The sequence below is a fragment of the Lytechinus pictus genome, chromosome 10 (assembly GCF_037042905.1).
Source record: "Lytechinus pictus isolate F3 Inbred chromosome 10, Lp3.0, whole genome shotgun sequence".
NCBI lineage: Eukaryota > Metazoa > Echinodermata > Echinoidea > Temnopleuroida > Toxopneustidae > Lytechinus > Lytechinus pictus.
The window spans coordinates 7,614,561-7,686,649 of record NC_087254.1 but is presented as its reverse complement, the minus strand read 5'-3'; the positions used below and the strand labels follow the sequence as shown (position 1 = coordinate 7,686,649).

At 37.2% G+C, this 72,089-nt stretch overlaps 4 protein-coding genes across 4 annotated transcripts in view; 3 read left to right on the top strand and 1 right to left on the bottom strand.

Moving 5' to 3' along the window:
* The window catches only part of LOC129269688 (fibronectin-like), a 16,073-nt gene extending 11,010 nt beyond the window's left edge, over positions 1-5,063 (top strand). Inside the window, exons 4-8 of the mRNA XM_064105227.1 lie at positions 577-846; positions 1,294-1,560; positions 1,967-2,221; positions 2,793-3,047; positions 3,723-5,063. Of these exons, the coding sequence (XP_063961297.1) occupies positions 577-846; positions 1,294-1,560; positions 1,967-2,221; positions 2,793-3,047; positions 3,723-4,027 (1,352 nt within the window). The 3' untranslated portion in view covers positions 4,028-5,063. The remainder of the gene's footprint in view (positions 1-576; positions 847-1,293; positions 1,561-1,966; positions 2,222-2,792; positions 3,048-3,722) is intronic.
* Positions 5,064-15,447: 10,384 nt separating this feature from the next.
* LOC135155759 (uncharacterized) lies at positions 15,448-16,686 on the top strand. The gene has a single exon (XM_064105949.1). It carries the CDS (start codon positions 15,448-15,450, stop codon positions 16,684-16,686), a length of 1,239 nt encoding a protein of 412 aa, XP_063962019.1.
* Positions 16,687-18,176: 1,490 nt separating this feature from the next.
* LOC129269043 (uncharacterized) lies at positions 18,177-38,922 on the top strand. The gene is made up of 7 exons (XM_054906493.2): positions 18,177-18,460; positions 19,034-19,179; positions 21,958-22,117; positions 27,848-27,970; positions 30,300-30,458; positions 33,203-33,290; positions 35,711-38,922. The coding sequence occupies exons 1-7, from the start codon at positions 18,364-18,366 to the stop codon at positions 35,880-35,882; spliced, it is 945 nt and encodes a 314-aa protein (XP_054762468.2). The 5' UTR covers positions 18,177-18,363; the 3' UTR covers positions 35,883-38,922.
* Positions 38,923-69,075: 30,153 nt separating this feature from the next.
* Positions 69,076-70,171, bottom strand: LOC135155757 (uncharacterized). Its single transcript, XM_064105930.1, has 2 exons — positions 69,829-70,171; positions 69,076-69,653 (listed from the first exon to the last, which is right to left on the bottom strand). The coding sequence occupies exons 1-2, from the start codon at positions 70,169-70,171 to the stop codon at positions 69,076-69,078; spliced, it is 921 nt and encodes a 306-aa protein (XP_063962000.1).
* Between the last annotated feature and the right edge of the window lie 1,918 nt (positions 70,172-72,089).

The following is a 72,089-nucleotide window of genomic DNA, read 5'->3' as shown; positions in this document are numbered from 1 at the left end:
TTAAACAATTGCTGTTGTTGTGCCTGTGCGTTTCTTTCATTTTAGCTCCTTTTTAATGTTTGCTGAAGCATGAGCAATATTCTGTCATATTCACTATGTAAGGGAAAGCAATATTTTCACTGCCCTGAAGAATAGTGTTGAATATGCACTATATGGGGGGGGGGGGGGCGGGGGGATATTTTATAAACTAAGGAATTGATGGTACTTGGTATATGAAACCAATACCACTCGCTTTCCTATATTTTCTTTCTTGAATTTAGTTGTTATTTTAGTCATACGAGCCTGTGTCTCGGAATAGTTCAATAAAGATCAATTCATAGCAAAGGTCATATTTACTATAGAAGCCTGTGCATATTATCAAAGGGACATTCCAGGGTGAAAATGATAATTATAATTTCTGAATAGATTGAGAAAAATTCAAGTTACATTTGACAGCCATGAGCATTATGTATCAACCCGGGGGTAACAATCATTTACCGATATTGTCTCTGAGAGAAACGCTATTAAACCTTAAGTGTACTAAGCTTTTGTATCAGTTAAAGTAAATTATGAAACACTGACTGTGCGTCATTTCAGATAGCCTACCAGGTACTAATAGCGTTACTGTGGACAGCACAACTGGAAATTCAGCAACACTCTCATGGACCTTTAACCAGGCAGCCACAGACTACGTAATCTCTTACATCAGTGCCGATGGTTCTCATACTGGTGCGTTTAACCCAGACGGGAACGGCAACACAGCTGTCGTTGTGCCTGGGCTTCAACCACAGACTACCTACACATTCTCAGTGTTAGGAACAGACGGCACAAATACATTTAACGTCGGATCAGCTGTAGGTACAACAGGTAGGTGATCCGAAACATAAATTAATGAAGCCACTGAGTTTTGGTGTGAATGAGCTAGGGTGCAAGTGTGTGTGTAAAATTGGGTTAATGTGTGTGAGTTGTATGCTGATTGATAATTGCATGATACAGCTATTAATTAGAATGGAATATCAAAATATCAGTACGGATTGTAGTTGTACAGCATTCTATGAGGGCAGGTGAAATACATAGTTTCAGTAATAAAATTGACGGGAAGCCATCAATCTCAAAGAAGAAAGAGGTGGTCATAGGCATATTTCCTAGGCCTCTCTGATAAATCTTTGTTTGTAGATTTCTTTTGTATTTTTTTCTCTTCAGAAAGTATGTCGATCATCTAGGTTATATATAAAACTACATTTTACTCTTTGCTCTACATTGTAGAGTTTAGTTGGATGGATACTTATTTTTATTTTGCAATGTTTTTACCAGGTTTGGATACGACGGTAACATTGGATTCAGTTACAGAGAACACGGTTACACTTTCCTGGACGGCGATAGATGGTAGTACTTTCTACCAGGTTTTATATAGGCCTACTGGCTCGACTCAACCGGAACAACAAATGATAGTTTCTAATGGACCACAAAACAGCCAAACCACACTAACTGGACTCACACCAGCTACAATGTATGATGTTCGAGTTGTGGCTTTCCCGGGAGGTGCACCATTGGAAGTTGGAAGCATCACGCCAACAACAGGTATCTTCAATCATGACATTCGGCCCTTTATTTTTCCTTGTAAATCTGAAGGCTATGTCAATGGTTCTTGGTAGTTTTATGCAGCTCAAAATGGTACCAAAGTGTGAAACCATGTGTTTAAACATTTGATAGAGTATTATCTTACATACAGAAATCCTTTTTCTTAAAGTACAGAAATAGTCCCGTTGCCTATTATTGCAATTTTTTTGTAATTTTTGTCTTCATTCTCATGCCCTTTGATGACTCGATCATATTCTTTTTTTACGTAATTAACCCTTTACTCATCTGGTGTTGAAAAGAAAAAAAAAAGGTTGTTGTGCTTATCTCTTGAATGTTTAGGTCGATTCAAATAATTTCAATGAGCGCATGTGAAGGCCAATTAATATGATATAAATTTAAATTGTAGCTATTCTGAATGAGGTTATTGTGGATTCGGTAACACCAAACACGATAGCTCTCCGCTGGACAACTTTGCCAGACAACATAAATTATGAGATAACCTATACTGCACCAGATGGAACACAACGAATGGTTTCATCAGGCACTAGCCCCAACATCATCCTTACTGGACTTACTCCTGCCACTCAGTATGACATCTCAGTACGTTCAACATCTAACGAAGGACAGCAACCAGCCGTTGGTACCACTACAGCTACTACTGGTAATATTCCATAAATAATAGTAAAATCCATAAGAAAAAATCACTGAAAATGCATTCAAGAAGAAATTACATCTAGTATGATTATTATGATTCATCCACTATTAACACGATTAGCTCTCTAAAACACATAATGGATGTCACATGACATCGACACATGAGTTAGGGCGTTGCGGGAATGGTAATAATTTTCACTGTAAGGGCTCAAACCCCTTATGTCCGTTTGTGTGTACTGACATCCACAACTGACGTCTGCAACTCATATATTATGTCCTCATATATTTGTGTCATGACTTTTCCAGCCAATCAGAGACATATACTCCGCAACGCACTTTGCACAGGGAACCCTGTTAGAGTATACATATTCTTTTTACGTTTGCTCATTCTCCTGAAGACAACAAGAACACACTTATCAAAAAATTGATTTTAGGTGGTCCTTTTTAGGACCAACACATGCCCACTCAAGAATACATGGTTTACCGTGAAATGCTGCACTCTTTCTGATTCATCATGGAAAGCTTCACAAATTACAGATATGTATGCTAATGCATCTTGGTGATCTTGTTTTTTGCAGTTCCAACACAAGTTACAATAACTGAAACAACTCCAAATTCAATAAGTGCAATTTGGACAGAGATAACAAATGCCTTGACATACCGCATAGACTTTGTCAGTGCTGATGGCCTACACACTGGATCTATCAATTCACCTGTACCCCCGGCAGTTATTGATAGTCTACAACCAGGTACAACCTACACAATAACTGTTGTTGGTACTACTGCGGACGGACAGACCATCCCAATTGGTTCAGCTTCTGCTACAACAGGTGGTATGTTTAGCTTGTCTACATAGCGGAGAAAGATTGTAAATAGCTGTTACGAATATTTAGACCTTCCCATATTTGCAGTACCACTTGAGGAAGAAAGAATACATAACATCAAAGACATATAAGTTTACAAGAAAAAGAAAGCATTGAGAGGGAAAAAGCCAAGAAGGAGAAAATTTCCTTGTAATACATCCAACCCAAATTACTTTAAAAAGAACAATTATTGACAATATCAATAGTTACAAAATCTATTAAACAATTAGAAAACATTAAAAAGACATAGAGACACAAGTGGAATGATTTATATGATATATCCAAAATATTTACAAACAGGTTTAATTATCATTAAGATATTTCTAAGGTTATGTTTGAAAATATTAAATGAACAAGACGTTTCAAATTTACCGGCAAAGAATTCCAAAGTACTGGGCCACAAAAGAAAATAGATTTATGCGAAAGGCAAGTTTTTATTTTAGGAAATATCTTATTGGAAGTGAAAAGTGAAATAGAAAGAAATTTCTTCTCTGTTTATAGATATTGAATGAAAGCTTTTGAATATTAAAAAAGAAAAAGAAAAAAAACCTGTTCATTCTGTCACAAGAAAAAAATGATACTTCTAAAGTGTTTTGTCTTCAGTTTGATTTTCGTTTAAGTCCTTACAATTATATGTTGTTCCAGGTATTGGCACTTCAGTTGATTTGGGCCAAGTTACATCAAGCACAATCGCCCTCAACTGGACCCCTATCCCTGATACCAATACTTATCAGGTAACTTACACTAGACCAGATGGGCAAGTGCAGCAGGTTTTGTCGACCACCCCTGACCGACCGCGTAGCCAGGATTTCATTTTGGAGGGGGCGGTAAATGCACGCTTCGCGTGCCAACACTTACAGAGCGCGCGAAGCGCGCTCCCAAGGGGATGGGTGCAGGGAGGGGGAGTTTCCCCCTCCCTCGCGAAGCGCGAAGCTTTTGGTGTTTCATAAATTAAAATGAAAAGGAGCCGTCTCTCTTGTCTCTAGTACCTATATCAGCTCCAATTCAGTTGACTTTATTGTGATTTTGAACCTTGTTTTTTTCAAAGTGATTGTGAACGCACAAAAAGGAATACAATGGAGGAAATTATAATCATTATAAGCTAAAGCGTTTTATCAATTTTTTTGCCATGAAAAGGGTCCCGAGAAAAGGGTATTCTCAAAGATATATTGAATACTTCCCTTGGAAATATCAGATTTGATTACAAACAATTTAGCGACAGTGCATATCTTTAACTCGCAAAACAGAGGAGAAGAAGTGTATATGCCGGGAGGAAGATATTCCTCCCCGCGCAGAGCAATAAAACTCTGAAATTTCAAAGGGCGGACGTTTCATCAAATGCAGATATATCTAATACCCCATCGGCTCTAATTCAATTGATTTCCTAAGATTATTGAACTTCATTACAAGGAAAATAGTGCGCAAAAAGTTGAAACTTCTGTGATTTATTAAAATTATATAAAAAAGGATGTCTAATTTCTTTGACTTATCCTGAAGCGCTTCATTTTGAATTATAAAGAAACCTAAGTGTCATTCAAAATTTCAAACTGAGGGTGCAAAACAGGACATGAGATGAATGTGCAGGGAAATAACATGAAGATTAATAGAATTTGAATAAAAATATTGTACTTTTTTATTTAATACGACACGAATTTTATACATTCCTCTTTTTAAATTAGGAACCTGTTTGCCCCAAATTATGGTTGTTTAGTAATGACCTGAAAAGCGGGAGAAGTTGACTTTATGGAGGTGACGGCAGAAATTGATATAAAGATTTTACCCGATCTTACTCTAATTCCATGCCCTAATCTATAAATTTGAACTTTAACTGGCAAGAAACACCTATAGCTGAGGTGGAAAAGCAGGGTTAGAGAAAGGGTGGGGGAAACAATGGAGAACTTCAATATTGTCATTTAACCGCGCGCAGCGCGGAAGCAAAATTCATATATAAATTTAAAGCAAGAGTGAAGAAGTTTCTCTTTTGAGAAAAAAAAAAGAATAAAAAGAAAAAAAAACCGACAAAGCTACCTTTCTTCCCTTTCCTCCCTTCCCTTTTCCTTTTCTCCTCTCTTTTTTCCTTCTTTTTTCCTTCTTTTTTTTCTTTTTGGGGACGTTTGGGGGGGGGGCGACCGCCCCCACCGCCCCCCCCCCCTGGCTACGCGCCTGCCCCTGACACCATCCTTACTGGACTAAATCCTGTATCTCAGTATGACATCACAGTGAGGGCTATTACTAACAGTGGACAAGTGGTAGATGTTGGCACTACAACTGCCACTACCGGTGCACTTTTCATTTATATCTGCATGTAATTTGATGAATTTGATTAAATTATAAATGTGAAATACAGACGAAGATCATATTAATTGGCTACTTGCTCCCCCTCCCACCTGTAAAAGCCTGGTCTGAAAAAGCCCACTTAAATAGAGTTAATGTCATATTTTTCTGAGGGTCTTGGGTTTCAGCTCAAGATTTTTAAATATAGTCCTTAAATATTGCTGTTGCTATAGGTATTGACACTTCAGTTACTGTGGGTGCTGTTACACCAAACACCATAGACATCACCTGGACACCTGTCCCTGGTACCAATATCTATCAGATAATGTACACTGGACCAGATGGGCAACAGCAACTGGGGCAGGTCAGTGGCGTAGCTACGGGGGGGCCTGGGGGGGCACGTGCCCCCCCTGAGATTTGGTGTGCCCCCCCAGGTGCCCCCCCAGAAAAAATTGGCAGAGCAAAAAAAAAAGGAAAGAAAAAAGGGAGAAGAAAAGAAAAAAAGAAAAAGGAAAAGAAGAAGAAAGACAGAAGAAAAAAAGAAGAAGAAAATAAGAGGAGGAAGACGAGTGAATGAAATAATGTAATTAAAAAAACAAATCTTTTTTATGTTACTATATAAAATTTTTGCTGGCGCTTCGCGCCAGAATTGCCTGTTCGATGAAATTCATATCTTGCTCAATAGGCTGATATGGAGTAAGGTTTGAAGTCAATATACAAAACATATTTTAGCTCGACATCGAGCTTTCATTATTTTTTTTTTATTTACAAATTTAAGTGCTCTGTAAATGTCCGTTTTATGGTCTACATATATCAGCATTTTAAGCTCACGCTGCGTGGTCACATTGTTTGATTTGCGAAGTTCATATTGTCTACGTGTATTCCATAATGTTCCATTAAACAAATGTATTCAGAATGCCCAGATTTTAGGTCTACATCTACAACACGCGCGATAGCCTGCATGTTCTTTATTTAAAATGTACATGTACTTGAATTATCCAGTTTCACATCAGAATATCAATAATTGTCTGCTCACGCTTCACGATCGCATTATTAATGATACCCAATTGACTATATCCTATTTATGATTTACAAAATATGAATAGAATGTCCCGCTTTTAGGTCTAAAATCTCAATTTTCTTCCTCTCGCGCTTCGCGCTCGCATCAATTGTTTAGTTACATACCTATCCCATTTATTAATACAAAAAGTGCTTAGAATGACCATTTTTTAGGTCGGAATGTAAAAAAAAATTTGCTCGCGCTTCGCAATCGCATTATCGAAATATATACCGTCTTCGTGGGTAACTGTAAGCAGTCCTTAACAGGTCCCTTTTCGATAATGCTAGAACAGTTTATAAAAATTTATGTTCGCGCTTGGCGTTCGCAGTAGCCATCTAGTTACATACGAATCTTGTTCAGGATCACACATAACATTGCCCAGAAAATTAAATTAAAAATACATGAAAGTAAAAAAAAATCGCTCGCGCTTCGCGCTCGCACTTTTTATCAGGCTTATGAGATTATTTCATGTTTATGTTGTTTTATAAGAATAAAACTAAGAAGTGACTGATATAGGTGAAGATAATTTCGGGCCCCGTCCCCTACTGGCGAAAGTCGGATCCGCCCTTGTGACACATACACACACACACCGGGAAAATGGTCGGTGCCCCCCCTGAAAAAGCAAGGACCCCCCAGTGCCCCCCCGGGAAAAAAATCCTAGCTACGCCACTGGGGCAGGTTCTTCATCCCACCCCTGATTTCACCCTTACCGGACTTACTCCTGCATCTCAGTATGACATCACTGTAAGGGCATTTAACACTGATACTGGACAACAGACAGATATTGGCACTGCTACTGCAACTACAGGTACACATATCTTACAGTTTCACGTACTGGTCTCAATGACAAAAAAAAAAAACAATACTTAAAAATCCGTATTATTCTGGCTTATTTTCTGATAGATTATTTCCTCTTATATAATTTATCATTTTATATGGTATATGTTTCCACTTGGATGATCAGATGTTATTCTGTGTTGTGAAATTTAGTGTTTGTACTGAAGAGAGGCATAAATGCAATAAAATGAAGAGTACATGTTGCTATCTGAGTATGTATTATTAGGTGGTCTGTCTATATGGCAGATCACCTCTTGATTTCGTCAGAATTTTCTTTCATTATTTCTATATTTATTTATTCTTATAACTTATGTTTGTCGCCAATTTTTCTCGGAATTAGCTGAATCAAAATTTTTCGTCATATATAGTCTATCATAGAGACGGCATACTTTCAAGGTCATTTGGTCATGATGACGTCATCTACGCGCCATTTTGTATTTTTTTTTATTTGATCATATCTACATAACGGATCATCGATTATCAATTATATTTACATCAAATGAACATTAGGCCAAAGGTCATCTGTCAATGTCATCAAAGGTCATGTAAAGGTCAAAGGTCGCGCGCGTCAAAGCAAAAAAATTCTCCAAAGGGCCTATAAATTTTTTGTGGTACGTTTCAGGTCATTTTAAGCATTACAAAAATTTGCGCACGCGCACGTATGCGCGCGCGTTTCCGCGCGTAACGCTTTAACGCAACCCAGGAACACAATTTATTTTATATCATTGCATTGATAATATAATTCTGAGCAATTTGATACCTTGATCAACTTTCTACGACCATTAATAACGAAATTAACACCCGTTAAATCTTGCAGCACGTGTGCGCGCGAGCTCTCACTATAGGCCATATATGGGCAAAAACATGCCTATTGAAAATTCACTGTAGCTCTTTAAATAGTCCTTTGACCCCCAATTTTTTTCATATATCGATAGAGTATGAGTTGTACATTTGATTTCATGTCACCATTGTCCCTCAATTTGATCATGACGTCATCAAAATGGCGTCGGAAATCAAAATATCAATTTTCCTTGTTATGACGTCATAATAATTATGCAAATTAGGCTCTAACTCTGTGAATATTGGTCAATTTTCGAGGTGATGTAACTTAAGTCTTACTTTTTCTGAGTTATTGCCTTTATTTTTCATTTTAATAAACAGATCATCCTGAAGAATTGCAAATAATAAAGGCATGTCATTTTTACTCATTTTGCGTGTAATCTCTATGGGAGATGAATTTTTCTCAAAACTAGATTCGACGTTCCTCTATTTCGTGAGCCATATCTCCATTTTTTCTAGTCAGTTTTACCTGAGCTTTTAGTATGTTTTAGCTGAGATTCTAAGCTTTCGAAAATGCTGCCTTCATTTTCCAATCAGATGCCGGGATTATGCCCGTTTTTCACTTGCAAAATTGCAATAGTCCGGCAGCCAATGGTAGTAAGGTTGCATTGTAATGTCATAGTTTTTTTTAACTGATTTTGACTGGTGAGACCTTCTATTTGAACAATCTACATGCTGGAGCTCTGTCAGCATTGAGCAATTTGAGATATACGCGAAAATCCAAAATGGCCGCCGGCAGCCATCTTGGATTTTCTGTTTACTCACTTCAGCATACCAAGAAGTTTAAAAACTTGGGATATAAGGGTTTTAGGGGGCGGAGAATCCAAATCTGAAGTTATTTTGGGGACCATGAATTGATGTCAAAATATACAGATAGCGGCCATTTTCCAAAATGGCTGCCATAACATGCATTATATTTGTTAACAAATTTTCGGCATTACTCCTATTTGTTTAAGATCAGTATGCTCGATCTGTAAATGAAAATCATAAGATCAGTATGCTCGATCTGTAATGAAAATCATATGATCATAAGTCAGAAAAAATTTGAACCAGTGGGATTCGAACCTGCCATCTACTGCTTTCCGGGCAGCGACTCAACCGCCAGGCTATTCTGGTTCACGGCTAAGCCACGATGAACTGGAATTCAAATACCCTCGATCCTCTTCTTTCTGACTTTCTGACTTTCTGACTTGTTAACAAATTATAATTTCCTCCTATAAAAAAAAGCCTCTTAATTTACTATCTATTGTCCACGGCGGACGGTATTTGAATATTAATGAGTCAGAAAGAAGAGGATCGAGGGTATTTGAATTCCAGTTCATCGTGGCTTAGCCGTGAACCAGAATAGCCTGGTGGTTGAGTCGCTGCCCGGAAAGCAGTAGATGGCAGGTTCGAATCCCACTGGTTCCAATTTTTTCTGACTTATGATCATATGATTTTCATTACAGATCGAGCATACTGATCTTATGATTTTCATTTACAGATCGAGCATACTGATCTTAAACAAATAGGAGTAAAGCCGAAAATTTGTTAACAAATTATAATTTCCTCCTATAAAAAAAAAAAAGCCTCTTAATTTACTATCTATTGTCTACGGCGGACGGTATTTGAATATTAATGAGTCAGAAAGAAGAGGATCGAGGGTATTTGAATTCCAGTTCATCGTGGCTTAGCCGTGAACCAGAATAGCCTGGTGGTTGAGTCGCTGCCCGGAAAGCAGTAGATGGCAGGTTCGAATCCCACTGGTTCCAATTTTTTCTGACTTATGATCATATGATTTTCATTACAGATCGAGCATACTGATCTTATGATTTTCATTTACAGATCGAGCATACTGATCTTAAACAAATAGGAGTAATGCCGAAAATTTGTTAACAAATTATAATTTCCTCCTATAAAAAAAGCCTCTTAATTTACTATCTATTGTCCACGGCGGACGGTATTTGAATATTAATTAGTCAGAAAGAAGAGGATCGAGGGTATTTGAATTCCAGTTCATCGTGGCTTAGCCGTGAACCAGAATAGCCTGGTGGTTGAGTCGCTGCCCGGAAAGCAGTAGATGGCAGGTTCGAATCCCACTGGTTCCAATTTTTTCTGACTTATGATCATATGATTTTCATTACAGATCGAGCATACTGATCTTATGATTTTCATTTACAGATCGAGCATACTGATCTTAAACAAATAGGAGTAATGCCGAAAATTTGTTAACAAATTATAATTTCCTCCTATAAAAAAAAGCCTCTTAATTTACTATGCATTATATTGTTTATTTCCTGTATAGGGTACCTAGATGGGATGGAGAGTTCAAATCTGAGGTTTGTTTGGGGATATGACCATGCTTTGATGTCGAAACATACAAATAGTGGCCATTTTCCAAGATGGCTGCCATACAACATGCATTATATTGTTCACTTTAGCATACGTACAATTTTCAAGCCTTGGAATATGAAGATTTTGGGGATGGAAAATCCAAACCTGAGGGTATTTAAGCGCATACATTCGTATTTCCGAAGCTACATTATTCCGAAGGTTCGTTATTCCGAAGGTTCGTATTTCCGAAGGTTCGTAATTCCGAAGGTGCGTTAGTCCGAAAACGAAATAAGGTTCGTAATTCCGAAGGTTCGTTAATCCGAAAAAGAAATGAGGTTCGTAATTCCGAAGGTTCGTCAGTCCAAAAACTGAATGATTAACTAGCCTTATTTCGTTTTCGGACTAACGAACCTTCGGAACAATAACGCCACAAAATTTAATGTTCGGATTAACGAACCCTCTTAAGTTTTCAGATTAACCAATATCGAGGTATAGGCAATTTGCGAGTTTCGGAATTACGAACCTTCGGAATGAAGAACCTTCAGAATTACGAACATTCGGAATTACGAAGTGTAACCGTATTTAAAGAATGTGATCATGTTTTGCTCTCAAAATATAAATAGCGGCCATTTTCCAAGATTGCCGCCTTGGAATATGCACTATTTCGTTTACTTTTGTACCTAGAATTTTCAAAACATGGAATATAATGGTTTAGGGGGCAGAGAGTAAAAATTATGTGGTTATATTGAGGATGCGACCATGCTTTGATGTCAAAATATACAAATAGATAAAGAAGGTGGCCACCGTAGAACAAGTATTACAGTACCGTAATTATATACAAGCAGATACCTTATTTATCAGTTATTTTCCTTTTTCTATTTGGACAAGATGGAAGGCTTGGGATAATGAACAATATTGAGACTTCAATTGAATGAGGCAGTAATTGAAATATCAAGATTAAGTGCAAAAAGTAGGATATATTAGTTGTTCTCACTACATGTATTTGCATGATCAGGCATATTAATCATCTGAATCATTTCCAACTTATATCTCTTGAATGACTATTTTGATGGTCGTATGGTTTTTAAATATATGTCTGTGATGATGCAATATAATAAAATTATTCCTTAAGATATCTTAGAGTAACCTAAAGTATATGAGAAGGGGTGGATGTTTATCCTCTTCTGAAGTAATGGCTTGACCTTGACAAAACGATCCTTTAATCCTCCTGAAGTGATAACCACATTGCCAAATTTGCTGTAAAATAAATTTAGTTTCAAATGCTTTATTATTTTGCATATCACTGCAGCTATACAGTTAAATATTACATATACACTGCACTGACACTGTTATTGAAACAGGGTGAGAATTGTATGCTGAAAGAAAATACTTGCAACAACTGACTGTCTTCATTTGAGAATATAAAAAAAGGAAAAATCATGTTTCAATATAAATCTCCATTTACGGGACCACTGAAAACATCTCTCGTAACTCTGATTTGGCCACTAGCAATGAGCAAATTGAAAGCTCTGGTCAGTTCACGTATCGTATCATCATGTCAGCAACAATGATTCCTATCGACTGCAGCCCTGAATTATTTCTTACGACTTTCAACACCAATAATGAAAAATGCCCAAAGTATATTATCTAGTCAATTACTTGGTACCATCAGGCTGTATTGCACTATGAAGAGCATGAAGCCTTCTACCATAGCTCTTTTCCAGACAGTAGCTTAAAACAAGTACGGCTTACCATATCTAGCACTCAACTGATTCCTGTATATAGGCATGATTTCTTTACCTCTCGAACTTCTTTGTTAATTGAGGAACTATGCAATGAGCACAGACAGAGCATTAAGCACCACACAGCCCCTAACATGATGTCTCTCAGCCGGTGGAAAATCTGAAGTCCTGGGATATCGACCCCGCTGCTGAATGGCCAGCCAAGACAGACAACTTAAGTTGACACCTGCATCAAGATGAGACCTACAGAGTGTTATCCAGGACAAAGCAGTATGAGGTTGGCATGCCATGGAAAAGAGTGGTGCAATGTCAAAAGGCCGATGGTCAACAGATCTCAAAGTGGGGCCTCCTGGCAGAACCTTAGCGCTTCTTTAGCTGAATTTGATATTAAAGTAGAAAAAGGAGCATGTTGAGCCACGTTTCCACCAGGGCCTGCAAAGGTCGGCCCTGCTAGTAATTTTGTGGTTGAATCATAATTACCCATCCTGAGCAGTTAAGTAAAAAAATCTCCTTGCCCAGAGGGGTGATGAGGAATACTTGGGCCAATTAGAATAGCCCTAAGGCGGACATTGTCTGGGGGTGTCTAACCGAGTAGGTTAGAGTGAGTGGGATACAGGCCAGAAGCTGGTGACAGATCAGCTGGGATAATTTAAAACATCACCCTTTTTACCCCTGAATAGCCCACCTTAAACGGTAACACTTTGGAAATGATGCATAATGCAAACATCTTTATTGTCAATAATTCATAATATTCAATCAGTGTTACAATGACTTTTTGTCTTTATGCCCATTCTCTAACTTTTTCCAAATAAAAAAAAGAAATATCAAAGGTTTAAAGATATCAGCGTTTATGCATGTACTTTTGGTAGCATCTTAAAATGGCTGCGATTTGCAAATTTCCAGACCGAAACACGGTTGTATCACCAAATAAACCTTATATTTTGATTTTACACCCCCTAAGATATATATATATTCCATATTTTGAAAATTGCACATATACTAAAGTAAGTGAACAATATGATGCATGTTCTATGGCAGCCATCTTGGAAAATGTATGTTTCGACATCAAAGCATGGTCATATCCCCAAACAAACCTCAGATTTGGACTCTCCATCCCCTAAAATCAGTATATTCCATATTTTGAAAATTCTAGGTACCCAAGAAATAAACAATATAATACATGTTATATGGCGACCATCTTGGAAAAGGGCGGCTATTTGTATATTTCGACATCGAAGCATGGTTATATCCCCAAAATAACTTCAGATTTGAATTCTCTGCCCCCTAAAACCTTTATATTCCAAGTTTTGAAAATTCTAGGTATCCTAAAGTGAGTAAACAGAAAATCCAAGATGGCTGCCGACGGCCATTTTGCTCAATGCTGACAGAGCTCCAGCATATAGATTCTTCAAATAGAAGATCTGACCAGTCAAAATCAGTTTTAAAATAAAACTATGACATTCTAATGCAACCTTAGCCCCCAAATCAGGGTTTGGCTGCCGGACTAAAATTGTAATTCTCAAATTTGCTTACATGTAATCTCTATGGGAAATATCGTGGCTCAATGGATAACGCACTTGACTTGCGTCAAGTCTGGGGCGCAGGTTCTAGTACTGGGGTAAACAAGATGATTTTTTTTCATTTTTTTTCTTTTTACCACCTCGTACATGATCCTTTATAATAATTAAAAGGTATAAAAGTTAAAATTTACCAAGATAAAACAGATTATGATTACTTTTTTTCATATCACATGTATTGTCATATATTAAAGAGACCTTTTCACGGTGCTTTATCATCTCCCGTCTTTCGCAAGTATTCCATCCATAATGAACATTCCGTTGTCCTCACTTTTGAGCACTGCTCCCATGCTTCCAGTGATACCAGCACTGGGCACCTGCATGCTGTTCACTGTGATTAGGGCTGCGCGAAACTTACTGAGGGCGTTTGCTTGGGTCTTTCGACTTGCGCTGCCGACTGCGGCCTCTCCCGCGGTTATCTAGCAAGGAGCAGGTTAATGCTTGAACCTGCATTGTGGGCTGGTCAACCTGCGCAGAGAGTTGGTCAATTGGAGAAAGGAAATATTTAGGAGTAGAGGAAACATTAGGGATAGTCATGTTGTAGCTAGGGTTAAGAAAAAAAAATTGAGAAGTAGAAAGGAAACAAAAATAGCGAAGTGAGAAGCGAGAATAGCGAAGTGAGAGAAATGAATAGAGGGCGATAAAAGAAAATTAAGGATTTAGGATCACGTCGGGGTCACCAGTTTAGGAAATTAATAGTGTCAATTTCCTAATTATGAAATAGCAAAAGGAAAGATTGTGTCCTACCTTAAACACGCCTATAGTATTGCACAAAGTATTGCACAAATCCCAAAAGTTGTATTTACAATTTACAAAAGTATATGAAAAGTAAAATATATAGAGTAGAAATCACGGTTGCAGAAGTATAACTCGCGAAGTAGCAAGGCCTCACTAAATGTAGAGAATAGACTTCAAGAGGTGTGATTTAAAGTAGAGAATAGCAAAATAAGACTGTAGAAGGGTAGAAGTAAATTGTAGTTCTCTGGTGGGCATGTGCTCCACAAAAGCAAGCTAAGACGTAGAGATGTTGTCAGAGCGAAGACAGAGAGAAGAGTGGTGATGTGGCAAAAAAGCAAGTTGGTCTTTTTGCCAGCATCACAAAAAGAGGGGGTATGAAAAACCACACCCAAAAGAGAGGCAAAAACACAGTTGAAAGGAGATGAGAGAGTGAGAGAGAGAAGAAAGAACATCTGTGTAGTGATGCAGTATAAATGCAGTTGGGAGCAAGGCCAGGACAATAAATCAGGTACAATGCCAGGTTGCTTTGCTCTAAGTCCATTATGTAAAAGTGAAAGGAAGATGTTTGTAAGATTTAGGCAGAAAATATGCATGCAGTAGAAGTGCACTGCATTTGACACAAACAAGATCGAATGTAGAAGAGAAATATACATGGAAATATAACACAGAGAATATAGGCTTATAAAATTATGTTGACATATGAATGGAAATGTATACAGAAAAATAGTACGAAGATATAGTCAAGTCACTACAACCTAATTCGTCCGCATGACGAATTAAAATCTAGTTTTGAACATGTATTTACACTGTACTTGGATTATATCATTTGTTTGAACGAAAATAAATCTAATCTAATCTTTTTAAATGTTATATATATGTCTGAGTATTACCAATCTTTTTTCGACCTAACCAAGGCATTTGACACGGTGAGCAGAAAGGGCCTCTGGCTAATCTTGGAACGCCTCGGTTGTCCCCCAAGGTTCCTCAGTATGATCATCCAGCTGCATGAAAACCAGCGTGGCCAAGTTAGGTTAAACAGCCATCACTCCGAATCTTTCCCAATCACAAACGGTGTGAAACAGGGTTGTGTCCTTGCACCGACGCTGTTCAGTATCTTCTTCAGCGTAATGCTCAAGCAGGCCATGGAAGGTCTTGATGAAGACGAGGCTGTCTACATCCGCTACCGCCTCGATGGCAGTCTATTCAATCTCAGGAGACTGCAGGCCCACACAAAAACTTGTGAGCAAATATTTAGAGACCTTCTCTTTGCCGATGATGCTGCCCTCGTTGCCCATACCGAAAGAGCCCTGCAGTGCTTGACATCCTGCTTTGCGGAGGCTGCTCAACTCTTCGGACTCGAAGTCAGCTTGAAGAAGACGGAAGTCCTCCATCAACCTGCACCCCGGGAAGAGTACCGCCTTCCTCACATCACTATTGGCGAGACTGTGTTGAAGAGCGTTCACCAGTTTACCTACCTGGGATGTACAATTACTTCAGACGCCAAGATTGACAGGGAAGTAGACAACAGACTGGCCAAAGCTAACAGTGCCTTCGGCAGACTGTACAAGCGGGTCTGGAGAAATAAGCATCTGAAAAGGGGCACCAAGATCAGCGTATACAGAGCTGTTGTCCTCACCACCCTACTGTACGGTTCTGAGTCGTGGGTAACTTACCGCCACCACATGCGACTCCTGGAGCGTTTCCATCAGCGCTGTCTCCGGATCATCCTCAACATTCACTGGACCGACTATGTCACAAATGTTGAGGTCCTTGAACAGGCGGAGATCCCCAGTATCGAGGCCATGCTGCTGAAGACTCAGCTCCGTTGGGCAGGACACATCTCAAGAATGGAAGACCATCGCCTGCCCAAGATAGCCCTGTACGGCGAACTTTCTACTGGCAATCGTGACAGAGGGGCTCCAAAGAAACGCTTCAAGGACATCCTGAAGAAGTCCCTCGGTACATGCCATATCGATCATTGCCAGTGGTCTACTCTGGCTGCTGACCGTGCTAGCTGGCGACATATAGTCCATCAGGCTGCCTCTTCTTTCGAGGAATCCCGAAAAGATCACCTGAGGGAGAAACGTCGCCGCAGAAAGAATCGCGAAGCCTCAGCAGCCACACCAAACACGACTTTTGACTGCGGCCGCTGTGGCCGGGCCTGTCTATCACGTATTGGCCTTGTGAGTCACATGCGTGCCTGCAGTCGACGTGGACTGCCTTTATAAATCTTCGTTCGCGAAGCAAGCCAAGAGAGTATTGCACAAAGTATTGCACAAATCCCAAAAGTTGTATTTACAATTTACAAAAGTATATGAAAAGTAAAATATATAGAGTAGAAATCACGGTTGCAGAAGTATAACTCGCGAAGTAGCAAGGCCTCACTAAATGTAGAGAATAGACTTCAAGAGGTGTGATTTAAAGTAGAGAATAGCAAAATAAGACTGTAGAAGGGTAGAAGTAAATTGTAGTTCTCTGGTGGGCATGTGCTCCACAAAAGCAAGCTAAGACGTAGAGATGTTGTCAGAGCGAAGACAGAGAGAAGAGTGGTGATGTGGCAAAAAAGCAAGTTGGTCTTTTTGCCAGCATCACAAAAAGAGGGGGTATGAAAACCCACACCCAAAAGAGAGGCAAAAACACAGTTGAAAGGAGATGAGAGAGTGAGAGAGAGAAGAAAGAACATCTGTGTAGTGATGCAGTATAAATGCAGTTGGGAGCAAGGCCAGGACAATAAATCAGGTACAATGCCAGGTTGCTTTGCTCTAAGTCCATTATGTAAAAGTGAAAGGAAGATGTTTGTAAGATTTAGGCAGAAAATATGCATGCAGTAGAAGTGCACTGCATTTGACACAAACAAGATCGAATGTAGAAGAGAAATATACATGGAAATATAACACAGAGAATATAGGCTTATAAAATTATGTTGACATATGAATGGAAATGTATACAGAAAAATAGTACGAAGATATAGTCAAGTCACTACAACCTAATTCGTCCGCATGACGAATTAAAATCTAGTTTTGAACATGTATTTACACTGTACTTGGATTATATCATTTGTTTGAACGAAAATAAATCTAATCTAATCTTTTTAAATGTTATATATATGTCTGAGTATTACCAATCTTAAAGAATGATCTGATCAAAGCAAAGCTGAGAGACACTGATGGACTGGACTGACTTAGCAAGGTGCAGATTTACCCTGCTCCCCAAGTTGATATACATGTTTTATCTTAGAAGATATCCTTATAATAGGGTATAGGAGTTTTATAATGATTCAAATGTCGACCTGGCCTCCGTAACATAAAGGTCTGCGATGAATTGCAAATATGGAAGAACCGCACTGATTGGTCGCTGGCCAGAATTTAAACCTTATGCGCATGTAACATTGATATTGATCTGATCAATCGCAATTATGCAAAGCCAGCAACGTCAACATCTAAAATACATGTTCAAAATATTTTCTAGGAATGATGTGTATTCATACATTCAGTGTTTTCTTGTCAATTCAGTATGCTTTTCGTTGTTTTCAAAGGACATTGAGCAAATTTCCAATAGAAAAAATTATGAGATAGATGGATTTCCATATACTTGAGGTTAATCAGATCAATCGTAACTCTTTGTAAGATGGGGCCCTGGATATAATTTGAGATGTTTTGGAATTTTTTTTTTCAGTAATGAATAACTAGAGGTTATGCACATTGCCTTCTCTTACAGATACACTGCTTAATCTTGTCGCCAGTGCTCAAAACATCCAAACAACAAGCTTCGACATCATTTGGGAAGACAGACCCGAATTCACTTATACTAGCTACATTGCGACAGTCAGTGAAGTAGGGGGTACCTTTTCAGTACAACTTCCAGCCACTGCGAATCGTGATGGTAGAAATATAGTAGTCAATGCTATGGGCCTTACACCCGGCACAGAATACGATGTTAACATTCAAGGTGTGACCAGTACTGGAGTGCGTGAGGATCAAGGCAATTTCAATGTTTTCACAGGTAAGATGATTGCCTGGAAATGAAAATAGAAGTGGGAAAGAGATGCCTGTTATAACCGTTTTCATAAATTCTTCTGTTATGCTTTTACATGTAGATAAAGAAATTATAAAGTATATATAGGCATCTGATTTTCTTTTTTCATGTTCACAGTTAAATTATTTCATTGTAACAAGCCAGTAGTAATAAGTTCTCTCCAAAAAATCTATATGAAGTCATGAGAATTTCTTTGAAGGAAAAATTTATATAACTTTCTCCTAGCTTGAACATTCTACTTTAACGAAAAAAAAAATTAAGGTCTTAATTGGTCATTTTCCTGGATAAGAGATAGAAGCAGTTTGAACCACCTCTTTCACTTGAGATTATACCCCTCCCCCATACCAACCATGCACATTGCCTTAATATCATAGGCAGTGATAGGACGGGGTGGAGTTACCCCTTTGAATTTCAAATCTCACGAAATTGCCGCGAGTGCTTATTACTCTCACTCTACCAGTATCCAGGCTGACAGGGTGATGCATTCAAAGGTACAGTCTGGATACTTGATGGTAATGTCTTAACATTGTATGAACACAGGACCTAACCCACCTATAGATGGTCGCTTCACCGAGATAAATGGAATGACGGTACTACTTGAGTGGAATCCACCTGATGATGGGAGAATAGATGGGTATATAGTGATACATGGTGCAGAAACTCAGGATCCAACTACTTTGGTACAGGTAAGCTAAGGGCAGTCACATGGACATGGAACAGGTTGGCCTTTGTAGAAGCTCTTGAAGGTTACGCAACTCCTTTTGCATGAATCCGTTTCTACCCCGGTTCCTACTAGGCTTAAAGAGTGGTATTTTAGAATAGTTGGAATTTATTGTCAGTAATCCAAAATCATGGTTTTGCAAGTAGTTTGCCTTTCGTTCAGATGACTGTGAACAACTAATATTTTGAAGCAGTAAGTTCGGATTCCAAATTAAAGTAATGGACATAAAAATGAAGATCTAATTTGGTACCCAACTGGCTAGGTTGCCAGTTGTGCGTAACTAATGTGAAACTCACGAGCAGCTTTAAACGTCAAGTCCACCCCAGAAGAATGTTGATTTGAATAAATAGAGAAAAATCAAACTAGCAAAACGCTGAAAATTTCATCGAAATCGGATGTAAAATAAGAAAGTTATGACATTTTAAAGTTTGGCTTATTTTTCACAAAACAGTGATATCCACAGCTCAAATAAGACAGGTGATGACGTCCCTCACTATTTCTTTGGGTTTTTTATTGTTTGAATTATACAATATTTCATTTATTTATAGATTTGACAATAAGGACCAACTTGAGTGAATCACATAGTATTAAACAATGCTCATTCCACATTTTCAGGGAGGAATTAATCGTTGTTTCACTTGACAATGAGGGGAAAAATGAAATATTCACTATTTCATATAATAAAATACAAAAGAAATAGGGAGTGGATGACGTCATTAGGCTCCTCATTTGCAAACCCACCATATAACTGTGCATATGACTGTTTTGTGAAATTAAGCAAAACTTTAAAATGTTATAATTTTCTTATTTTAAATCCTACTTTGATGAAATTTTCAGTGTATGCTTGTAAGATTTTTCTCTTTTTAATCAAATCATTTTTTTGTTGGGGTGGACTTGCCCTTAAAGGAACACGACCCTGGCTCATTAGATGCACACAAAGAACCTATATGTGGCTGCCGGATAAAACATTGGCCTGTATATAGGTTCAGAATTGTATTTATCCTTTTAGGTTGCGATATATCCTTGTTTGTGATATGGCAATCCGGCCATGCAGTAATGGAAACTGGCTATGGCGTCATTTTTTTAAAGCAAATACAAACCATCAGCCTTATTAACATTACCTTAAGACCCCAACTGCTCAAATCTGGTTAGGCTCCTTCCTCATGATGCAAAATTCTTAGCACTGTTGTAGTATTCTTATATGATAATAATATTTTGTTTTAGCTCATCCGCCCCAAAGGTCCAGATGAGCTTATGCCGTGGCGTGGCGTCCGTCGTCTGTCGTCCCTCCACAATTTCAAAATGCTTCCTCTTCATCATTTCAAGTCCGATTTCAATTCTGTTTGCTTTTATATGAAAGCACTAGATGGGGGACTCAAAACTTCTGCACAGAATTTTGAAACTCTTTAAATATGCTTATTCTTCTCCTTTATTTGTTGACCGATTTTTATTTCTATTTTTTGCTTCCATCTGGTAAAGCTTCATGAGAAAATGCCTCTTCTTTATTTGTTGATCGATTTTTTTTCTTCCATCTGATAGAGCTGCATGAGATTCACCAAAATTCTACACAGAATTTTGACATTTTGATTAGAAAATTATTTATGCTAGTTTATGTAGAATTTATTCATAAATTACAAAAATGCTTCTGTCATTTCTTCATCATTTTCAATTCTGTTTCCTCAATTTATGTCACCAATATATTTCACTACAATATCAACTGGGCTGAAATTAAAAAGTGTTAAATTGATGCCGGATGAGCTCCACATCATTGATGTGTTAGTTTATATACCGTGTGAGTAAAAAAAAACCTGACACCTCACAAATCCTCAATTTGAGGGAAACAATATGTCATGAACGCATGATTATTATGTATGGCTTGAAAGAGTATCTTGTCCCAAATAATTTGATACCATATTCATGTGATATGTTTTAACGCTTGGATATTCAATATATATTCTTTGCGTTGATGTAAATTTTGTTTTGCGCCAAAGTAAGGCATGACTGCAATGAATGAATCCATATGTCAATATTATAATCCTATCTGAGTTATATGAGTTAGTAAACATGTTTCCAAATCCCTTTTCGATGAAATTAACTTGAGAATTGATATTATCAAGTGCTTATTAAACAATCATAATGTCAATTATTGAAAAAGTGTTGTGAAATGGATTTTAATTCAGCCCTTGTAGGATTATGACATTATTGACATTTGGATTAATTCATTGCAACCATGCCTTTGGCGTGAATCAAAATTTACATCACTGCAAAGATAAACTCCTGATTATCCAAGCGTTATAATTAAAAAATTATTTGGGAGAGCATAGTATTTCAGGCCATATAAAGGTTTATAAACGTCCACTGGCGAGAACGTTGCAATTAACTCAAAGACTGATTAACTGCAGATAAATGGAATACTGATGTTATTGGGATTACTTTCTTTTGTGGAAACGTTACTTAAGACAAACTGGGATCAGATATTATACGTAAACATAGCTGTCTTCAAAGGCAGTACTATTGCTAGATTGAATCGCGTAATGCAGGCAAGACAGCCATAGGCGTTCCACTTGTTATCATTTTCGGTTCTTATTCATACTATGAATATTTTGTTGTCATCATGTAATTATTATCGTCACCCAGTTTCTCATCTTATCTACATCTGAAATAAAATCATGTTCAAATCTTGAACAAATCATTTGCAGGTCAGACAGGATTAATTAAGAAATGTATTATTACATTCAAACAGGCTATTATCCCAGTTGGTCAGACGGCATACGCAATCTCAGGACTCAATCCTACCACACCCTACACCATAGGACTGGTATCATATCGGAATTCAACCGATACATTTAGTGATTTTGCAGAGCTACTTCAGCAACAAAATTCTAACTTCGTCATAAATAGAGGTGAGTTCCATATAACAAGCAGTCCTTGGGATGTCGCCAGTTACTTGCGTAAGATGAGTGACAAAGATGCTAGAATCTGGCAGAAGGTCACACGGGACTAATTACAACTGGCAGGCCAAAATATTCATTCGAGCCAACCCATTCTCAATTTTTAAATTTGATATTGCTGATTGACAAATATGAATGAATATGATTGACAATCTAACACTGATTCTAGGGAGGGTACCTACTGAACTTCCTTTTTCCAAATTGGAAAGATTTATCACCACTATGGAACTATATTTTTACTGGCGAAATAATTAGGGCCATTTTACTCTCTCAAGTGATGAATTTGTTCCCGTCAAGTGTAGTCTTCATAAATGATGATTTATTTTTAAAATGAGCCGGTCGAGGTACCCTTTTCTGGTCAGATATGGAATGTCAGACATTTATCCTATCCACTAGTAGTAAACATTCAACCCTCGAATTTCCTCCTTATTTTTAATGAATTCTTTTTAAGTGCCACTTTAACACACGAGTCTAACGGGATTGAATTAGGCCTGTAATACCAGAAAGTGTGAAATTAGGAATGCAGGGTTATTTGGGGGCGCTAATTTTAAAAATTGCCAGCCGCAAGCGATCTGACTGTCGGGTCGGCCGCCATTTTGAAATCCAAGATGGCCGCCATGAAAAATCATAGAATGTCTTCTTTTTTTTGGTTTCACGTGAGATGTGAAACTGAAATTTGCTATATACGGGTATTTTTAGGCACTGATTTCAAATATTGCTGTCCCTCCAGCAAAATTACCACATGGGTGGTGTTTCATGAAGCTGTTCGTAAAGTTATGCACAACTTTACGAACGACTGGAAAATGTTCTTATACATAAGTCAGCTACATAAATTTTCACAATCTTGAAATCCAAGATGGCCGCCATGAAATATCATTGCAATTATTTTCTCTATTAATTTTACATTGTGTGGCATAGACATTTGGCATATTGGGGTATTAGGGTGCCGATTAAAAAATAGCCCTATATGCCAAATGTCAATGCCACATAATTAAAATTCAAGAAAATTATTTTTAGCGATTGCTCATGGCGGCCATCTCAGATTTCAAGAGAGTGGCCATTTAGCAGAGTTACCAGGGTTTAGATCACTTGGGGACGACAATATTTGAAACTTCGCCTATATACCAAACTTCAATGTCACAATTCATATAAAACTCGAGAAAACGATTGCAATGATAATTCATAGCGGCCATTATGAAACCGACAAGGTGGTTGGATATTGCTGGGGACCAGCAATATTTGAAATTAGTGCCTCAAAAAAACCCTTTATGCCAAATTGCAGTTTCACGTGTCATGTAAAACTCAAAAAATATATATATTTTGTGATTTTCCATATATAAATCCTGAATTTCAAAATGGCGACCGACCCGATGTTCAGATCGCTCGGGGCCGGCAATTTGTGAAATCAGCGCCCAAAATTACCCCTGTATTCCGAATTTCACACTTTCTGCCGGATCCGAACATCTTTGCCATTTTTTTCTGGCCAGCAGAGAGAGAGAGAGAGAGAGAGAGACTATAGGCGCCGCTTTTCGGACGGCGGCGGCGGCGTCAACATCAAATTTTAACCGAAGGTTAATTTTTTGAAGTAAAAGCATACGGACCTAGTTCATGAAACTTTAACATAAGATTAATGAGTATGAGTATAACAGTGAGTATTACTTAACTTCCTGCCTGAGTTTCAAGTCTCATGACCAAGGTCAAAGGTTATTTAGGGTCAATGAACTTAGACCATGTTGAGGGAATCCGTATCAAAATCATAACACAATGTTAAGTTTTATGAAATGTCATCATAACTAAAAAAATATATGGACCTACTTCATGAAACCTAGCCATGAGGGTAATCAGATATTAGTAAACATTCTGTCTGAGTTTCAGGTCACATATACCAAGGTCAAATGTCATTTAGGGCAATGAACTTTGGCCAAGTTGGGGGTATTTGTTGAATTACCATCATAAATTTGAATTATTTTGGATCTGGCTGATAAAACTTATACTGTCTTTATACATAAGAGTAATCAGGTATCACTAAAGATCCTATGCGAGTTTCAGGTCAATGAACAAAGTCAAAGGTCATTTAAGCTCAATGAACTTTGGCCATGTTGGGAGTATTTGTTGAATTGCCATCATAACTTTGAAAGTTTATGAATTTGGCTTATAAAACTTGCACAGACGAGTAGTCAAGTATCCCTGAACATTCAGTGAGAGTCTCGGGTCACATGACCAAGGTAGGTCATTTAAGGTCAATGAACCTTTGCCATGTTCGAGGTAATTGTTAAATTTCTGTGATAACTTTGAAAGTTTATGGATATAGTTTATGAAATGTGGACGTCTAGGGGTATAAATCAAGTATGACTGACAAGTCTTGGGTCGCATGATCAAGGTCAAAAGTAATTAAGGGTCAATGAACATAGTATTATATCATGGTGTTTTTTGTGAATAATTATTTTATAGTAGTTTTCAAAAGTCAGCACTGCTGCTATACAGTATTGAATCACGTAATGCAGGTTAGACTGCCAGAGGCACTCCACTTGTTTTGTCACTTAACCTATTTACTAATATGTATTTTACACTTATACAAGCTTGCTTTGATGAAGGTCCCATCATATCGGGCATCATATTTATCTAACCATGGAGGTAGAATCCATGATCTAACTCAAATTAAGCTTTAATTTGAATGATTGTCTAACTATTCATGTCACTATGTTTATCATTCAGCATAGCATGTTCATATACTTCTCATTTATTTGGAGTTTCATATTATGCCCTATTAGTTTTTTGTTTCAAACATAAAATGTGAAATTATATGAAATGAAAAAAAAGTAGAAATGTTGCGCTCGAACAACGGTTTTGCAATCAATCATTAAATGGCAATGGCAAAGAGTTTTGCATGTATATTTTGGTTGAAATACTAAATAGGGACCATTCAGAATTGCCTGTTATGTTTTCAATCCAATCAGAACCTTTGTGAAACCGGGCCCTGGATGATGAGATATGAATCTTGCTCGTAACATTTGCTAGACCTTCCCTTTCGTTCACAGTGACAGAAGACAACCTTCCTTATGCTAACTTCACTATTTGGTACTTGACATGCATCTAACCTATTTGAAGAAGAAGCGATGAGCGATCTGCATTCGTATTGTCACCTCAGTGTGGGGTGTTCGGATTGAGACACAATATAAGCAATGTTGAGTTTAGGACCCCAATCTCAACACACGTCCTTGAACTGGTTATTGTTAAACTAGTTTAGAAGATCGCTTTGTGAGCGTTCTTATCACCACTGAACTGCTTTTCAGAACCACTTCGTGTAAAGCGGTCTTGTTGCTACAGGAACGTTCTTACGTTTAGCGCGAAAATTTAAACCGCAACCTAGCCATTCTACCAACAGTAGGCCATAGAGTTTTAGCATTTACTACGGAGACACACTCTTCAGCTCATTGATACAGTAAGAATCACAATGGAGAGCTGAGAGGCTTTTGTCGAAAGTTGGATGGACTGGGACAGCAGATCATCCGAAGACTTGCACTTGACGAACAATTGCAAATATGTCCTTGTCCAGAGTCAAGAGGTCCACCAACTTTCGACAAAAGCCACCTAGCTCTCCATCGTGATTTGACTTGCATTTTCAAAGGAATTGGTGCGTTGTAGAGAGTGTCTCCGTAATAAATGCGAAAAGTCCGGATGTATGGAGTACCACAAAATGTTCGAAGGTTGCTTCCAGAAGAACGGTTACTTGTTAAACGAGGCAAAGCTGTCTCGAAAACCATATCGCGAGGTGGTTTTCAAAACTGTTTTGGAAGATTGCTTCCGAAGACTGCTTTGAGGGCTCCTATTACACGTTAAACGAGTTTCCACTCAGCCAGTTTCCACTCAGCCAGTTTCCACTGAGCTAGTTTCAGAACTGCAATGAGAACGGGGTCTAGGATTGATCACAGGGAGTCAGACCGACATTAGTCTAGGAACTTTTGACAGTAGGTAGGAGGCTTTACCACTAGTGAATGTATTTAAGTCATACTTAAGACAGATCTTGTTGCAATCGACTGGTATTCCAGTATGGTATCCCTTCACATCTGTAGGTTTCATGCCACCTCGGTGCTAGCTGATTTCTCTTTTTTGTAAGCTTATGCCAACTTGTTATTGCTATTGCTGTAACAATATAAATGAATTTTAAATTGAACAAAAACTATGTTTAAAGGCAATTAAATGACATCGAACCCGACACCGCGAAACTGACCTTTATGACAAAGTATACTGAGCTAGCTAGCATCATATTCATGGCAAATTACCAACCTTCAACTATGTAAGCTTATTAAGGTACAGCTATGTAAGCTTATTAAGGTTCAGTTCACTAGCGTACCTACGGGGGGGGGGGGGCAGGGGGGCACTCTGCCCCCCCTGACGAGTCACAACCCATACAAATTTTTTTTTTTTCCCTCCCTGTGGAAAATCCTAGGTACGCCACTGGTTCAGTTTTAGGGCCTTTGCTATTCTACTGAACGTCAACGATCTTCCCAAAGATATACAGTCACATGATCGACTCTTTGCAGATCACTGTACACTTTACCATAAGATAAAAATCACAGGATGATGGGAAAGTTCTACAATAATACTCTGTGTATTTGGGAGCTACATGGCAAATGAGATTTAACACCGATAAGTGTCATGTCATGCACATCACTCATGAAAGGAAACCCCTTCTAACCACCTATGGTATGAATGGGAAACGTCTAAAAATTGTCACAAGTCACAATTACCTAGGTGTCGAGATAAATAGCATTTTAACGTGGTCGGACCGTGTTAAAAGCGAACAGGGTTTAAGGCCTCCTTCGAAGAACTTGTATAGCTGCCCCCAAAATGTGAAAGAAACAGCCTATAAAGTATTAGTACATCCAAAGTTGGAGTACTATGCTTCTGTGTGAGACCCATACACGAAATATCACATCAGTAGACTAGAAGCAGTTCAGCGAAGAGCCGCTAGATTCGTCTGTAAAGATCACAGGAAAACCAGTACTGTTTCCCAGACGCTGAAGTCACTTGAATGGAAATCTCTTGAAGAGAGAAGAGCCATCTCAAGGCTTACATTTTTATGTAAATCTGTATATCACAGTGCTTCAATCAACGTAGGCCGATATCCAACAACTCCCCCTCAAAATCCTGTCAGGACACGGAAATCATCGGCAGTCTTTTTCTGCCGACCAACAACAACAAAAGACTGATTCAAGTACTCTGTCCTTCTAAGGACTATGGCAGAATGGAATCTGCTGCCAGTAGACATATGTGAAGCTAAATCGGTCGATGGTATTAAGACAAGGCAAATGTCTACTTTCATCCGGGGGCACATCATTAATTCAGATTCATCACTAGCCACACACGCCTGCTGCAATTATATCCCGATTGGGGTGTTTGCCTGCAGTATTAAGAAGGAGAGAAAAACATGCAGTTGTTATCCATAATGGTAAATAATGAAAACGCTAAAATCTAACCCACTACCAACACACAAGCCTTCTTGGATTCTTCCTTATAAACTTTCTAGTCGTTATTTTCTCTCCTCTGTTTTTCCACCCTTTTCCTTTCCTCCTCTTTTATGTTCCTTGAAATATGGCCTCGATGCATAAGTCTCGTGTCTGTCTAGATACGCCACTGTTCCTACCAATAACTGATTTACTTTTTCCATTCTTCTTACAGGTGATAACCAATGCGCAAGTAGACCATGTATTAATGGTGGACAGTGTTATGGTGTGTCAGGAGGCAGTTTCAGATGTGAATGCATCAGTGGTTTCAGCGGCATCACATGTGCAATAGATACAAGTAATCATTTTCAGCTTATCCTTTGATATACACAATTGTGGTCAAACGCTAGGAAACCCCCACCAAAAATGTATTTCTCCACACCGAGTGTGGAAAGTAGACAACAACACTACAATGTTCGGCGAGCTCAGAGAAACAAACTTTATTGAATGTAATATTTAATCACCTGACTTCACAATTAAATATCTAAATCGTGGCATAACTTGAATATTTTATATGTTCATTTTCTGGAGGGGTTCACTAACTTTTGAGCACCATTTTGTGACAATAGGAAGTTTTGATTAAACTGAGACAAATTTTCTTTGACATGGATAAAGTGTTTTCAGATTACTGTTTAAACATGTGGGTTGATTAGGCATTTTAATAAACTGGAGAAAAATTTTGTGCAAGTTTAGTGTTGTCTTATGATTGGCTATTCGTGAAATTCTGGGAAATTATGAGAAGATTTAACTGGTAATAAGTGAAATAATGATATAGATTATTACACTTCGTATTCCAATGCGACCAAAATACGTGAAGTAGATTTTATTTATAGCAAGTAGAATGTAAAATAGTTCAAGGAAAACGTTAAGAAGTAAAGAAGCTTCATGAATGACAAGAAAACAGAGGAGCTGGAGAAGCAGTGATTCTAAGGTGCGCAATTATGGGGTGTAAACTATTTTTATAACGACACTGCATGAAACTAATCCCCTCATTATTGTTTATTTCCATTTTTAGGAAGTAACTTGCATTTTGTTGCATGACTGTATTCTAATGTCTGAAAATGGATTGATTGGTAGTCATTTGATTAGGGAAAAAAAATTTAGGGAAAAAACATAAGACATGTTGATAGGTGAAACTTATCAGGGGCAAATGCCCATCATGCCCCCTCCCCAAGTCGACTCGTTGCTCCCCTGAAATTTTGAAAACTGAAAATAAAAAATACATAGTAAATACGGTCACAAGCATCTTACTCAAGTTAAGTGCTCCAAAATAGCCTTTTATATTCTTCAAATTTTGAAATAAGTTTGTTATTCACACAGTATATCCCCCAATAGATTTCATACCCTCTCAAAAATGAAGTGCTAATATAGCACTTACAGCGTATGAAGCGCCGATTGTACCAATATTATATAGAACAATTATTTGTTATATAATCATTATTTATTAAATAATAACTATTATTCATATATAATTTACCTTTATTTGTAAATAATTACTATCATATAAAATAACATTTCTAATTATTTTTATATATAATTCCAAGTAATACTTCATTATTTGTAAATAATAATAGTTCGACATTCCATTATTTATAAATAATGATTATTTGTTTTTCATTATTTATAAATAATGATTATTTGTTTCTCATTATTTATAAATAATGAAAAACAAATAATCATTATTTATGAATAATGAAAAACAAATAATCATTATTTATAAATAATGGAAAGCAAATAATCATTATTCATAAATAATGGAAAACAATCATTATTTATAAATAATGGAAAATAATAATTATTTATAAATAATGGAGGGTTGAATTGCTATTATTTATAAATAATGAAGCGTTGCTTGTAATTATATATAAATAATTAGAAATGTTATTTTATATGATAGTAATTATTTACAAATAAAATGTAAATAGTTATTATTTAATAAATAATGATTATATAACAAATAATTGTTCTATATAATTTTGGTACAAACGGCGCGCATAACAGCGCTTGTATAGTGACTGCACTACGAGTGCAGTCACTATACAAGTCACTATACAAGGTAAGTGCTAAATTAGCGCTTCATTTTTTACAGTGTATGATTATGAATACAGTCCAAACCGTTATTGTAAAGCGTTATATAATGCAGTAATTTACGGATATTGTGGAAATGTTTTTAACATTACTGACAGCTCTCTTTCAAAGAATGAAAAGTCATGATTATTATAAAGATTACATTTGTTTATTTTATAGTTGATAGTAATTGGCAATAATGATGAGATTATACAATCTCTGAGCAAAACATGAAAATGAATATTGGCATATTCCAAATTGGAGTAAAACTCACTGAGGCTTTGAATCACAGGTCGTTGGTTCAAATCCCGGTCATGGCGTCATTTTCTTCAGCAATAAAGTGATCCACAATGTGATGCACTCAACCCAGGTGAGGTAAAAAGGTACCCGGCAGGATAAATGTTCTTGAGTGCACCAAGCGCCTAAGTTTGCAGCTGGAGTTACGGGTATTATTATAGCGTGCCATTGGATAGAAAACTAGATAATCGGCGCTTCATGAATGTTATCCATTATTATTAATCATATTGGCCTATAATCTAACTTGTGTGTTCTAAATACAGACCTAAACACTTCAAGCCCGATTTCAACAAATCTGTCAGGAATTTCAACTAATACAATGATAGCTGTCACCATGTCTCATTACACAATGAACCCTGTTACAAGTTCGGACGCCACTGGGACACTTGTTACAACGCCTAAACTACAAACAACATCCAACTGTAAGCTAAATCTGTCTATATCATTTTAACATAAGTAATTAAGGGAGTGATAGAATGGGAAATAGAGGCATATGCCATTCCTGCTTTAAAAAATCTTGACAACAAAGAGGGAGAAACGTAGTGGGAAAGAAGAAATTATTATTCATTATAATGTTATATATGATTATGTTATATTACATAAATATAAACAAAATCATAACTTTTAGATGACTATGATGATATATGTGTACTCTTAAAGGATTCCTAAAATATATTCCTTAAAGTATCCCTGTTTGGGGTCAATATATACACAAATTTCTGCTCGCGCTTCGCGCTCGCATTGTTTGTTTAGCGAGAGAGAAACGTATCATGATTACCAAAATTTGCTTATAATGTCCTTTTTAATTCTGAATATTAAAAAAAATTAGCTCGCGCTTCGCATTATGTGATCAGTGAGATACATAATCCGTTTAATGGCACTGTCCTTAAAATGTCTCTATTAGGTCAGTATCCCTGGCAACTGAGCGCACTTCGCGCTCTCATTATTTAAGTGACTCAAAATTTTTGCTGGTCCCCCATGTCGTGACCCACGATACACCACTGGTTGTAAGTCTTTATGATACGGGCACCTAGTTCATAAAACTTTCATGACTAGCCATAAGGGTACTGATGTGTCATTAGTCCACCTCCTCCTGGACTGTTGTTATTTTGTACGATACGACTACCTAACACATCACATTACAGTGCGTATCGAAAAAACGGGACAGATTTGAAAAGTCTATACATTTTTTATCTAAAATTATGATGGCTATGTTTTAGTGTTAATAGGTGATCTGAAAATATTATCTTTCAAATGCCATTAAAAAAAATTAGTTTTGTTCATGCTTGAGCGAACACGGAATGTTTTTGTCTGGGATTAAAAAGGAGGCTTGCGCCAGAATGGCATAAAATGATATGATGATCGGAGTTTCTGCTAATCAGCAGACTTCCTCTTAAACTTTTCATTATCTTTGCCACAATTTTCAAATTATGCGGTCAAAATTCATTTTCAAATCTATTTGTTTGCTTGAATTGTTCTGTTGTTTCTTTTTAACATGTTCTCTTTTAGCTTTGAATATTCCTTCTTCAAGCAAAAACATTTTTTTCACCCGAAGTATGGGAGAGCTTGTATTTTTTTTTCCAAATCCTTTCATTGTGTGCTACAAAGGTTATGGTGCCTTTTGAACAGTGTCATACAGATGGGCGGGGGTTCGGGAATGCCCCCCCCCTCAATTAAAAAAAGTCATGACCGAGAAAAAGTGGAAAGGAAATAAAAGGAAAGATAGAAAGTAAAATATGATATTATTTTCTGAGTATTATGTCAAAATCTATCACAAAATTTGATCTTGTAAAAAAGGTGGGAATTTTGTGTGCTCGATCCGCTTGCTCACAACTTTTTATTACATATTTCCCGATCTACCATATCTAGCTCCTTCAAAATTGACTCAATACACCATTGCCATTGAAAGATATGAATCCCTTCCTGTTTGTCCTGCCAAGCATATAATTAAACTTGGTCAAGAAATCAATAACCTGTTGAAAAATGGATTCATGTCTTTTAAAGGTACAACAACATAATTTGTTTTACATGCTAAAATGATTTGAATAATTACAAGTTTTCGATATTAATAATGCAAATTTTGCTTGGGTTGACAAAAAGTCTTCTTTCCTTCCTTATGAGGGAAAATTCAAAGGTAAAAGAGATTTAATTGAAAAAAAAGAACAAAATAATTCAAGTAAATAAATAAATTAGTTTGTAAATAAAATTTGACTGCATAATTCGAAAATTATGTCACAGATAATGGAAAGGTTAAGAGGAAGTCTGCTGATTAGCAAGAAGTCTGATCATCTATATTCTGCCATTTTTGAACCCCCAACAAAAACGTCCCCGTGTTCGCCCAAGCATGAACAAAATCATTATTTTTTTAATTGCATTTCAAATACAAGACTTAAGAGCATCTATTAACTTAAAAATGTAGATATTATAATTTGAAACAAATTTTGTATAGACTTTTCCAAACTGTCCCGTTTTTTATCCGCATGCACTGTATATCCCCATAACACACATACAAACAACCCTGAATAGTCACATATATAATCAGTGGGTTAGCGTGTCACGCGAGTAAAATATTCACCATAGACTTGTGTGTTAAAGTGGCACTTAAGAAAAATTCATAAAAAATAAATGTGAAATTAGAGGGTCAAATGTTTACTACCTTTGGATAGGATATATATCTGACATTCCTTATCTGACCAGAGAAGGGTATTGCGTAGCCAGCTCATTTCAAAAATAAGTCGCCATTTATGAAGATAACTATGATGGGATCAAATTCATTAACTGAAACCGTAAAATAGCCCCAATTCTTTCGCCAGTCAAAAAAATAGTTCCAAATCATTGATATATCTTCCCAATTTGGGCAGCCAGTAGTTACCATTTCTAGAATCAGTGTTAGATTTTGAATCATATTCATACACTTTTGTCAATCAGCAATATCAAATTGAAAAAAAATCGAATGGGTTGGGTCGAACGAATATCTTTAGCCCTCCTGATGTAATTAGGCTCGTGGTACCTTAGGTCATTTAGATATCCCACTTTTGTATATTAAGAATTGGGATTAAATGACGAAACGTCTTCCTTCACATACAGTACTTTGGCATACACTAGCTGAAAACTCCAGGGGTAGCAGCCCCCTAACAGAAAATATTTTTTTATCTTATCTCTTTAGATGTCATCTACATCACAGTGGCAGCTGTCGTACTTCTGATCCTTCTGGTTCTCTCTATAATTCTCTGCTCCCGTAAAAAGACAAGGAGGTAGGTGTTTTCCCAACGACACATTTATAGTTTTAATGTTGTTTATAGAGTACAAGGATATATTTGCTAGTCCATCGGGAATCCGAAATATTTTTTCATTGTTACATTTAGGAAAATGTACTGAGCACGTACCCTTCATTGTAAGGATACAACGTGATGGTAACATTGACCAGGGGCCGTTTCATAAAACGCGTAGTAAAAAGATTACATTAACGTTCCCAGCTACTGAAATCCTTTAATCTCGTTGGCTGATCTTTTTTTTTCATAGATTGTGCATTTGTCATCATAACAAGTAGTTATGAAACGGGAACCAGGGCTCCGTAACGCAAAGGTTTGCGATGAATTGCAAATATGAAAGAATCGCACTGATTGGTCCTTGGTCAGTATTTTAAACATAATGCGCTTGTAACATTGATATTGATTGGTCAGTCCATTTAGCGATTGATCGCTAATCTTTGTGTTACGGAGCCCAGGGGACCGTTTCATGAATGTTGTCAGCACTGACAAGTTGGCTTTTCCGACAGTTCCCATAGTAACAGTCAGAGGCCAGTGCCTTTCAGGCAATCAAAACCAAGGAGTTCACTGAAATTGTTAGCACTGACAATTTAGTCAGTGCTGAAAACTTTCATGAAACACCCACCAGGTGACAACTTGTTCGAAAACCTAGAACGATTGCGATGAATATCCACCCGTTCATGATTTTCTCTCTCTCTTTTGAACTGTGCTAATTATGTTTCTTTATGCATGAGATCTATATTATTTCTCTCAATAAGAAATAAATCATGGTAATCGTCGGCTATGTGGCTCCCTACTCTACAATGTTGTCCTGGTGGTGTTTAATAATGCTTAGCGATTGAATATGGGGCTGATTTTTACGACTGATCGTAAACAAACTCAATGCAATCTATCTATCAGCCACTAGCGTACCTACGGGGGACAGGGGGGGGGGCACTCTGCCAGAGGCGTCGATCCTGGGGGGCAGGGGGGCGATCGCCCCACCAATGAAAATATTGGGGGGGGGGGCAAACATATTGTTTTGCCCCCCCCCCCCCAATAATTCCGCATGTCTAAAAAAAAAAAAAATTGTAATGTTACACAGAAATCAGCAAGCGAGATTGAAAGACACAACTCGTTCTTCATCTAAAATCGTGCTCAAAATATCCGCTTTTTAGATTGGAATATAAAAAATTTCAGCTCGCGCTTCGCGCTCGCATCATTTCCATAGCAAAAACCCATACTTTTCATGATTAAATAGGTAAATAGACTGTCCCGTTTTCAGTTCTAAACCCCAAAAGAACTCCCACTTCGATTTGCAATAATCTTTTGTTGGATATATATCTTGTTCTTTATTAAAAACGCCCATTAAACTCAATTTTTTTTTTGCAGATCGAAATATCAAAATTTTCAGCTCGCGCTTCGCGCTCGCATCTATAGTTTTTTTTTTAGATACCCATCTTAATCATTGTTACCAAAATGTTTAGAATATCAAGCTTTCAGGTCAGAATATAAAGAAATTTCAGCTCGCGCTTCGCGCTCGCATTTAATTTGTTGGTGAGATATGTGTATATATATATATATATATATATATATATATATAGGCATATGTGTGTGTGTGTGAGTTTGTTTGTTTTGTGTGATCGAGCGCCTTTGGAAAGTTGATTCATGATTTTGCCCCCCGCCCCCCCCCCCCCCCCCCAATCTGAAAAATGGATCGACGCCCCTGCACTCTGCCCCCCTGACGAGCCACAACCCATGCAAAAGACGTATACCTGCCCCCCTGACGAACTCGAAAGACCTTTTTTGCCCCCCCCCCCTGACGAGCTTGAAGACCTATATTGCCCCCCTGACGAGCTTGAAGACCTATATTGCCCCCCTGACGAGCTTGAAGACCCTTTTTTTTTTTGCTTGTCAATTTTTTTTCTGGTACGAAATCCTTCATTTGTGATTGAAGACCTTTTTTTTTTTTTTTGGCCGACGGTTTTGCCCCCCCCCCCCTGTGGAAAATCCTAGGTACGCCACTGCTACATGACCCTTGCTGCCTTGGCGAGCTAGATCGACAAGTCCAAAAATATTTGGATCATGCTCGATAATAGTTGACCGGTTCGGCCGTGGGATCCTGGTGGACTCGTTCTGTCATCAATAAACAGAAGATAACCATAACGTAATACCATATGAGTCATAATAGAGCCAAAAAGTAATAATAAGTCTAAAAATCATTTTAATTTTCATTCATTTTGTGTATTTCCTTTTTTTTCAAATTTGGTTTCTATAACTATAGTCAGGGAAGAGGTAAAATACAAGGAAAAGGGGGGGGGGTACGGATTGACGAGAGGGAAGGGAAATGATTAGCGCATCAAACAGCAATTTCGTCAGCAAAAATAAATATATTATATTGTTTGTGTTTTTGTACTTATCAAAAGTTCAAGGAAGAAGACGCAAGATGCTAATACAGAACCCAATCTTGCACTGCCACTTGGACCTTTACCTCAGAGACCAGGATCAAGACCGTACGACACGAAGATTGTTACGACTGCACCTACACATGGTCTTTCCAATCATGGACAACTCGATGTATACGCCGATATTTTGTAATCTATATTTACCAGACCAGAACATGATCACATTTTCGAAGATATACTCTAAAGTGATTGGAAATAATGATGTACATGCAATGAAGGATATTTTTTTTTGTGAGAATGTGAATATGATGGATGATAGTAATATCCATTAATACGTGTCGATGTTTCTCACAAAATAATTGTTTTGTTCTTAATCATTGAATTTGTTAGTTTTTTAACTACCAGACCGATTTGAATGTTCATTCGATATTAATAATTTACTAAGAAATAAAGAAATATTTAGGCTTAACCATTGGCGGCAGAAGCAAAAAAATTTAGGTGGGGGGGTCCACCTGAAATTTTTGGATGGACACAGGTAAAAAAAATTGACAAGCAAAAAAAATAAAAAAGGTTATCAACCAAAATTTAAGGGGGGACCACAACAATTTTAGGGGGGTCCACCTGAATTTAGGGGAGACGCAGGAAACAAAATTGACAAGCAAAAAAAAAAGGTTATCAACAAAAAATTTAGGGGGGCCCACCTCAACTTTCGGGGGGGGGGACAGGAACCCCCCGTCCCCCCGCTTCCGTCGCCTATGGGCTTACCTGATTCGCTTTCTCATTTTTAACAAATATATACGGAACCTTAATATTTAAAAATCCTTTCCCTTCCAAATTTGTCTTCAACCCGGGATAAAATACTAAAATTTTTCAAATTTACGGTTGCTTTAAACATGGACCTATTACGAAATAGGTCCATGCTTTAAACAACCATCTTTTTTGTTTTATTAGCTTTTATTTTGCACGTTAGAATATAATGACCCCAAATAGAAGTCATATTACTCGATAAATTTACTTGCCTGAAGTCTTTTAACATTCTACCACATTCATCTAAATTTGATATTCAAAAAAGTATACAATCAAGTGTTATTAAATAACTCATTGATCAAAATAGATGGGAGAGTTATACCCAAACAGAACTGTTTAAAACGGGATCTTCCCTATTAAACATTTGTTGAATGAACAAACCAATTACATCTCGCACGCAACTTATTCTTTTTTTAAATACAAAATTAATCACAACTGTCTTGAATACTGTTAATAGATTTCTGTATGACCTAAGGGGGAAAATATATTCGCAGGAGCCGCGGAACTGTTTTTAAGATTGGAGAGCTGAGCCGAAAATAGGGGGGCTGACCATGCAATAGAAAACCCACAATCGGATCGAAATTTTACGTTTCTGTAGTCGTCCAACGAAAATTCGATGGACGGTTGAGCCCCCTCCTCCACATGCCCTTGTCCCACGGTCCCTGGTTCTTTAATACTGTGTTGTGAGCAGAACAACTCGAAAGGATTTGATGTAAGTTAAATTGATTCTATAAGGTATTTAAGTTTATTCATAGAATTTCAATTGAAAGGTCCTGACTTCGCAGATAAAATGGGCATTCGTTAAAATGTACCTATTTTATATAGAGTTAAAATGTAATGATTTAAAGGTCAAGTCCACCCCAGAAAAATGTTGATTTGAATAAATAGAGAAAACTCAAACTAGCAGAATGCTGAAAATTTCATCAAAATTCGATGTAGAATAAGAAAGTTATGGCATTCTATAAATTTTCCCTTATTTTTCACAAAACAGTGATATGCACAACTCAGTGACAAGCAGATGAGTCGGCCGATGATGTCCATCACTCACTATTTCTTTTGATTTTTAAAGTTTGAATTATACAATATTTCATTTTTTACAGATTTGACAATAAGGACCAACTTGACTGAACCATATAGTATCAAACAATGCTAATTCCACTTGTTCAGGGAGGAATTATTTGTTGTTTCACTTGACAATGAGGGGAAAATTTGAATATTTCATATTTCATAAATGAAATACAAAACAAATAGTGAGTGGATGACGTCATCAGTATCCTCATTTGAATACCAACCAGGATGAGCATATAACTGTTTTGTGAAATTAAGCGAAGCTTTAAAATGTCATAACTTTCTTATTTTACATCCGATTTTGATGAAATTTTCAGTGTTATGCTTGTTGAATTTTTCTCTTTTTATTCAAATCAACTTTTTGTAGGGGTGGACTTGTCCTTTACAAAGAAAATGCTGGTCTTGAAATTATTAATTCTTTACCATTTGCCATTGCTCAAAAGATTTCCTGGGCTAGAAATCTCCTTTATGATAATTTCAGTGCTTCATGAAAGTTTAATGAGTTAAATAAATTCTATAAGGTATTCTAGTTTATTCATTAAATTTCAATTGAAAGGCCCTGACTTCGCAAATAAAATGGTAATTCATTGGGTTATCATTAAAAGAAATAATAAGATTTCTCTCTCTTGTAGAAATGTGATGCCCCAAAAAGTGTATTGAACTCTATGGGCAAAATAGCCGACTCATTTTAGAAGAAACTGCTATTGAATTTTATGGATTCCCGCCGTAATAAGTTAATTCGTTCAAGATCCAAATCGTATTTACTAGTATATTATGACTATTGGGTCAACAAGAATATTTTTACTCTTTCTGATTTGTTTTATCCGCCTTTCCCTTGTGAAAAACAATTGATAAAACTAGTCTAAGACTTTGCTATTCCTATCGTCAGAAGAAAATTATCTTTTTTATTAAAAATATTCCAGAAAAGTGGATGATAGATGGTGAATTTTGAAATTGATATTGTTGGTGTTCATGATACTATTGTATGATTGTATGAAGAAAGTTCCTTAAGGCCAGTTTACACTGCATCCGACACGGCAACCGTGCACGGCACCCCGGCACATTCCAACCAAGAAATATGTGTTTTAAAGTGATACTACATGCAGAAGGTCCACTGTATGGATTTCTTCTGTACTCTTGATACTAAATTAAGGTCTTTTTACTTTAAACTTTTCAAAAATCAATTGTAGGGAATAGCTTCCTGTTAAAAACTAAGAGAAAAGATTATCCTAACTGCAATTTTTGTGGAAAGAAAGAGGAAACTCTCATCCATTTATTTTGTGAGTGTGAAAAAATAATTCACTCTGGAATGATCTTATTTCTGAAATTAAACTCCAACATCACTATAACCAACTTTAAAAAAAAAATGGTATTTTGGGTGATAAATTAATTTCTTTGTTCTTACAGTTACAATGCTAATGATAAATGCAGTTCTTGCTCACTCGTGCATTAGTATGATAAACCATACACAAACTCCTGAAAATACAACTTTTTGATCATGAATTCAACATAATCATCCCCAATTTATGTCAGCTCTAACTGACTCAAAAACCTCTCAAAACTAACTCTCAAAAACTGGAAAGCTAATAAAGCACAACCGAATTGGGATATTCTTTACAAAATTGAGCAGTGCTTGTCCAAGCAGGAATAACTTTCGGATATTGTGGTATCAAATAAAGTTCGATGACTTCGGTCTATGTGCCTTTATTGAATATAGACCTCTTTCTGGAATCATAGACATTTATTGGCAACTACTCCAAAAGTGTATCTTTAGACACACATTATATACAGACACATAAAACTGCAAAATGTAAAGAAGGGCGTAAGATGCTTTGAGCTTGGGGAGGTGGTGGGGTGAATTATCGGATGGTCTAATACCACTTGGTCTACTTATCAGTTCGTCCAACTTCACATAGTCTAAACCCATTTCGTCTACAACCAGTTCGTCTAATATCCAATTCGTCTAATTTCCACTTGGTCTAATTTTTATTTCTTCTAATTGTCATATGGTCTAATTTCCACTTGGTCTAATATCCATTTGGTCTAATGACCACTTGGTCTAATAGCCAAATGGTCTAATGACCACTTGGTCTAATAGCCAAATGGTCTAATGGCCACTCGGTCTAATAGCTAAATGGTCTAATGCTCACTTGGGCTAATCGTCACTTGGTCTAATTTTCATTTGGTCTAATTCACACTAGGTCTAATGTCCATTTATTCTTGCATAGCATCATTCATTATTATTTATTTGATCTAGAATTAACAAATATGGTAATGGACAAATAAATACACCATGCATCAGTTAATACATGCCGCCAGGATCCGGAGGGGTAGAGCCGCGGGGTAGGGCTGGTGGGCGCAAAACCTCACCGTGGAGGACTATCGATGAATTATTCTAGTGAATTATTCTAATCAAATATAATTCTTATAATTAGGCTTATACATCCATTATAGATGATGATGAAAATCATATCATACTCATAACCATTATCATCTCATGTACATTTTACAGAACAATAAGTTGGGGACCATATACTATAGCAATGGTCGAATGGCGGAGTTTCATCAGAATAGTATTATTATGAAGAAAGGAACGAAAATATAATGTAATTGATTGTGTGGATACGTATCTGGTTAACATGTTTATGCCTCTTATAAATTATTGTTATGCACCATTACCAACGATATCTGAATAAGCAAATAATTATCGGGATAATTATGCAGTTTGGGGGATTCCAAAAGTTACAAAGCCATTAGATCATGTATTTGTTATGAATATTTTGTTTAGTTAATAGTAAGTTTGGAGGCAGATAACAGACCAGTTAGATATAGTTTGATAACACTATACAGGTTTATTGGGTTCCATCTTGGGAGCAGCCATTACTCATTCTAACCTTCTTCGTAAAAAGTGGTCACGTGTAATAACATAGTATAGTCTAAGGCCTTGCAGGCCTTTATCAGTTATCACCACTAGTAGTCATTCATTATCTACTCATTCTTTTTTTTTTTTGTCTTCTTCGCCTCCTCCTTAAAATAGATTGGCAGGGTTCCCAGCCCATCAGGGAAATCAAGAAATCAGGGATTTTAAAAAACATTTTCCAGTCAGGGAAAAATCAGGGAATTACCTCAAATCAGGGGAAAATGCCTCAATAAATGAGGGCAGAATCAGGAAACATTAATTGAATGACAGTTTATGGTGTAGCTTCTTTGACTACAGTACAAGTACTGGTACTATATGATTAAAAATAATAATACATGTATATATATACAAATAATATACGTAATCAACTGCAACATCTTAGAAAACACGATTAACTGGGAATGGGTATTATCGGAAATTTTAAAATCTTATTTTTTCCACCCCTATGATCGTATATTAGCGTTATTTCACAGAAAATAGGAAATTTTATTGTTTTTTCACCAAAACCTTAAAAAAATCCCCATTAACAGACACAAAAAAATCACCCAATATTTTTTTTTCATCCCCACATTTTCAAAATTTGGGGATGGAAATATACGTCACTCTTACTGTACTCAAATATCGAGGGGCGCACGTGTGAAGATTCGAAGCCGGCGCGCGGAAAGTAACTTTAAAATTTTCACCAGAAAATTGAAAACAAGTCACCAAACTTAGACTAAGTGGCATGTAGACGAAATGAATGTTAGACTATCTGGAAATTACACAAAGTCGAAATTAGCCGAAGTGGAAATTAGACCAAGTGAAAATTAGCCGAAATGGAAATTAGACCAACTGCACATTAGACCAACTGAATAATGGACCAAGTGTGGATTAGACCAACTGCAATATAGACCAAATGAATAATGGACCAAGTGACGGTTAGCCCAACTGGGCATTAGACCAATTGACTATTAGACCAAGTGGTCATTAGACCAATTGGCTTCTAGACCAAGTGGTCATTAGACCAATTGGCTATTAGACCAAGTGGTCATTAGACCAAAAGAGAATTGGACTTAGTGGGTTTAGCCTGAATGTTGTTATCCCATCTGATGATTAGACCAAGTGATATTAGACCAACAGTCAGTAAACTATAAGGTATTTTGAATATCAGCTGTTGAAAGCAGATAAAGGGGTGCCAAGTTTGTTTTGCTTGCCAGTGTCGGAACTCCTCTGCCTCAGCGGGAGGGTGCACGTGCACCCCGACCCCTCTGGCCTATATACGCCCTTGGTAAACATGGCAATTAAAGAACCTGTAAAGGCAAACACTTCATGGACTTTAGATGGGTGTATGGCAAGCCATATGACCCATAAAGGCGATAAACTTAGTTTTTCGCCGAAAAACCTAGTTTTTCGCCGAAAAACCTAGTTTTTCGCCGATAAACTTAGTTTTTCGCCGATAAACTTAGTTTTTCGCCGATAACCTTAGTTTTTCGCCGATAAACTTAGTTTTTCGCCGATAAACTAAGTTTATCACTTGAAAAACTAAGTTTATCAAGAAAAACTTAGTTTTTCGTTTGATAAAGAGGGTTTCTTTTCATAAACTTAGTTTTTTACTTGAAAAACAGAGTTTCTCAAAAAACTCTGTTTATCAATCGAAAAACTTAGTTTTTCAAGCGATGAACATAGTTTTTTGATAAATTTAGTTTTTCTCTTGAAAAGCAGAGTTTCTTGAAAAACTAAGTTTTTCGACTGATAAACAGAGTTTTTCTAGATAAACTGAGTTTTCAAGTGATAAACTTAGTTTATCGGTGAAAAACTAGGTTTTTCAAGCGATAAACTTAGTTTTTCAATTTTGATTTTGATTATCTCAGTTTTTCAATTTCGAAAAACTAGGTTTTTCGATTTTGATAAACTAGGTTTTTTTGCAATTCGAAAACCAAGTTTTCGAAATTGAAAAACCTAGTTTATCACTTGAAAAACTTAGTTAATCAAATAATTCTGTTTATCAAATGAAAAACTCAGTTTATCGCTCGATAAACTGAGTTGTTCATATTTTAAAATGAAAATCTAAGTTTATCACTCGAAAAACCTAGTTTTTCAATGAAAAACTCAGTTTTTCGACGATAAACTGAGTTTATCGCCTAAATGGGTCAAATGGCTCGTCATATGGGTGTGTCTGTGTGAGGGTCGAAAACACAAGCGTAAATTCATCAACAGAAGAGATGACTTGAACTATCATACTGTATGATGTAAATATGTAAATACGACTAATTGCTAGTTTGAATCTTTTTTTTTAATTAGCAGTTTCCAGATTAAGATAACTTGAAATCATGATGTTGCGTTTCATCTAGCACTAGAATTTTACTTTACTAGTTGTGACTTTACATCAATGCTTCCATGTTTTTAAATTCACAGGAACACAAACCTTGTTATCATTTGATATCTTTTTATTTAAATTTATTGTGTTATGTTTACTTGATCGCTGTATATATATATATATATATATATATATATATATATATATATAAATGTGCATATATATATATATATATATATATATATATATATATACATATATATATATATATATATATATATATCTATATATATATATATAATGTAGTCCTATTGAGAATGTTTATTTGAAACAGATTAATGCACTCTCTCTTGCTTTAAATTATTGTATCCATTGCAAAGTCTCGACAAACTTACTTTTTATGGTATGGTGATAAATATCTGTCGAAATAGTATCCGTATGTACGTTTAAATTTGAAATTTGGCACTAACGAAGAATGGCCTACTTTATACTCTAGGATTGTGGGATTTAAGTTGAGCTAGTATCCTATGTCAGACGGTTAATGTATTTTTAGGAAAACTTTTATTAACAAAATATATTTACAGGGAGCCTAAATCGGCGAATCAGAATTGTTTTTTGTTTGTTTATTTGTTGACGTTTTAAATTGTATTCAGCTTGACTATGGCTTGAACACATTAAGCTTATACAAGAAGTCCCTTTGCATAACTTGCATCTCAGATACCCACTGCTGTTATATGTATATTCATATACCTCAGCTAGAGTCTATAGCTAGTGCATATCATGTCAAAATCTATATCACAGAATTAGATTTTCATTTTAAAAAGGTGAAATTCTGTGCTCGTTCGCAGGCTTGCTTCATGCCACTGATCATTTTCTAGGCCTGTAAGTTTTGGCGCCGTAAAATATCCCTTGCCTTGGCTGACCGGGTGCCCCCGAAATTTGAAATTTCGGCTCAGTATTGCTGTCATCTCCCTCCCCACTGCTCGGACCCAATTTACGTCACTACATGGTACCAGGTAGTTGTTCTTAAAACTGTGCTGAGGCCTATTGAAAAAATAGCCTACAGTTACACTTCGCGCTCAATTTATATGTCGTCTTTTTACCACTAAAGATCGCTTTGCTCGCTCGCAACATATATCAGTGTACTGTGTGAGGACCAGGACCTAACGCAATAAGGCCTTGGCGTATTAAGGTCTATATAGGCCTATTTAATTATACTTTCCTCAGGCAGTAATATGCCAAGTATATAGCAAAAAATCCACCTTTTCATGATTTCAATTTTCTCCACCCCGCCATCATCCCGCTGTCTTATAATAAATAAATCAGGGCCCCGTCTTACAAAGGGTTACGATTGATCCGATTAATCGCAACTATGGACGGCCACCAAAGTCAACATATAGAATGCATGTTTTTTTTTTTTTTTTTTTCTAGATATGAATGTATATCCATAAATTCATTGATTTCTTGACAATTTGGTGTGATCGCCTTTGTTTACAAAGGAAATTTTGCAAATTTCCTGTATAAAAAATTATGACACTGATGGATTTCCATAGAGTGACGATTGATTGGATCAATCGTAACTCTTTGTAAGACGGGGCCCAGAAGTGCTGCATAATAAGCACTTCTGATTTATTTCGGTCGATAGAGGTCGTAGGTTTAAAATCGCCTGCATGATGGTGCCATGAGCCTAATTACATCAGGAGGGCTAAAGATATTCGTTCGACCCAACCCATTCGAATTTTTTCAATTCAAGCTGATTGACAAAAGTGTATGAATATGATTCAAAATGTAACACTGATTCTAGAAATGGTAACTACTGAACTTCCTTTGACCAAATTGGCAAGATATATCAATGATTTGGAACTATTTTTTGACTGGCGGAAGAATTGGGGCTATTTTACTGTTTCAGTTGATGAATTTGATCCCATCATAGTTATCTTCATAAATGGCGATTTATTTTTAAAATGAGCTGGCTACGATACCCTTCTCTGGTCAGATATGGAATGTCAGATATATATCCTATCCAAAGGTAGTAAACATTCGACCCTCTAATTTCACATTTAATTTTTATGAATTTTTCAAAAGTGCCATTTTAACACACAAGTCTATGGGGAATGTTTTATGCGCTTGACACCTGATATGCCGCGCCGCCATATCCACGTATATGCATTTATTGTAGGCCTATGACGTCCAGTCCGTTGTGTCTGGAGTTACAAATTTCAGCATAATCGGTTCAAGCCCAATGTTGTAAGTAAACCGAAGACAATATTTATAGATCTATATTTTTATGTAACTAAATGAATGAAGCCGGCATTATCGTGATATTGGGAACCACCGTTCACTTCATACAGCAGCGATTTATTCATTTAAACGCACTGTTCCCTATTTCCACCTCCATTCACTTTGTACACAAGTGGGCACAGATGAGTATTACAGACCCCCATTCACTCACGTGTTATATCATAGCTCATCAAAAAATCATTAAAAATCAATCCCTCGATAGATTTTGCCTTAATTCACTGACATTAGTCACAATTAACAGTACATTAAGACTTGATATGTTAATCAGGTACTTGCCCAGCTCAATCAAAAGTTAAATGGCCTGAAATAAGACTAGCCATAATTTCGGCCAGTTCATTGCCAGAAAAACCAGAACTGCATTGTGGGTTATAATAATTAAAATGAAATACAAAAATGCAGTCTAGCCTCCCCAAACGCCTTAATTATAAAAGAGTATGAACATAGCATTATCTCTATCGTTTTTCTTTTGATATACAAACATTTGATCTATTTTTAATGAATTATTTTAATCAATAAAGTCATGTGATCTTTACTTACGCCTGTCCGACATGCTTTGCGCGCAGATGAATTACTCTCGTGTGCCCTATACTGAGGGTCAAATGACAAAAAGTCAAAAATTTTGGTCTCTAAAGAAAGAGTGGGTTCTCCTGAAGAGATTGGTACCTTGCATTCAATACCTAATCTGACTAAACGTGTTAAAAGAAAAGAAAACGTCTCATTAGACACCCCTCATTTTAATGTAAAAATGCAGTGTTCCATTCATATATTTTGTGCGCTTTTACAAATTCTACTTGCTTCTGTGCTTGATGTCCATCAATGAGCTAAATATAAATTGTGTGGATTTACAACTTCTTGTTTACATGTTTAATTTTGTTTGAGGTGATTTGTTACCTTTGTATTCGCATAAAAATAAACAAAGTAAATCAAAGAAAATTGATAACAAACAAAGAGTGAAAGCATTTATTTTGCTCATTTTGCCTCTCTTCCTCATTATAACCGTTAATTTGGAGGAAGAAGGGGGGGCGGGGTACTATAGGCATCAACCCCGCCCTGCTTACAAGCCAGGAGGATGAGGTATGTACCACGACTCAGCTCCACCCTCCCCCCTTCCTCCCGTAGCTTTCAACGAAGTGAATAGTATTCAAGTGCGCAATCTATGATGTATAACATCTGACCGAGACAAGTTTATGTATTTTAATGTTTTCTTCATCTTTCTTTCTCTGTGTGCTCTAAATATTGAAAATAGGAATCCTGATGATAATTAGAAGTTATTTATCATTTTGAAATCCCTACTTATTTCATTTCACACTCTCAAACCAACTAGATTTGATCTCCTATTGACAGTAGAGAAAGTCGCATTTTTGCATGATAAATGATAACAAGCATTGAATATACATTTGAAAGCGTCATTTCAGCATCGTAAGCGATAAATGCACTAAATGCCGAGTTACATACTTATCAACAGCAAACATAACCTATCACTTTGCATAAAACTGTTTGAAGCATTCTCACCACCGATTTCTAGCAGACGACGCCCAGCCATAGCAACGACAGTGTAGAAGTGTAGTCGCGCTATAGGGCACACATGAGTATTACAGACCCCCATTCACTCACGTGTTATATCATAGCTCATCAAAAAATCATTAAAAATCAATCCCTCGATAGATTTTGCCTTAATTCACTGACATTAGTCACAATTAACAGTACATTAAGACTTGATATGTTAATCAGGTACTTGCCCAGCTCAATCAAAAGTTAAATGGCCTGAAATAAGACTAACCATAATTTCGGCCAGTTCATTGCCAGAAAAACCAGGGGAGTGTTTCATCAACATTTTCATCCGACAAGTTGTCAGATCTAACATCTTTCTCTGATGTTGATTGGCTGAGAGGTACTGTTACTATGGTAACTGTCGGATAAAATGGGACTTGTCGGATAAAATGGGACTTGTCGGATAAAACGTCCGACAAGTCCTTTCATTAAACGCCCCCCAGAACTGCATTGTGGGTAATAATAATTAAAATGAAATACAAAAATGCAGTCTAGCCTCCCCAAACGCCTTAATTATGAAAGAGTATGAACATAGCATTATCTCTATCGTTTTTCTTTTGATATACAAACATTTGATCTATTTTTAATGAATTATTTTAATCAATAAAGTCATGTGATCTTTACTTACGCCTGTCCGACATGCTTTGCGCGCAGATGAATTACTCTCGTGTGCCCAAGTGCGCGTATACAAATCGACGAGTGGTTCCCGAAACCACGATTTGGCCATGAAGCCAAAGATTTGTGCCAAAGATTGCACAAAAATTAATATTAGATGAAAGAACCCGTTTTTAAGGGAGTTCATTGAATTTGAAATTGAATGATGTGCAAGCCAGAGCAATAGCCAACGGCAATACAAAGCTTGCTATCACCCAAGGGTTCATTACATGCCGCCGCGCACAGAAAAATGAAGCCATAGAAATCGTGTGTTGTGGAAGTAAGATCCCACTAGTTAGAAATCCACTGCCAAACGCGGTTCATGGTGCGAGGTTAGTATACTAATACTAACCTCGCAATACGTGAAATTGACAAGAGTCCATAGAGTTGACAATACGGTCAGTGCGGGGCTTATTATAATCACTTGCGTCGCGTTCGAAATCACTCGGGTTTTGGATTTTGGGCGATTTTTTTTTTTTTTTCGGTGCGATTCTTCAATGGGACAAACACGCTGGGAAATTAAAATGAAATTGAAATTCGAGTTTCGTTTTAAGCCGGCAAGTGCCTTAAAGGGATGGTCCGGGCTGAAAATATTTATATCTTAATACATAGAGTAGAATTCACTTAGCAAAATGCCGAAAATTTTATCAAAATCGGATAACAAATAATAAAGTTATTGAAGTTTAAATAAAGTTTAGCAATATTTTGTGAAAACAGTCGTCATGAATATTCATTAGGTGGGCTGATGATGTCACGTCTCCACTTTCTGTTTTCTTATGTTATTACATAAAATCGTAATTTTTTCATTATTTCATACTTGTGTGAATAATATGTCTCCCTTATAATGAAATAAGTTGCAGCAATAAATATCTAATGCACTAAATTAGTTGTCAATCCAATTTTTCTAGTTCTTGGAGGAAAAAAAATTGAATAAACCTAATTTCATATAATAAAATACAAAAGAACAAGTGGAGATGTGACATCATCAACCCACGTAATGAATATTTATGACGACTGTTTTCACAAAATATTGCTAAACTTTAAAATTCAATAACTTTGTTAGTTGTTATCCGATTTCGATGAAATTTTCAGCATTTTGCTCAGTGAATTCTACTCTATTTATTAAGCTATAAATACTTTCAGCCTGGACCATCCCTTTAAATAAGATGTACTCGACTACTGTTTTAACATAACAAACAAGCAAATCAGCCATGTGGCTCAACTAACTTAGAATAGATAAGGACTTCTACTGTGTCTTATACGAGGACACCGAGCCGGAACTTGCCATATCTGCCACATCGATATTACATCGTATCATTCCCATATGCGGACATGCCTGCATGCAATGGCCCCAAGGCGGCCGGACCCTGCCGCGGTCGGACACGACGTGCATCGGTAGCATGGAGCAAGCTAGCGTGAGTCGAGCTGAGTTAGATCCCACGTTACATATGAGGGGCCGATTGTACCAATATTATATATGTTATATAATCATTATTTATTAAATAATAACTATTTTTTATATATAATTTACATTTTATTTGTAAATAATTACTATTATATAAAATAACATTTCTAATTATTTATATATAATTCCAAGTAATACTTCAGTATTTGTAAATAATAATATTTCGACATTCCATTATTTATAAATAATGATTATTTGTTTTTCATTATTTATTAATAATGATTGTTTGTTTTTCATTATCTATAAATAATGATTATTTGTTTGTCATTATTTATAAATAATGATTATTTGTTTTTCATTATTTATAAATACTGATGGTTTGTTTTTCATTATTTATAAATAATGATTATTTGATTTTCATTATTTATAAATAATGATTATTTGTTTTTTTTTCATTATTTATAAATAATGGTTATTTGTATATAAATAACGACTATTTGTATATAATGGCAAACTGTAAAAATCGTTTATAAATAATGATTATTTATAAATAATTGGATATTGAAACAAAATTGTTATTTATAAATAATGAAACACGATGAATTTTCATTATTTATAAATAATGAGGTAGATATTTCATTATTTAACAAATAATCGTTATTTATAAAAAAATGGAAAACTCGATCATTAAATAATGATTATTCATAAATAATGAGAATAATGGCGCACTCGAAAAAAATATTTATAAATAAGAAGAATATGTCTTCATTATTTAACAAATAATCATTATTTATAAATAATGGGAAACTCAAAAAATTATTTATAAATAAAGAAATGTGCACTGGCATTGTTAATAAATAATTATTATTTACAAATAATAGAAAACTCGACAAACTTATTTATAAATAATGGAAAAACGAATTGCAATTATTCATAAATAATGAAGTATGCAGTGTCGTTATTTATGAATAATGAAACACAAATAATCATTATTTATAAATAATGGAATGTCGAACTATTATTATTTACAAATAATGAAGTATTACTTGGAATTATATATAAACAATTAGAAATGTTATTTTATATAATAGTTATTATTTACAAATAAAATGTAAATTATATATAAATAATAGTTATTTAATAAATAATGATTATATAACAAATAATTGTTCTACATAATATTGGTACAATCGGCCCCTCATATTTAACGTGGGATCTAACTCAGCTCGACTCACGTTAGCTTGCTCCATGCCGATGCACGTCGTGTCCGACCGCGGCCGGGTCCGGCCACCTTGAGGCCATTGCATGCAGGCATGTCCGCATATGGGAATGATACGATGTAATATCGATGTGGCAGATATGGCAAGTTCCGACTAGGAGTCCTCGTATAAGACACAGTAGAAGTCCGGATCTATTCTAAGTTAGTTGAGCCACATGGCTGATTTGCTTGTTATGTTAAAACAGTAGTCGAGTACATCTTATTTAAGGCACTTGCCGGCTTAAAACGAAACTCGAATTTCAATTTCATTTTATTTTCCCAGCGTGTTTGTCCCATTGAAGACACCGTTAGAAAAAAAATCGCAAAAAATCCAAAACCCGAGTGATTTCGAACGCGACGCGAGTGATTATAATAAGCCCAGTGCGGTGTAGCCTATCATTTTATTTGCATGGACCTGGAAAGCGGGGTGCTGCGTGTATTATTTTCCATAGGCAGCACCCCCACGAAATCAGGTTCCCTTTCAGTTTGTATTTTTTATATATGTTATAATGTACATAATCATCACATCCGACAATTGCAAATAATTTACATAGTCTTTCACATAATTCCAATAACATCCCTCCTATAACGCGACTCAATCAAGCTCAGTCAATCCGATACAGACGTGGTCGCGCGCGATACGTGATAACCATAGTTTACACACTACTCGATAGCAGGAAGGGACATATGGGATATGTGGTTGGACTAGTAACTTCCAGGTTTTATGTCGAATCAAGTGTGCGCGCGCCCGACCGCCCGTGTTTTGTATAAACAATTACAAGTCAGACAATAGGAATCAAATTTCACAGTCTTTTTCGCCCTGCCCCATGGCCCTGGGAAGCGGGGGTGCTGGGGGTGAAGCACCCCCAATTTTGGGGGTGCTGCATGTGTTATTTTCCATAGGCAGCGCATTCTGGAAATCTAGTGGTAAGTTGATAAATGACAGAAATGTAATGAAAATGAACGACGTTTTGTAGAACTCCCCGCCCCACTTCAGAATTTTCCGACACAGTACTTAAAATAGTGTTTAAATTCACCCTTTTTCAAATCGGAATATCAAACATTTTCTGCTCGCGCTTCGCGCTCGCATTATTGATTTTTATGAAAAAAAATGTATTTACAATGCCCAGATACTAGGTCTAACTTTCAACACGCGCACGCATGTTTATTCAGATACGCAGCTTGTTTTGTGGCTACTCCGGGCTGAAAGTATTTATATCAAATACAATTTTATGAAAATCTGATAACAAATAGTTAAGTTATTTAATTCTTAAGTTTAGCAATATTTTATTTAAAAAAGTGATATGCATGTCGTCATAAATATTTAATAGGTGGATTGACATGGGCGGAAATCCGTCCCCAAAGGTAGGTGGACCAGGGCCAGGAAAATATCACCCTAAATGTAAGGTCATTTTAACCCTAAAAAATTTGACAAGCCCCTTCCCCCAAAAAAGGTTTTCACCCAAAACGTAAGGTCATTTAGTCCAAAACGTATTTTTTCGATTGTGAAGTGATGTATTTTTCTCCATGAAAGACCAAAAATAGTAAGGGGGACATTTGATTTGATATTGTGACCCCCTACTATTTTTTGTAGGGGGGACACGTCCCCCTGTCCCCTCTGGGATTTCCGCCCCTGTGGGTTGAAGATGTCACATTCCCACTATCCTGTTTCTTGTGTTATTACATGAAATCAAAATTGTTTCATTTTTTCATACCAGTGTGAATTATATGTCTCCCTTATAATGAAATAAGTTGCAGCAAAGAATATCTAATAGACTAAATCAGTTGTCAATTCAACTGTTTTTGGTTCTTGAAGGAAAAATATTGAATAAACCTAATTTTATATAATAAAGTACAAAAGAACTAGTGGGGATATGACATCATCAGTTTGCTCATTGAGTATTATAAAGACATGCTTAAAACTGTTTCACCGGAATAATGATAATCTTTAAAATGCAATAACTTTGATATTCCCTGTCGGATTTTGATCAAATCTTTATTCTTATAGTCGTCTGATTTTTCTTTATCTGTTCAATCCTTATTACATTCAGTGAAGAGTTGCAGATCAGAATATCAAAAATTTTCTGCTCGCGCTTCGCGCTCACATTATTAATGTAAGAATATATTAATTTACCCATCATTTTCTTGATTACAAAACATGAATAGAGTGTCCCGATTATAGGTGTGAATCTCAATTTTGTTTCCGCTCGCGCTTTGTGCTCGCATCAATCGTATAGTTCTATCCCTATCCTGTTCATGATTAGAAAAGTGCTTAAGATGTCCCGTGTTTAGGTTTGAAATCTCATTTTTATTTCCGCTCGCGCTTCGCGCTCGCATCAATTATATAGTTATATACCTATCCTCTTCATTATTAGAAAAGTGCTTAGAATGTCTCGGTTTTTTTGGTCTGAAATCTCAATTTTGTTTCCGCTCGCGCTTCGCACTTGCATCAATTGTATTGTTATATACCTATCCTGTTCATGATTAGAAAAGTGCTCAAGATGTCCTGTTTTTAGGTTTGAAATCTCATTTTTGTCTCGCCTGCGTAACGGAGCGAGACATAGGTATCACTATTTCCGGCGTCGGCGTCGTCGTCAACAATTGTGTTGTACACCCAATAACTTTCTATAGCTTCGAGGTGGGATCACCAAATTCATACCAGAGGTCCATCTCCTGAAGGCACAGGTCAAGTTCGAATATTAGTCGAATGTGAATAAGGTCAAAGGTCAATGAACTTTCCATGACTGGCACTGTGCTATGTTGTACACATCATAACTTTCTATATCTTCGAGGTGAGATCGCCAAATTCATAACAGAGGTCCATCTCTTGAAGGTGCAGGTCAAGTTCAAATGTGAGCCGAATTTGAATAAGGTCAAAGGTCAATGAACTCTCCATGACTGGCACTGTGCTGTGCTGTACACACAATAACTTTCTATATCTTCGAGGTAGGATTGCCAAATTCATACAAGAGGTCCATCTTTTGAAGGTGCAGGTCAAGTTCAAATGTGAGTTGAATTTGATTAAGGTCAAAGGTCAATGAACTTTCCATGACTGGCACTGTGCTATTTTGTACACACAATAACTTTCTATAGCTTCGAGGTGGGATCGCCAAACTCGTAACAGAGGTCCATCTCTTGAAGGTGCCGGTCAGGTTCGAATGTGAGTTGAATTTGATTAAGGTCAAAGGTCAATGAACTTTCACACTACTTTGTTCCTCTAGTGACATTAACTTTATAATTTTATACTTTTTAACACTAACATTTTACTTCAGAACTCAGTACTCTCTATACCTGAACCAGATTTTGTATTTTACTTGTTTATTCTTTAAAAACTGTTGTTATTTATTTAATGAGCTATAGTTCTTGGCACCATTTATAATATTCACACAAATTTGCCAATGGTACAATAGAAAAGCTGTCAAATTTTCTTAAATGTTACCCTCCAGATTTGACATACAGTCTCTTCATGACTGCAATATGCAGGCGAGACAACGCTTGGCGTTTACCTTGTTATTTCAGCATTAATTGTATAGTTATATACCTACAGGGTGTATCCTTTTCATGATTAGAAAAGTGCTTAAGATGACCCGTATTTAGGTCTGAAATCTTATTTTTATTTCCGCTCGCACTTCGCGCTCGCACCCATTGTATAGTTATATACCTATTCTCTTCATTATTAGAAAAGTGCTTAGAATGTCTCGTTTTTTTTGTCAGAAATCTCAATTTTGTTTTGCGCTTCCGCTTCGCGCTTGCATCAATTGTATAGTTACATACCTATCCTGTTAATGATTACAAAAAGTGCTTAGAATGTCCAGTATTTAGGTCGAATGTCAAATTTTTCAGCTCGCGCTTCGCGCTCGCATTATTTCATTGTTGATATATGCATCGTCTTAATGGGTACCTGCAAACAGTCCTTATAACACTTCCCTTTCGATAAGACCAGAGCGTATATAAAAAATATCTGATCGCGTTCACAGTTATTATTTATTATATACGCATCTTGTTCAGGACCACAAACATTTCTCAAAATGTTCAATTTTCAGGACAAAATACATGAAATTTCCCCCCCCCCAAAAAAAAAAAACATAGCTCGCGCTTCGCGCTCGAGTTATCTAATTATTTATCTATGTTCTTTTATACGAAGAAAGCTAGGAAGTGACCGTCATACATATATATGTATGTATGTATATATATATATATATATATGTGTGTGTGTGTGTGTGTGTGTGAGGGTGGGTTGGTGGGTGTGGTACCCTTAGAGGTGTGTGTGTGTGTAATTATGGAAAACTCAATTGTGTCCCCTCCCCCCCTACCTTTGAGGAGAGATTTCAGCACCCCCACTTAAAAAAAATCGTTCCCAGGTCCCTGAGTCTACCCCTCTCTTTTTCTCATTGCTAGATTTGTTTGGCATGCTTGCTTTATTAGGTTCATATCATTTTCCTTCATTTGTTTCAGCTCATTTTTTTATTAATCAAAGGTAACTTACGTTGCTTGTGCCCCCCCCCCGTGGCATCGCTACAAACTAAAACATACTTAGTATGATATGATCACTTCATTTTGCTTTTATGTAGTAGTAGTAGTAGTAGTATGGTATTTATTCAATAAGAAAACTGGCAAAACAGTCCAAAGACTGAAAAATCCAGTGCACAGTATAAACAAAGGCAAATTACAATATTATAAAGATGAAATAAAAGCAAAAAATTACAACCAACCGATAATCATATTACACAATCATAAAAGATATACCAAAAGAAAAAAAAGAAACTTTAAAAAGAAACATATTGATCAATGAAGCATGTACAAACGTCAAGAAGTGTGAAAGTGTAATTCGAACAGAACGCAACTAGGGTATTAAATGCTATATTACATGTATAACCAAGTAATACGGGGACAAAAATAAAGGGGAAACAGAGAAAGGGAGAGAGATAGTGAGAGGAAACCAATGTTACGGGAATCATAAATATAAAAAGCAAATGAGAAAAGGAAGAGAAAGAAAAAAAAAGAGGATGGGATAGGATGAATGATGAAAAAAGAGTGACAAGGGAAAAGAGTGGGAGGAAAGAAACAAAAAGGAAAGGTAAAGGAGGGGCAGATGAAGGCAAGATATGGAAAAGAAGACCAACAGAAGGGGAAAAAATAGTAGGAAAATATGGACGCAAAGCTGGTTAAAACCATGCAAAATATAGCAGTAAGTGATAAAAAAAAATGCCAAGAATACGTCAATGAAGAGAAAAAAGGTGAAATGTGTGGTCGATGAGATAATGGCAAGAAAGATGGGCATTGGCACGAATTAAAATTTAGTATATACATACATTAGAGTTAACTGTTACATTCATTTGATCTAACAAATAAAAATTGTGCAAATCACCGGATTGCCGGGGAATAAAAACCAGTTCAGAAAACATTACAATTTCAAATATTAACAAGGTAAAATATGGCAGTAACAAGCTTTCAATATTGCACAAAATCAAAATCACAGTAAGCTCATTTACACGCTTGAGGTAAAGTAAAACAGGAAAGTGAAGAAAGAAGGGGGTAAGAAAGGAGAAAAAAGTGGAAAAGAAAGATCAGAACAGGGAAAAAAAAGGAAAGTAAAGGAATTGAGCAAGGTTTGGGATAATATAAAAAATACAACAAAATCAATACAATCATTGTGAATTCAATATAGATACAATATGTGGTATCGCGGATTGTTTGTATCTTCGAGTTCTGCAAAATGGTATGTCCAAGCATTCAGAGTTCCGGAGCTGGACATTCGAGCGGGACTGAGATCTTCTGGTAGGGGGAGCACATCTTGATGACGCTCAGATTTTAGTAACCCAAGTCCAAAACGAAGCAGGAGGTCATCTCTACGTTCTTTGAGAGTTTTTAGTCCGTACAACGTAAGCTGATCGAAATAAGGTAGAACATTCGGGAATGCAATGCAGCGTAGAGCTGGCTTTTGAACACGTTCTAGTTCTTCCACCTGGGCCGCAGTAAGACTCGAACTCCAAACTGGTGATCCAAATTCTAAAAGTGGGCGAATGTAGACTTTGAAGATGGTCACCAAATCATCTACACTTGCATCATGCTTCTTAAGAACATTAAGAATATAAAAACGCCGCGCTGTACGAGAGATCATGTGCTCAACCTGACGATCAAACTTAAGATTCGACTGGATCGTGATTCCAAGTAACACCAAGGATTCCACCCATTCCAGACGGCAATCATTGATATGAAGAGGCTCTTTAGGAGGGGGAGATTTCATGAAGCTGAACTGCATAGCCTTACATTTCTCAGGTTTCAATTTCATATCGTTTTCAACACACCAATCGCTCAGGGCATCAATATGGCTCTGCATGACACCAATTTGGTTCTTCCGAACAACTTCAAGAAGACTCAGGTCATCCACGTATTTCCAACGATTATTAGTGGTCAAAGCGGCATCGTTGATCATGGCAAGAAAAATGACAGGACCCAACTTTGTCCCTTGGGGGACTCCGCAAGTGAGGTCCAGAGCATTTGAAGTCTTTCCTTGATAACGCACTGCTTGAGAGCGATGAGTCAGGAAGCTGCAGACCGTTGAAAGAACAGAGGTATCCACATCAGAACCAATCAGCTTCTGGATAGCTAATGTGTGATTTATGAGATCGAAGGCCTTCATAAAATCAACAGCACATAGATTTGCAAAGTGCCCTTGCTTATCAAGATTGCGTTGGATGACATCTAACAAGCTCACAAGGTAATGATTGATGAAACTACCTTTCAAGTTGCCAAACTGTGAACAATCCATGTGATGTCCAAGGTCTGAAGTAAGCCATTTAGCTAGGAAACTTTCAAAGGTCCTTGCGAAAGCTGGCGTTACTGAGATCGGTCTTAGTTGAGAGAAATCACTCACATTGGGAACTTTCGGGACGGGACAAACTGAAGCATTCTTCAAAATCAATGGAAAATAACCAGAACGTAGACAATCGTTGTAGATTTTGGTGAGGGGTGAAGAAAGTTCCAATGCAAATTCCTTAGTCAGTCTAATAGGGGTGTCATTAGGGTGCGTTGCCTTTGAAGCATTGAGGCGTTTGAAACGAGCATAAACTTCATGCACCTTTATCAAAGGTGGGGGGAACATCGCGGGAAGATATGCAGGTTAGGAGTTCAAATCATTTGCCACTTGTAGAGGAGTTTTATCACTAGAGATTTTCAAGGGTCGTTTGGAAGCACCAGTTAGAGAGCGAATCTGTTTATGCCACTTTTGTTACGGTAAAACTTCTTTTTAGCCTTTTTAATATCACGCTGAACCTTGTTACGGAGTTTGTGATAATAATCAGTCAGTCCACGTTTATATGCTCTATCTCGATTTTTGATGGAGAGCCTGATACCCTCATTGAACCAAGGCCTGTCCATAGATTTACGTTTAGTAGTCAATTGGGGGAAACATTGCCTGTATTTACTTAAGAGTGTGTTTTGAAAATTGCTAACCTCTTCCTCAGGATCGTTGATACTATTCAGCTCATTCCACTGATGATATGTGATCCATTGTCCAAATAGGCGTAGGGAAGAGTCTCGGAATGGACGAAAAGTAATATCAGATGACTCCAAAGACTGAATTACATCATGTGGTTGTGCAACAACAACTCGATGATCAGAATTGGCGATAGGTACACAGACGACAGGCTCAGCAAAACGTTCTGGAATATTGGTAAGTATCTTGTCCAAAATAGATTCATTCCGAGTTGGATGCTTGACAATCTGCGTCATTAGAGTGTGTTGCTCAATCACTTCAGTTTGGAGGTCGTTGAAGTCACCCAAGACAATGAGAGCAGCACTATCGACTGATGAATTAACCACATCATTTATTTGTATGATGTGATCGATTATGTCCTGTTGAAATGGTGAACGAGGGGTGCATAAACAACTCCAACAAAGATGGGTGTGGCCAACTTTACACTGGATGATGAAGACAGTTTCACCCATAAAATCTCAAGATGCAGGGGTACAAGCTGCTCAAAGACCACTCGCGAGTTGATATCATTCCGTATGTAAAGGGCAATGCCACTTCCCTTCTGCTGACAACGATCACGATGGTGAAGATTAAAATTAGGAAGATCGTAACAAGAAGCTGGTTTGTCGGCACTAAACCAGGTTTCAGTAACTGCGACAACGTGTACAATCTCATGCTGTGTTAAAATAGTTGCCTGAAAATCATCGAACTTATTACAGAGTGAACGGGCATTAAGTAGAAGAAAAGAGGGAAGTGCCGATTTTTTCTTCGCATTCTCGGTGTGGCTTATATGCGCAAAACACTTGTACGTTGTTCGAAATGGTGTCCGTGACGGTTTGGTCTAAACTGTTCAACAATAATTGGGATACGACGACGAGTGTTTCTGACAGCTCGACGACCACGATGACAAAGTAGCCCCAGATTACGAATGTTCGAATAAACATCAATTGGCAACTTAACTTTGCCAGAATTACGTAAGTCCAAAAGTTCATGTCGAGGGAAAGTTCGCACACGGGTTCCATTGTTAGATAACATTATGAATGCTAAGGAAAGCGTGACAACAGTAGGCACAGCTATCTTCCACCTCCAAGCATGAAGAAGGCGCCACGAAGGCACGGAACTCTTGGTAGGCGAGTGAGTTGTAATACGACGTTTGTACATGTTCAAATCACAAGAAAAGTTCACCTAAATAACTCGTAAAATATAACAGTGACACGAACCAATACTAGCGAGTAGCGACACAATTTCTAACCGAATTAACACTTAGTAAATGAATGATATCGTTTTACACTCCGCATTGGTTACATTATCATTCACACAATTCGTTTATAGTGTTGATTAATCCCGTTTTGTGCTCTAGTATTCCCTGCTTGTTTGATCTTTTTCTTTATTCATGACCATGAGCAGAAATCCCAGGGGGGGGATGCGTCCCCCTACCCAAAATAGTAGAGGGGACACAATATCAAATGTCCCCCTACTATTTTTGGTCTTTTAAGATGGAGAAAAATACATCATTCACAATCGAAATAATGCATTTTATATATATATATATATATTTTTTTTTTTTGGCGCAGACACTGGGGGCATTATTTTTTCCTAGGATGAAAACATGTATTTTTATGTCAAAAATTGTTTTGCTGATAGAGAATTAAAAACAAACTCAATATTATCGGGTTTGTTCAAAATATTGTGATGCACTCTAAAAATGTTGGGCAGCATACTGTCCACACAACAATTGGTTAAAAAAATCCAACTCTGGCGGGTAGTTTTCACCCAAAGCACAATTTATTGGTTTAAAACTACCCAGAGTTGGATAAAGTTTTAACCAATTCTTGTGTGGGCAGTATATTTTAAGAGTGTGTAAGAAAACACTGTCATACATAGTATATGTTCCTTGTTGAAAACTAGGATGAAAACGTAGCCTAGAGACAAAATAATATTTCGAGGGAACAAAGTAATCCACGTAGAATTTTTTTCTTCATGTCACAGTCCTGGCGGGCGCCATGGCTCCGTTCAAACGGATATTTTCACCACGAAATGATCACCTGCGTGAAGTACTTGTGTGTTTTGTAGCTATCAATTTGAACAAAGCCTTTTTGAAGTGATTTCTTATTGATAAAATATATATTAAGGATTTATTTTTTTTTCTCATGTGAAAATCGCGTTTTGGTCAATTATTGCGCTAAATCGCAAGCTAAAACTTTTTTGGACATTTCATTTAATAAGAAATGAACATTAAACATTCCAATCAGTTTCTGATATCATGAAAAAGTTGTGTATCTAACCAAAGAATTGGCGTAATTGCGAAGCGCGAGCTGAAATGTTTAATATACTGTCCAGAAAAGGGACCTGATAAGGAGTGCATTTAGTGACTGATTAATATGACAGATATCTCACCAATCGAATAATGTGAGTGCGAACCGCGAGCTGAAAATTTGTGATTTTCCAACCTAAAAATTGGACATTCTAAGCATTTTTTGTAGCCAAGAATAAATGAGTACCTTATTGAACAATAAATGATGTGCGTGCAGAACGCGAGCCGAAAATTGTAATATTCCAACATGAAAACTGGACATTCTAAGTATTTTTGTAACCAATGACAGAATGAGTACCTTACAAGCAATAATATATGCGATGGCGAAGCGTGAGTACCTTACTAAACACAAATTTATGCGATAGCGAAGCGTGAGCCAATTTTCTTTTTATTTTCCAACCTAAAATGTACTTCTTTTTTTTCAAAAAGGGTATTTTATTTTTTAAAAGGGCACATTTCATTTTGAAAAGGGCACTTTCCATTGATTTTTTTTCTACTACGATGATTTTTTTTTTTTTTTTTTTTTTTTTTTTTTTTGGGGGGGGGGGGGCAAGTGCCTATCGGTTCCACCGCCCCTGTTTTATGATACGGGGGATTTTATCATACACACATGTATTTAAATATGAGATTATTATGACTTCCTGTAATAATGTAAGAAATGGGAAAATGGGGATATGACATCATCGGCCCGTCTAATGAATATTGATGACAATGTGCATGTAGCTGTTTTAGCAAAATATTGCTAAGCTCCAAAATTAAATATATTTCTTATTTGTTATGAGATTTTGCTCTGTGAATTTTACTCTATTTATTAAAGTAGAAGTATATTGAAAATCGTAAAAATGGAGAATCATATATCAAATTAAAGGAGAAAATAAGGAGAACACGATGGTGTACATCATTTATCATGGAGACCGATGGAACTCAGTTAATTGATAGTTTAAAGTTCTCTCTCTGAATGCTTTAAACACGCAGAATTAAGTCCGCGAAATTGGGGATTTTTTATGACGTCACTTTCTGTACGAGAGGCGTGATTGGCTCTCCAACGTGAAGCTGCACTTGCATGCAAAACCTGTTGCGAGGGTACGTTTTCTCCACATTGTCACTGAATACTTCGATCCCGAAATGAAAGAAAACCCAGAATTTTATCTAGATTTGGATTTTCAAATTGATGATTATGAAGATGAAGAGAATGATGATGAAGTTTCTAGCTCTAGAAAAACAAAGTGACGTGGATAGAGGTATACATTAGGGGAATTACGCCGGTGATTATGAGTCGGACAATTCAACTTGCATGCCGATTCGCTACCAACACATGCAGCTGATAGCTGCTCCGCGGGTCAAATCCATGAAAATGAATTCCATCACGACCACATCTAGACAGAGTCTCTTTCTTCTATCAACAACATAATGAGAATGAAAATAATGATATAACTGTACTTACAAACAAGTGAATATATCCGAACCTAGGCTGAAGGTAAATCAACTCAAGGAATAACAGCAGACGATATGCACCGACGATGAATTTCACGTGGCTGGAATAGATTGTCATTCGTTCTGTTAGATTAAATTTCTATCTCATTATTTTGACTAAATTACGAAACTCGGAGAATTAGTATTCTACATAAAAATTAAGTAACACTTGGTACTATTTTTTGAATTACGATAAAACCTTTTTGAAGCAAAGAAAATGAGGTAAATTAAAATTAGATATAAAAGATCATCCGCCTAGCTCGCATTCGATTGTAAACAATCAGCAAGGCGAGCACAATAGAGTTGGATTATCCAACTCTATGGGCGAGCAAGCTAGCCACTGAACTGAAAATACGTATTTTCAGTTTAGTGGAGCAAGCTGGCCATGTGCTTTTGATTGTTTGTTTACAATCGCAAGCGGCTAAGTGGATGATCCTTTATATCTTATTTTAATCTACCTCAATTTCTTTGCTTCAAAAATATTTTATCGTAATTCAAAAAATAGTACCAGGTGTTACTTAATTTATGTAGAATACTAATTCTCCGAGTTTCGTAATTTAGTCAAAATAATGAGATAGAAATTTCATCTAACAGAACGAGTGACAATCTATTCCAGCCACGTGAAATCATCGTCGGTGCATATCGTCTGCTGCTATTCCTTGAGTTGATTTACCTTCAGCCTAGGTTCGGATATATTCACTTATTTGTAAGTACAGTTATTTTATTATTTTCCTTCTCATTATGTTGTTGATAGAGGAAAGGGACTCTGTCTGGATGTGGTCATGCTGCATGGAATTCATTTTCATGGATTTGACCCGCGGTGCAGCTAGCAGCTGCATGCGTTGGTAGCGAATCGGCTTGCATTTGCAAGTTGAATTGTCCTACTCATCATCACCTGCGTAATTCCCTTAATTTACCACCATCCACGTCACTTTGTTTTTCTAGAGTTACAAACTTTATCATCATTCTCTTCATCTTCATAATCATCAATTTAAAAATCCAAATCTAGATAAACTTCTGGGTTTTCTGTCATTTCCTGATCGAAGTATTCAGTGTCAGTGTGGAGAAAACGTACCCTCGCAACAGGTTTTGCATGCAAGTGGAGCTTGACGTGGGAGAGCCAATCACGCCTCTCGTACAGACAGTGACGTCATCAAATTCGAGTCAATTCAGAGACCGATGCGAGGCATATTTCGGAGATACATTTTAGCGTTTTTTAATTGGCGATTTCCACCTTATGTATTGTTTTCGTTATTTTTGAATGACCTAATGGTAATCCTCACATCATTACCTCTCCACTGATATATAATAAGTCCATATTCATAATCAATATATTTCTCCTTTAAGATAAAATATTTTTCAGTCCGGAGTACCCTTCAAATTAATATCACATTTTTCCCATTTCTGTCGCTCAGACAAACAATGTATTGTTTCCCTCCCTGAAAGCAATTCAGCACAGATCGGGGGTCATGGCCCAGGGACCTGGGAACGATTTTTTCAGTGGGGGTGCTGAAATCTCTCCTCAAAGGTAGGGGGAGGGGACACAATTGAGTTTTCCATAATTACATACACACACCCACCCTCTCACACACACACACATCCTCACCCATCCACACACACATGTATGTATATAAACCCCTCAAAAGGTTTGGATATCTGTGTTTGGCCATTAATTTCTCCCAACTCCCAATTTTACACAATGCATATTTTACATCATTCAAAAGATCATTTGATTCTCTTTAAAATGACACCATACCATGCTTGTTATGATCATGCCATCACGAAAAGTGCACGATTCAAAAGTGTTGGATGAGGTCTGAATTGAAAAGCTGCAAAACGAGCAGAAATAGTCATGAAAGGTCAATACAGAACATGATTCCTTTGTCTGTGTCAATAGAGATGAAAATCCATTCAAATCAAGCCCCTGCTTCTGTAGTGATGGTTCTGTGAGATAACATGGTTTGAGTCGTGGTTTGAAATACCCATGCATGTTTGTTTATTTGTTATGTGTTTGCTTGTGCAGAGGTGTGTTTGATTCCATGTTAATGTTGATTTTAAAGGTGCATGAAAATAATTTAAAGAAACCGCTGAGAACCCACTCATCACCACTAAAAAAAGAACAGTGACTTTCAATATTGTGTCATTTTGCAACTTTCGAATTTTTACCTTGCCCCACATTTCAAGCCACTGCACCTCCATGTGAACCATATAAATATATATATATATATATATGTGTGTATATATATATATATATATATATATATATATATATATATATATATATATATATAATAATTATAATAATAAAGCAAGGTTTTGTCCACTTTGTATGGGGGCCTAGCCTTGACTAATAAATTGAGAAAGGGCGAGAGAGATGTACTAATCATGAGTCAGTAGCATAAAAGTGATTTATAGAGAGAACGAGAAGCGTTTATTAATAAACAATGATTAAAGATGGACGGTTGATCTAAGATTATTCTACATTGATACATTGTTAAACAAATTAATGATCAAACGTGCTAAAATGTAATTTTATCTAGAGTCCCCCCCCCCCCTGTTATCTATGCACGCGTATAAAATCGTTCCAGGGTAAAATTCAAGGTCAAAATGGATCAGATATGACAGTTATGAAACTCTCCGAGGAGGAATTTATGAAGCCCGCTGATTGAGACCAACAACCTTTTTACCTCCACGGCTGCAGAACCCTCAATATAACCTCTATCTATTGAATGTTCGAGAGACACAATAGGTGACAGCCTGGGAAGGAACGGCTTCAACATGATCACGGTATGCTGATCAAATAATAAAGAATAATGAAAAATTAAAATGTAACGTAACAAAGGAAACCATACTCCAACCACAGAGCAATTTGGTTGGCATTAATTTGGGGCAACTGTGCGCAACCTGACTTTTGTTCTCGTCGCCGCTATTACCTGTTGGGATTGAAATCATTTTTTGAGAGGACTCGTTACGTGATTCGGGGTTAACATTTCGATTTTTCCTACCGTGGATAGATTAACAACACTCTCAGTATATGATCAAACTCTATGTACGATATATAAGTAAACAAATAAAGGCTTCGGAAAGACTGTTGCATACAACCAACCGTAAGCATGGAGACATGTTTAAAGATGTTGTACCCACTTCTCTTCACCCTTTTTCTGACTGATGTCAATGGAGGTACGTATTTACAAATTATAACCTTAAGGATTCAATTCAGATATAATGAGTTAATGAAAATTTTAGCAGGAAAGCAGAGGTTCAATTTTACTTTTGTAACTCCTTTAACAGGTACAGTAAATTATGGTTTCATTGTTGTTAATTCTTTTTTTTTTTCATGTATGAATTTTGTATTCCTATTTTTTTTTTTTTCGAGGGATCATTTCCTATCGGAGGTGAAGTTTTGTTTCAGTATGACAAAGAACAAATATTGTACGATATTTTCAAACTCTAAGCAAGTTCATGGAATTGTTAGAAATATCATATGGGGTAAAGAACGAATGTAAATTTATCTGGTATATTAGACCGGGGGCTGGGAGAGTTTATTCAGCCGATCGGGTAAATAAGGTTTGATGGTCCCATAATGTTGGCATGATATCAGTGGTCAAGAAAATGTGCTGCTGCTGGGTAATAAATATCCTGTACGGAAGTCCCAGAGGACCCCATTTTTGTCGGCCTTCTTGGATTTTTCATGAAAATCAATTATTTTCATATCTGTGCACAGACAATTGAAAAATATTTAATAAATACGCATTTCACAATGATTTAGATGGTAGAAATCGATTGCAATCGTTTTCTGGACAGTCCGGTTAATATTTTTTGAAAAATATGAGAATTTATGCCAAAATGGTTATGCCATGTTTTTGGTCAAAGTTTGCATGTGCATTGATATCTTTCTGTTTTGTCAGGGGGGGGGGGATCTCTTATAAAATCTCATCTCTTATAAAATGAAACTTTATTTAAATGCTCACTAAGCCTCACTATTTGAATCTGATGTTTGTACCTTCTTTTATAATAAGCCTATTTATATATTGAATCGCAGAGCTCCTGTTTATACATGTATACGCATCTAATTCTCTATATACGCTTGAGTGAAAACGAAACACATCGTTTCCAGTTGAATGTCTCCTCCCGATTCTAGGTCACTGACAGAGATCATTGACATTGACATGCTTGAACTACCTTCCATTTCTATTGTTAATTAATGCACATGCCTTACCTGTTGCTATGCTAGAAAAATGTCAGTCAAGCTCTTTATACATGTACCAATGTTACGTTATTGCGACCAGTTTACTCTGTTATTCAAATGAACTTATCTTCTAATGCCTACATTTCTTCTCCCTCTTCTCCATCTACTGTATGTTTCTTTTCTACTCTTAACTTTCTTAATTACATGCAATGACATATGATGTCATTACAGTACGTAACTTGTTATTTATTTGTGTCTGGCGACCCCAACTCAAGCTCTGCTTTCCGGGTTTTCGCCTCCTTCAAAATTGTGTCGAAATATATACTGTATTCGTTACTATGTCAAATATTATTTTGTATCTGTTTGAAGGAAATAAATGTGATTTTCAATCAATCAGAGTATTTATTGTAAAGAGAATTAGCAAGTGAAAAGACTTTAAATGAAAAAAATTAAATACTGGTTCTTCCTCCATACATTTTGTACATTGTTTTTGTGGCTCAACTTACCCAAGAAGAAGGCTCATCTTACCCAACAGATGGGGCAAGTTGAGCCATTTGACATCTGTTTTCAAAGGTGACAATGACTTTCACTGTGGGGGTAGAAAATTATACATAAGTGAAAAATATTTCGGAAGAATTAAATTTTAAGGCGAGGTAACTATTTCTACAAGATTATGAATCATATCAATTCTAACATGCAAAAAGCAAAAAGTGTCACAACTTACCCCGCCTTCCCCTAATGAGCGTAGCGATAGAAAGGTGTATATACATATATATTAGGGCAAAAGGCGCTTTCTACATATCAAAACAACTTTTAAGTTAATGAAACCTCTTGGAAAAGTTAGAGGAGGCACTGCTCTGCATGAAGCGAGTAAGTCCCGCAAGAGCCTGCCGAAGGTACTCACCCTTATCCGTAGCTTGACTATTAAAATACCTTGCGTTTGGAGACCTCAATGTGGCAAAATGATGTTTCGGCTGGGCATTTTTCTTGCAATCGCTTGGAGACCAAAGAGTAGGGTTTTTTCTCTAAGCTAAATATAAAGAAGTGAGGGCAGAGCAAACCCTACCCACTCAGGGGGCTGCCCCAATTCACCCAGCCCCTATTTCGTATTTTGCCAATTTCTTGGAAAATTCGCCATTTTGGAGCCACATTGAGGAAAAAGCGTTTCTACTATGTAGTCACCCTCCCATTTTTCGTATTTGCAAATTTATTGAAAAAATCTGGAAATTTGGAGCCCCAACTGAGGCAAATGTGTATTTCTGCTACATGGGTATAACTTTAGCTATTTTCATCTTCTTTGGCCAGGTCCAAAGAAGATGAAAATAGCTAAAGTTATACCCATTTTCAAGAAGGGAGATCAATTAATTACTAGTAATTACCGCCCAACATCTTTGTTAACTTCGTTTTCAAAAATTCTTGAAAGGATAATTTATAAAAGGGCAGTTTCTTTCCTTAAGAAATATAGTATTATATGTGATAGTCAATTCGGTTTTAGAGAAAAACACAATACAAGTCATGCTATATTGACATTAATAAATCAAGTAACTACTTCTTTTGACAATTCTGATCAGACCGTAGGGTTGTTCCTCGACTTCTCTAAAGCTTTTTGATACAATAGATCATGAAATACTATTATGTAAGCTATTAAATTACGGTATCAGAGGGACAGCTTTACAATGGTTTATGAGTTATCTTTACTGATAAAATACAGTTTGTTACAGTAAATGAATCAGAATCTCCGACAAAGCCAGTTGCCTGTGGAATTCCACAAGGTAGTATTATTGGCCCTTTACTATTTATACTTTGTTTGAATGATATAAGCAATTCATCTCATGTTCTCTTATTTATTCTTTTTGCTGATGATTCCAATATTTTCTACACACATCATGATCCACATGTACTAGTGAGCACTATTAATGCAGAATAAGAAATTAGATTAAAGCCAACAAACTGTCATTGAATCTGCAAAAATCTAATTATATGCTTTTTAGTCATTCATTGAAACATCTGCCGCATCAAATACTTTTAGATAATACTGAAATCAAAGAAATGCAAACAACAAAATTTTTAGGTCTTACTATTGATAACAAACTTACGTGGAATGCTCATATCAACAATATTTTCAAAACCGCGGCAAGAAATATTGGAGTCATCAATACGCTTAAAAACGTTCTTCCAGCGCAGGCGCTATCCATGTTGTATTGTGCAATAATTCTACCATATCTCAATTACGGGATTCTGGCACGGGGTAATTCCTCTCAAACGAGACTCAACAAAGTCTTGCTACAATCAGAAAAAAAGTACTGAGAATAATATGCAATATGTCCTTAAGGATGAAGTCATGCAGTGACCTGTACCACTTACAACCATTCCAATGCATGTATCAGCTAGATAGAAATAGTGTACCCAATGTCCTACAAAACAGGTTATGAGAAACAATACTTAATTGCATTCATATAATACGAGACAGTCAAATGACTATCACTTACCTAAAAGTAAAAAAGTATTTTTTAGCAAAACTAAACAAAAACAAAAAATCGTTGCGGCTTTCGTCGCTCAACGAACGCACCATGTGTGTGTTATCAGGGGTCGTCGCCCTATTGCGTTCTCTCAAAACGCCTTTTGCGTTGCGGCCTTCGTCGCTGACCGAACGCACCGCGTGCGTACTTTCAGAGATCAGCTCCTCACCATGCCCAATAACGACGCTTCCTGCGTCGCGGCCTTCGTTGCTTAACACGCAAGCTTCGTGTGTTGTGTCAGGAAACATCTCTTCGTTTGGTCCGTCCATAACGCTCTGTGCGTCGTAGCTCCTGTTACCCAACGCCGAACGCATTGTGTGCGTGTGGTTTGAAATCTGCTCCTCCCTGTGTCCGCTCATAACACCTCGTGCGTTATATTCGTTGCCCACCGAACGCACATGGCGAGCGTCCTCCACCATTAACGCATCATTCAATCTACTACCGACGCGTCGTGCATCGATCCCCATAGGCTGCGTGCTGTGGAAAGCTTCGCACGTGGTCTGCCACGTGGTATTCATCTACCGTGACAAATGACGCTCCTTCCTCTGGTTGAATTGTTCCAAAACCATAAGGGACAGTTTCATTAGCATGAATAGGGTGTATTCTCGATTCTGAGATTGATGTGGGTTCTGTGGGTTCCATAATTCGTCTAGAATTATCCCGCGACTGCCACCAATGTAACACTCCACACCCTCAAATCTTGCCAAATCAATCTTCTCCGTGTGCTCCAATGTAGCTCTCACTAAACTCACGTATACGTCAATCACACACAGTTGATTCACGCTAAAATAAGAATCCTTCTGCGATCGGTTTTCATTCACATTAACACAATTTATTGAGTAAGTATTCAACAATCCAATCATGAACAATAATAACTGATTATATAGGTCAATTTACCAATTAATCTGGATTACAGTTCTTGTATCTCTCCCGATCTCCTATCTATCTTCCGTTCGTTTTCTCTTCGTCTTATCCTTTTTTTTCTGCACCCTCTACGTTAGAACCTTCAGGCGCTACACTACCCTCTTCTTAGAATGAAACGTCCTCGTTTCGAATTAAAACATAACCAAGGTTCAATATTTGCAAAACACATCAAGAGCAAGGTTTTATTTACATTAAAAAAACAACAACAACAAAGTTCGCTTTAAAAGATTTCAATAAAAACGCAATGGCGTCTTTCGTAAGCGTTTACTATGGCGTGGTAGCATCTGGTTGCTGGTTCTCTGCCCCTTCGCACGAGGTGGTTCCTGGTCAAGTGTGGATGTTTCTTTGCTATTGGATGTAGCAGCCACTTCTGAGTAGAGTCGCTTCTTCCTTCTTGTTCCCGCCTCTGCAGTACGATCTGTATCTGTTGGACAGTCATGTTCTTTGCTAGAAATGTCTACTCTAGCTCCGGTTTCCACAGAACTTTCTTCCTGTGATTGAGAATCCTGCTGTGGCTGCAGGTTTTCCTCTGGGGATACGTCGACTGTGGCTGAAGATGAAGACTTGTCATTGATCTTCTTCAAAGCCCAGTTCGGCACGGGGGCTCCAACATACGTCTTTAACCGGTTGAAATGAACAACCTTTGGCTGTGATTTAGACGTTTCCTGAATCCGATAGGTCACATCACTAAGAGCATCAATGACATAGAATGGGCCAGTCCAACTCCTCTGTAGGTTGGGAGAAATTCCTTTCTTCCGCCTTTTAGTGTGAAGCCACACCGCTCTCCTTGTTGATGACCTTCCCCTGCCTTGTGAGTGTCGTAAGTACGCTTGTTCCGGTCTGTGTTAACCCTCAAGCGCTCTCTTGTCAACTGATGGTGTAATTCATGCGGTCCTGCAGTTGCTCTGTGAACTCGGGGTAACTAGATTATGGAGTCCCAGAGCTTCCAATCAGCAGATCCACTGGAAGAATCATCTGCCTACCCATCATCAGCTCACTAGGAGTGTAACCAGTAGCTTTATGTTGAGACGAGCGGTATGCCATCATGACCAGAGGTAAACATTCGTCCCAGTCCTTCTGATGATCAGCAAAAGCCTTGGCCAATAAATCCAAGGTCCGGTTGAAACGTTCAACCATTCCGTTATTCTGAGGATGAAATGCTGTAGTTCTGGTCTTTGAACATCCCAAGATCTCACAAACACTTTGGAAAAGAGCTGCCTCGAAATTCCGACCCTGATCAGTATGAAGTTCCAATGACACACCGTATCTGCAGACAAATTCTTCCACGAAGATTTGTGCAACTGTTGCTGCTTCTTGGTACGGCATTGCAAAAGACTCAGTCCACTTGGTGAAGTAGTCACAGATTACGAGCATGTATTTGTTGCCTCGGTCTGACTGTGGAAGGGGTCCCATGACGTCCATTGATACACGTTCCATTGGAGCACCGACGTTTTATACCTGGGGTGGGGCTCGAGGGCGCCGAGATGGGTTCTTCTGGACTCACATGTGCAGCAAAGCTTACACCAAAGTTCAACATCCATACTAAGTTGAGGCCAATAGCAACGCCGTCGAATTCTTTCAATTGTCCATCTGCTACCCGTATGACCTGCAACCTTGGATTCATGGCACTCTGCAAAGACTTTCTTGCGCAATGCAACAGGTAGAACCAATTGAAGAGAGACTTCCTTTCCGTTGATGGATTCCCATCGATGATACAGGACGTCCTCTTCCAACTGCAGCCTTTCCCACTGACTCCAAGGAGACTTTACTTTGGGACTAAGGGGTGCTACCTCCCGCCATGAGGGACGTGTCCCCTTTTTCTTCCATTGGATGATATGATCCGGGTCGTGGCCCTGTACATCTCTCAAATACGACTTTGTCCACAAGGGATCTTCCTGTTCATTTGATGGGGCGTCAATGCTACCTTTTGTCAGCTGTACTGCCTCCTGGGTTCCTAAGGTAGCGACCTGGATCGTTCCAGCTTCAGGACAATCATCTTCGGTATTAGTGCCGACAGATAAGACTTCCGTCAAGATAGATGTTCTTATGGTGTCTATTTCTTCCAGTCTTTGACAATGTGGGCAGTCCTGGCAGGGTCTCCTTGAAAGCGCATCTGCATTTCCATGAATGCGACCTGCCCTGTGTTGAATGTCCATGTCAAAGGTACCAAGAAGCTCCAACCACCGAGCTACCTGACCAACAGGACTGCGGAAGTTTAACAGCCACTTCAACGCTCCATGATCCGACCGCACTGTGAATTTCCTTCCATAGAGGTAGTGATGAAATTGTTTCACTCCTTCCACAACAGCAAGTAATTCCTTCCTTGTGACACAATAACGCCTCTCTGCCTTTGACATAGACTTGCTGTAGTATGCTATGACTTTCTCTGTACCATGTTGCACCTGGGTGAGGACTGCTCCGAGTCCGTTAGCACTTGCATCAGTGTCAAGGATAAATGGATCGTCAGCAGTAGGGTATGCCAGGACTGGGGAGTTAGTCAGCTCATGTTTTAGACTCCTAAAAGCTTCCTCACACTCTTCTGTCCAGTGGAATACTCGTCCCTTCTCTGTAAGCTGGTGGAGCGGTCTTGCAATGTCTCCAAAACCCTTCACAAATTTCCTGTAGTAGGAGCATAGTCCAAGGAAACATCTGACATGGTGTACAGTCTGCGAGGTGGGCCATTCCTTGACACTACTGATCTTTTGGGGATCAGCTGAAACTCCCGCTGTTGACACCACGTGACCCAAGAATGCCACTTCTTTCTGTAGCAGAACACATTTATTGGGATTAAGTTTTAATCCAAAGCTCTTCAGCCTGTCAAATATGGTGTCCAGTCGGTCGAGCTGTTCCAGTACAGACGAACTGTATACAATGACGTCATCCAGATATACCAGGCAAATGTTGTTAATCAACTCATCCAGGACTTTTGTCATCAGCCGCTCGAATGTTGCAGGGGCATTGCAGAGCCCAAACGGCATCACACGAAACTGATACAGGCCATACGCTGTGATGAATGCAGTCTTCTCCCGATCTTGTTCTGACATCTTTACTTGCCAGTAACCACTTTGCAGATCGAGAGTTGAGAACCATTTTGATCCAGACAATCTGTCCAATGAATCATCAATACGTGGGAGTGGAAACGCATCTTTGGTGGTCACATCATTCAGCTTCCTGAAGTCAACGCAAAACCGGGTAGAACCGTCCTTCTTCTTGACTAACACGATTGGCGAAGCCCACGGGCTTT

Excerpts from the sequence above, each read along its gene's own strand:
- LOC129269043 (XM_054906493.2), top strand. The coding sequence starts at position 18,364 with ATGGGCCTTACACCCGGCACAGAATACGATGTTAACATTCAAGGTGTG. Across the intron at positions 27,971-30,299 it reads CACATGTGCAATAGATACAA|ACCTAAACACTTCAAGCCCG; the intron begins GTAATCATTTTC and ends TTCTAAATACAG. Across the intron at positions 33,291-35,710 it reads TCCCGTAAAAAGACAAGGAG|TTCAAGGAAGAAGACGCAAG; the intron begins GTAGGTGTTTTC and ends ACTTATCAAAAG.
- LOC135155757 (XM_064105930.1), bottom strand. The coding sequence starts at position 70,171 with ATGCCGTACCAAGAAGCAGCAACAGTTGCACAAATCTTCGTGGAAGAA. Across the intron at positions 69,654-69,828 it reads TCCTAGTGAGCTGATGATGG|GCAGGGGAAGGTCATCAACA; the intron begins GTAGGCAGATGA and ends GACACTCACAAG.
- LOC135155759 (XM_064105949.1), top strand. The coding sequence starts at position 15,448 with ATGATCATCCAGCTGCATGAAAACCAGCGTGGCCAAGTTAGGTTAAAC.